The sequence below is a fragment of the Herpailurus yagouaroundi genome, unplaced genomic scaffold (assembly GCF_014898765.1).
Source record: "Herpailurus yagouaroundi ecotype Mexico unplaced genomic scaffold, PumYag 141, whole genome shotgun sequence".
In the NCBI taxonomy this organism is placed as follows: domain Eukaryota; kingdom Metazoa; phylum Chordata; class Mammalia; order Carnivora; family Felidae; genus Herpailurus; species Herpailurus yagouaroundi.
The window spans coordinates 28,483,843-28,555,931 of NW_024412396.1; the positions used below are offsets into that span (position 1 = coordinate 28,483,843).

Consider the following 72,089-nt stretch of genomic DNA (forward strand, 5'->3'; position numbering starts at 1 on the left):
CCATGTGGCCATTCGGAAGCCTACAGTCCAAAACAAAAGCTTTCTGCTGAGGGGTAAACTCATGAATTTTGCAGCGTATCTGGTAAATTGTGAGTAAATTGGAGCCAAGGAAAAGAACATTTCTGGTCACCTGCTCTGTATCTGCCATTACACACGTCAAGTCTAACCTTCACAGCCCTTCAAGTAGTCAACTCATGTTACAGCTGAGGAAATGGTTAAACTTCCCCAAGATCCTACAGTTTGTAAACAGCAGAGTTTTAAGCCCAAATCCATGTCCAAAAGCTTTGCTTTTTCTACTACACATACCACGTTATCCATTACACTCAGAGAAAGCTCAGAATCTGATAGGGAAGACAGACTTACAATTTGGATAATGTGATAAATGACATTTATTTGCACACTGTTTTTAAAATTGTTTTTAATGCTTCATTTATTTTTGAGAGAGTACAAGCAGGGGAGGGCAGAGAGAGAGAGAGAGAGACACGGAATCCGAAGCAGGCTCCAGCCTCTGAGCTGTCCACGCAGAGCCCGACGTGGTGCTTGAACTCATGAACCACAAGACCTGAGCTGAAGTCCGATGCTTCACCGACTAAGCCACCCAGGCGTCCCTGCACACTTCTAAAAAGAAAAAAAAATTATTTTGAGACAGTGCATGAGCAGGGGAGAGGCAGAGAGAGAGAGAAAGAATTCCAAGCAGGCCCCATGCAGTCAGCCCAGAGCTCTGATGTGAGGCTTCAACTCAACCATCCACCAGAGCCGAGGTCAGATGCGTAACCGACTGACCACCCAAGCACCCCTGCCCACCTTTTTAAAGCACCCCTATGCCAGACCTATAGAAGCATTATTTGGGTAGTACTCTGGTACAGAAGCAGTGGAGACCTGGGGGGTGGTAATAGGGAGTGGGAGGTGGGAAGAACATAGAAGAGCCTTGAAGGGGGCCTTCTGGTAGATGGGGGTGAGGTACAAACTGTCCACGCAAAGGTTAGAAGCCATGGATGACAGTGCTCATTCAGGGGCCTTTAGGCTTGAATAATGACTCTCTCCAGACTAGTCGTGAAAGGCTCTGGGTGCCCAGAGGAGGACACTGAGTTGTTTGTTTTGTTTTGTTTTGTTTTGTTTTCTGGACAGGGAGCCATTGAAGGGGGTTATAAACGGAAAGAGACATGTTTGAGAGACATTATGTGAGAGAAATAATGGGATCAGTGCCAGTAGAAGATAGGGACAGGGGAGCAGGACTGGAGAGATGACGATCTGAACAAGGATGTGGCAGCAGGGAGAAGAAAGATTCGAAACTTATGTAGCTATGCCTCCCTCACACCTCTCTCTCTCTCTCTCTCTCTCTCCCCCCCCCCCCCCCCATCTCACGTCTCCCTCTCACCCACACACACACATTACGTTCTAAGCTAAATACTGGAGAAATAGGCAAGTTTCCATACTTGGCAACGTCCCTGGGAAGACCAGAAAGCTCACTACTGCTTTATAGAATGAATTACAATCTACTCTGCACGGATGCTTCCAATGTTAAAAATTGGCACAATGGCCACAACTACTCTAGTCTATAGGTTTTCAAGCTGGGCTGCACAGAAGACTGACCTGGAGAATTTAAAACAGCGATGCCTAGGGCCCAGACCAGAGCTTGTCATTTGTTTGGTCTGGGTGGGCATACGGTACTAGGAAAAGTTCAGCAAGGGAGGCTAGCTAATGTGCACCCACTCGTCTACAGTGAGCCCGAGCAATACAGACCAAGCAGACTACTTGCTCTGAACTAGCATGATCCACACTTGAGGTGCATTGGGTCTCCAGAGTGTCCCAGCATATTGCATTTTGTGAGAATGATAATGTTTTTACTGATAAAGAGGTCAGAGAGTGGACCAACGTTCAGGCAAGGCACTGAACTCATCATCCCAGGAAGTCTGAATACACCCACATTCTAGAGAGCTGGGCGTTACTTACACATAACTATTTTGCTAAGTATGAGAGTGGAGGTTATGTGAGTACAGTAAAATACTTCCAAATCTCCTCCCTGCCACTTTCATTTGCCTTGTCATTCCTCTGATGCTTTGTATGAGTTGATCGCTACTGAGAATAATGGAAAGAAGTAAGCTAAATTCCACCTAGCTCTTTGATTCTTAACACATTCATTTTGAATTAATGGAGGAGCCTGACCTCTGGAAAGTCCTCCTCAAATGCTATGAGACATTGTGGGTGATGGAGTTATGTACACTCAAGAGATTAATCGAAGGTCTATAAACAGGGCACAGCTATAATTAACCAACTCATTACTTACGATGGGTGTTTACCCATCTGGTGTGAACCCTAGTCTGTGAAGGTCTCCTCACTTTATTACTGTTATTATGGCGAGAGATGGATTTTATAAAAACAGATAGTTCCCAACTTAGAAAGGAATTATGTTCCAAGTTTGCTTCTAAATTGGTTGTTTGGTATTTAGAACACAACGTCGCCAAGTTCCCTAACTAGCCCACAAATGCCTGTTTATCCCAGAGATATTATTAGAGATGATTTTTTCCTGTGCATTAGTAACCGCCAACAAAGAGGCCCAGAGTATAAATAAGATAGATGGAGTGACCCGACAACCAGATACAGAAGATAGCACTCCCAGTAGACCAATAATTCAATCTTCAGGTTTTACGTCTCAGGGTACATCCATGCCCAACTGTAGCTAAAAGTAGAAAAAGGCTTCAGGTAAGCTATGCCAAAACGAAGCAGCTCTAAGCCAGTTTCTGCCTTGCGGTTCCACGAGGGATGTTTCTAGGGTTTTCCCATCCCCAGCCCAGGCCCCGGTCCAGAGCTGCTCAATCCTGCTCTGCCATCATGAGAGTCAGCTGGAACGAAGCCAACCCCTAAGATCAAGTCACAGACCTTCTTCTGATCTACAGGTGGGAAGAAGCAGAAGCCCCAGGGTCTTATTGAAACTCTGTCCCTGCATTGCTACAGGGTATAAATAAGATGCTAAGAGAGAAGCAAAGGAGACTCTATCGGGGCCTTTAAAGGCAACAGCAACGTGAGTGTGGAAGACCACGAAAGCTACCTGGGAAATTTAAAAGAGGCCTAGGGGCGCCTGGGTGGCGCAGTCGGTTAAGCGTCTGACTTCAGCCAGGTCACGATCTCGCGGTCCGGGAGTTCGAGCCCCGCGTCGGGCTCTGGGCGGATGGCTCGGAGCCTGGAGCCTGTTTCCGATTCTGTGTCTCCCTCTCTCTCTGCCCCTCCCCCGTTCATGCTCTGTCTCTCTCTGTCCCAAAAATAAATAAATAAATGTTGAAAAGAAATTTATAAAAAAAAAATAAATAAATAAAAGAGGCCTAAATTAATACCCCATGTTCCTAAAAGGAAAGACTCAATTATATCATTTTTTCCCATCAATTTCAATCAAAATCCCAACGATGAAACATCGTAACCATGATGGAGTAATAGGAGCAGTGCTACCCTCTCACCTTAAACAACTTTAAAAAGAGAAAAAATATGTATGAAAAAATGTTTAAACCTTCTACCATAGCGCGGTAGAGGAAGCCCCAGAAGGACAAACAAAAAGTTATCGCTGCTGCAGCTCACGGCCTAGAGAGGGTTTCCAGGCCTCAGTTAAGGAGGAGGAACCAAGCAGACCCCAGTGGTCTCCCAGAATTGAGACAACAGGGTGGGAATTTGAGGAGGCCAAGGTAGCTAGAGTTCACAGGGCTGAGTCCCAGAAAAGAGCTGCACAGAGCGGGAAGAAGCAGGAGAGGGAGAGCAAATGGAGACAGCAAGCACTGGTTTCTCTCCCTCCTCAGCGGCACTCGGCTAGCACTTTGCTGACCTATCATCTAGGCCCACTTTCAGGCTACAAGGGCAGAGAGAAGTAGCTATCAGCAGAGCCATAGAGCCTGCAAAGCCTCAATATTACTGTTTGGCCTTTGTAGAAAACATTTGCCAATTCGTCATCACTACCATTAATAACAGGAATTCTGTGGTGTTTTCTGCATCTGGAAAAGTGAACGTGTTCTCATTGGGTCTGTATTTCAAAAAAAAATTCTAGGCTATTCCTTGTAAATGTCTCTGGTCAATTTTGCACTTAATTGATTATTGATATGATTGGGTTTAAATGTTCCAATGTTCTCTTTGCTTTCACTTGTCCTATTCTTCCTTCTTTTTTTTTTCCCCTTTGCCTTCTTTGGGCTTCGTGATTTTTATTTCATTTTCTCTCCTATGCCTCTTTGTTTATTTTTAATAGTCTCTTTAAAGTTTATGGTATACACCATTAAGCTATCATAATCCACCTTCAAATGATATTACACTATGTCAGGGGTGCCTGGGTGGCTGAGTTAATTAAGCGTCGACTTCAGCTCTGGTCATGATCTCATGGTTCATGGGTTCGAGCCTCACATCGGGATCTGTGCTCATGGCTCGGACCGTTGGAGCCTGCTTTGGATTCTGTATCTCCCTCTCTCTCTCTCTCTCTGCCCCTTCCCCACTCATGCTCTCTCTCTCTCTCAAAAATAAACTTAAAAAAATAATATTACACCACTTCAAATATAGTATAAGAAATTTATACGGGTCTTTTTGTTATTGCAGTACATTTGACTTTTTACGTATGTTATAAACTTCATAATACATTGTTCTTATTTTTGCTTAAAATGGTCAGTTATTTTTTAAAGAGATTTAAAATACGAAAAAAATTGTGTTTTATCTTTACCCACATATATACCATTTCTAGGACTCTTCATTCTTTGTGCAGATAAAGTGTTTCATCTGGTATTTTCTTTTTGCCTGAAAGATTTCCATTTTTTATTTTTTTATTTCGTTTTTGTTTTTGAAAGAGATTTTTGCTGGGTATAGTACTGAACCGCCCTTTTCTTTCAATATTTAAAGGCTTGCTGTTTAAGCTCTGTTGGATAGGACCAGAGAACCTTCAGTATTAGAAGAGAGAGTGAATGTGTAGACAAGTGGTATCTTCTCATCTTTCATAACAAGAAGTTGACAGAGAACATTCCAAATTGAAAAAGCAGTGTACAAATATTTGTGAGAATGTTACTTTCAAATATGGAGGTAAATACTTTACTTCTAGAACCACCTTAAGAACTGAAAGTGTTAGCATCTGGGGAGGGAAGAGGAAACTGTTATTTTTTGTTAGAGGCATGATAGCACTTTCAAATAATGTAGACTTATTAACTTAAAATTTTTTAAAATTCTTTTTAAGAATTTAAAAAGTTATTTCAGTCACTAGCACAGAACCCTGGGTTCCCAGAGACCCTAAAGAGAAAAGAATCAGCAAATGGAAGCAAGTGTGGTGGCCGTCAGTCTTCATTTTGAGGAACGGGCTGTTAAGTTTATCTCCAATGAACACGGTATGGATGTGAGCCCAGGAGGTAGAATGGAAGAGGGAGTCTTTTCCTTTGGGTATGGGCTCTTCCTGATAACGCCTTGCAGGCTATTCTGGGAGGTGTTGGCCTATTAATGCAAAAGGCTTTGGGCAGCCACATGGGAGCTGTTTGTAGTGAAAGCGCCAGAAGGTGGGACGAATCTCCCTTCCTCCCTGCACACTGGGACATGTGGGGTTGATGCCCAGTGAAAGTGATCTGGCTGCCGTTTCCTTGGTGAGAACAGCCAGCAGATGGGTGTCTGGTAACTCAAAGCCTTTACTGAAACGGACCAAGGCAATTCCTCCACCTGGCATGGGCTTGGGGCTGACTCAGGTTTCAGCCTCCAGTCTCAGGGGGCTAAGACAAAAAGTGGGGCAGAAGATGGAACCAGAGGTCTTGTATTCGGAGGGAGTGGGTGGAGACACGGAGCCTGTCTGGATGGGAGACAATGATAAGCAGGAGATTGTTGATCAGTCTATCCCCTAGTTCAAGTGTTTACAAACCTGAATGATTTTCAGAAGCTCCAAAGACTTTTTTTTTTTTTTAAGATAGATTTATTTCCAGGCCTCGCAGCACACCAGCTGATCAGAACCTGCAGGCGTTTTAAGGCCCAGGATTCTGTTTCTCCCACTCATTCCTCCACCACGGCCACCCCCACAAGCCCCGCTGTGCCAGTTCCAGACCAAGCCTGGCCTGCCTGTGGCCTCGGGGCAGTCCTCTCCCTACTTCAGCTTTCTCTTCTTCCTTATTAGCAATTCAGAAGCAGCAGGAACTTTCTGAAACCCAGAGGTAAAAATCTGTTTTTTGCCAGGGGGTTGGCAGCACCTGTCAGTTACCAATTCATGCTGTAGGAGAAGTCAGGGCTTCCTGGGAAGGGTGGGAACAAAGCTCTGCTATTGATTGTTGCTACTTTTATCCCAACACTTATCTTCAGTCAGAAACTCAAAAAGGCAACTGAGGGATTCAAAGGCAAAGAGTTCTTTCCCCTCTGAGGTCTGAGAAGTCTGGGCAGGCGTGGCCATTGTACTTTTGCTCAGCTCCAATAGATGGCTCCCAAAATGACAATGCCTGAATGGGCTGAATTCAGTTATAGAAGATATGAGCTCTACTTTGGGAACCCATTTCTTCTTCTCACCCAGAACTGGTGAGATGGGATGGTATGAAGGGAATGCTAGAGAGCAAAGAAAAGCTTTCTTCCCCCCCAAAATGGGCGGGTTGTGATCCGTGGCTTTTCTTTCTTTAATATGAGTCACCGGACATTGTATTCAGTTTCTTGGAGACCTCCAACAGATGGTTTTCCCATCGGGTTTTGGTATTTGTAGTCACAAAGGCCTCCCCAGAAGGGCCACACTGTCCCAAACTAAAATAGATTTTCTATGATGAAGAAGATAAGTGGTAAATGTAGAAACTGAACATCAGCAGAACCTTATCTTTAAAAATTACACCAGGTGGGGCACCTGAGTGGCTCAGTTAGTTGAGTATCTGATCTTGCAGTTCATGAGTTTGAGCCCCACATTGGGGTCTCTGCTGTTAACCCAAAGCCTGCTTCAGATCCTCTGTCCCCCTCTCTCTCTGCCCCTCTCTCTCTGCCCCGCCCCCGCTCACATAATCTCTCTCAAAAAAAAAAAATTAAAAAAATTACACCAGGTTAGGGGCGCCTGGGTAGCATAGTCAATCAAGCATTCAACTCTTGATTTCGGCTCAGGTCATAATCTCACAGTTTGAGATCGAGCCCACGCTCTGCGTTGAGCATGGAGCCTGCTTGGAATTCTCTCTCTCTCCCTCTCGCTCTGCCCCTCCCCTGCTCTCTCAAGCTCTTTCTCAAAATAAATAAACAAATAAATAAAAATTGCACCAACTTATCAGCGTTAGGAGGGCAGAAACCACGGCATTCTTGCTCACAGCTGCATCCTGATGAACTAGCATCATGTGACTCAAAACATGTGGTCAAAACATGTTAAGCAATGAGTTGAAATTCTGCCACCATGGGCCAAGCTGCCGGGTGAGCTTAGCTGGAACCGCAAGAAAGTACTCTCTACCTGGAATATTCTACCTCAAGTCCTTCTCATTTCAACCTCAATTCCTTGACCCCTCCGCAGAAAGTTCCCTGAACACCCAGCTGAAATGGGTCGCTCCATGGCATTTCTGCCACATAATACTATTTATTTCTTTAATGGCACCGGTCACAACCTCCAACTCTGATTCACTAATTCATTTATTATTCTTTCATTTTCAGCCGTGTGAGGGCAACCACACTATGTATCTGGCTTAACTCTCCCACAGCGCTTGGAGCAACTTCTTGGCACAGAAGGTACTCTGTGAATCTGAGTTGAATGAATACAGTAACATCAGATGATGAGAAGAAGAGAGAAACTTCTCTCAATTCTAAAACATATATATATATTTTTTTATGATTTCTGGAACTGGGCTGCATCTTACCATGGATGAGCATATTTGATGCTGTATTTCATCCCCCACTCCGCCCTGCAAAGCAGTTAGGACATCAGGGTGCTCCAGGAGCAAATTGTATCTTAGCACCAGGTGAGGACAACACACAGTTTCCTGAGCAGAGAGCTTGGCTGCCTCTAATCCAGGATGCTTTTGCTGAGCAATGAGGAGGAGGGAGGCACATCAAAGGGGATGAAACAAGGAAACCGGTGCCCGGAAATTAGAAGGAACACAGACCATGAAGGACATCAGGAGAGGGCAAGAGCCAGCGGCAGTGGTGGTCTTCATCTGGCACCAGGGAGTAAGAATTTTCCTTCATCCTCACCCTCCTTCATCCCACCTTGGGTGGTGTGTGTGTGTGTGTGTGTGTGTGTGCTTAATGTTTATTTATTTATTTTTAAGAGAGAGCGCGCAGGCAGAGGAAGGGGGGGTGGGGGGAGACACAGAATCCCAAACAGGCTTCAGGCTCCCAGCTGTCAGGACAGAGCCCCACGCAGGGCTCAAACTCACCAACCGCGAGATCATGACCCTGGCCAAAGTCAGACGCCCAACAGGCTGAGCCACCCAGGCGCCCCTCACCTTGGGTGTTTATTCAAGTGGCCAGAGACCACACATCTGATGCCTCATCCCACCTGCCTACTTAAGTCCAGGGCAAGGCACAGAGCCAAATCCCTCCACTTAGGGATTGCCCTCGTTTGAATAATCGCTTAAAGCAGCGTCTTGTCAAAGTGTGGCCCTGCACCACCCGCGTCAGAACTACTCAAAAGAGTTTGCGTAAAACGCAGATTCTGGGGCCCAAACCCTCCTACCGAGTCTGCCTCCACAAGCAGGACCCAGAATAAGCGCCGCCTCCGCCCCCCTCCCCCGCCCCACGTGATCCTTAGGTGAGTGGTTCTCAAACTTAAATGGAGATGAGGGCACGATTCCCTCGCGGACCTAACTCAACCCCAGGCAGCCTCTGTGACAAACGGGAAAGGAATCCCACAGGCCAGGGCTGGGCGCGCTGGGCCCAGTGTGGGTGAGCTCTCCGGGACGCGGGCGGGGCCTGGGGGACAGCGGGGGGCGGAGCTCAGCCCGGGGGTGTCCCGGCCGCAGCCTGACCCCTGGTGGCCAGAGCGAGTGGTTTGCTGGGCAGGACCCAGTGCTTTGGGGCTGTAGAGAGTCCCGGGAAAAGTTAAATTCCACCTCCGCCGGCGGAGCCTCTGTTGCCAAGACTGGAACGTTGTGAGGAGGGGGTGATCTGTAGTTTGTGGATTTTCCAACTTCTTTGGTTTGCCTCCATTGCTTACGCGTTTTGTCGGAGCCCCTCTCGCCTGAACGCCTGCAGGCGGCATTTTAGCTGCATTTCTATGTATCTCATCCGAGGGAGGAGCCGGGGGGGGGGGGGGGAAGAGAGAGAGATGGACAGGAAGTTGGGTGTTTTTAAAAGACATTATTTTTTTTGAAGGTTGGGGTGGGGACGAAGGTTGAAAACAAGTAACTCGACACAGGTGTGCATGGGTGCGGCTATATTCGGGCCGCGGCCTTTCTCTCCTTGGCCTAGACCGCACTCGGCCATCACCTGTCTGCGCACCTGAACCCACTGAGGATGCAACCCAGCGAGCTGGGTCTACTCAACCCTCGGACATTGAACCTGTTGAACTTTCTGAAGTTAAAGCCCTCCCAGGATGCAAGTGATCCTAAAAACAGGTAATTCAAGGGGCGCCTGGGTGGCTCAGTCAGTGAAACGTGGGACTCTTGATTTCGGCTCACATCATGACCTCACGAGTTTGTGAGTTGGAGTGCCCCCCCTCCCCCCCACCCCATGCTCCGCACAGCGCAGAGCCTGCTTGGGTTTTCTCTCTCTTCCTCTCTCTTCGCTCCTCCCCTGCTCATACTCTCTTTCTCTCAAAATAAATAAACTTAAAACAAAAAAAACGGGAATTTTCAAAGAAGCCTGTCCAACAATCTGTCTTTCCTTTTTCGTTTTTCATACTAGGTAATTTGTAACCAACACAAATGGTCACTTGACTTTAATCGTGTATAATAATAGAGTTTTGCATTTTCAGAACTGATCTAGAGCCCAGTTCAAGGACTCATTATTCGTCTGGTGATCACAGAGAGAGATTAGTGTGTTGGGGGTAGCAACCACAGAAGTGAGAGCCCCACCAGGAGGGGTGGTGTGGTGGAAGGAGAACGCAGCCTGAGAGTCAGGAGTCTGAGCTGTTGCCCGGATGACTGCCACCCATTTATTCCATCACCTAAAGCATTTTACTGAGAGCCCTCTAGGAGGAATGAATTGAACTGGATACTTAGGAAACAAAGAAAAGGAAGACATATGCTGCCTACCCTCAAGTTATTTTTAGTTTGTGAGAAGCAGTAGAAAGGCAGAGAAACCCCGAATTATCAAACTGTTTGGACCATGAACTTCTCTGGCGTATTTAGTTCTTTGATTTGCTGCGTGACCATCATCATTGCCACTCTACACTGGTAGGGTGCAGAGAACCCTACTCAGTTCTCTCAGTAGTCCTATAAGAGAGGGCCTGTTACTGCCCCGTTTTATGAATGAGGACACCAAGTACTTGGGGACATCGGGTAGTGTGCCCGAGGTCACATAGCTGGTGAGAGCTGGGGGAGCTGGTATTGGAGTCCAGATCAGCGCAACTCCAGAGCCTACGCTGCTACCCACCAGGTGACAATGTTCTCCAGGGCCTTCCACCTGTAATCTTGTCTCATCTGCCGTGTTGCTTAGAGTCAACTCTTCACCCTCTCACTTACAGCTTATCTCTACCCACTTAGCCATCCTGACATTCTTTCCTGTGGTGTCAGAAGTAAGGCTCACATCCTGCTGTCCAAGCTCATCCCGCCCCGCCTCTTCCTTCTTCTCCGAACTACATCCGCTCATCTCCTTTGTCCTGGACCTCCGATCCATTATCGCTGCTCATTGCTTCCCCTCCACCCACAGACGTGCCGAAGGCTCACCTTTGCTAAAAAACCTTCAAACAAACAAAACACAACACAGACAAAAGCTTCCTATATCCTACACCTATTAGAAATGCTAACACGAGGGGCGCCTGGGTGGCTCAATCGCTTAAGCGGCCCACTTCGGCTCAGGTCATGATCTCGCGGTCAGTGAGTTCAAGCCCCGCATCGGGCTCTGTGCTGACAGCTCAGAGCCTGGAGCCTGTTTCAGATTCTGTGTCTCCCTCTCTCTGACCCTCCCCTGTTCATGCTCTGTCTCTCTCTGTTTCAAAAATAAATGAACGTTAAAAAAAATTAAAAAAAGAAATGCTAACACGAAAAATACTGACAATACCAAGTGCTGGTGAGAATATGGAAAAATTGGATCACTCATAAATTGCTATTGAAAGCGCAAAATGGTATAGTCTTTTGGAAGATAGTTTGATGTTTCTTATAAAACTACACATACACTTAACATACGATACAAATATGGCAAATATTTCAGAGAAATGTAAGCTAGTATCACAAAAATGTCTCCTGTACTTCTATACAATGTTCACAGCAGCTTTTATCCTTAATAACCCCAAACCGAAAACACCCCAAATGCCTTTCAAAGAAGTAAATGGCTGAACTAAGGGTGATATTCCCGTATGACACATGCTACCCCGTAATAAAAAGAAACAAACTCTTGATAACTGCAACAACATTGATGGTCTCAAGGACATTAGACTGAGTGACAGAAGACAGTCTCTAAGTGTTAATACTATGTAATGGCATTCCTTTAATATTTTCAAAATGACAATTACAGTGATTCATGGTCACCAGAGGTTAGATAATTTGAGGGAGTCCTTTGTGGTGCTGGAACAGTTCTGTATTTGATTGCGGTGGTGGTGGCACAAATCTATACTGATGGTAAAGTTGCACAGAACTGTTCATGCACACATAAGTGCATGTAAAAACTGTTGAAGGTCTATAGGTTTTAGCAATGTCAATTTCCTGGTTTTGATAATATATATGACAGCAAAGTAAGCTGTTACTATTGGGTGAAGCTGGGTGATGGACACGTAGAATCTCTCTGTACTGTTTTTGCAACTTCCTGTGAATCTATAATGATTTCAAAAGACAAGGTAAAAAATAAATGCCTGTACTTTAAAATCAAGCAAGTAACAGAAGCTTCATTGCCTTATATTCAGTTCAGCCCTGCTAGGCCCCCACCCCAGGGCCACCACCCCATCGCCCACCTCTCTCCTCCCCTTCTCAGCCAGTGCGCCCAGAAGGGAATCTGCCCTCGCCGTCTCCGCTTTCTCAAGCTCCCTTGGCTCTCCAGTCTGCTGCCACCAGCCTTCTGCAGCCTCCCCGTCTCCAGGCAGTGTGGAGAGTCCACACTCCTCACCTTGCTGGGCCTCTCCGCTGCACTGAATGCACTGACTCCTTCCTTCTAATCATTTGGAGTCTATGGCAAAGCACTTTCCTGCTCCCACTTACACCTCCCGGCCATTTCTTCTCTGTCTCCCTTTGGATTTCTCTTTCCAGTAGCTTCTCTTTTGCTACTTATCCCCTCAATGTCAATGGTAAAGGAATCAGCACTGACCCACTCCTTGACCCTCTGCTTTTCTTCCTCTTCACTCCATGCCAGAACAAGGTCATCCACTGTCCTGGTTTTAACCACACTCATCTGTTGCTGTCTCCCAAATAAATATTGCTGGCCCAGGCCCTTGATCGGGTTTCGGCTGCACCTGCCTGCTGGTCATCTCCAGCTGGATGTCCTCTGAGCACTTCAGATTCAACATGCACACGTCCTATTTTATCACCTTCCTTCCAAATCAGCTCTCCCTCTTGATCCCACATCTCCTTACTCTTGTAAGCTGGACACTTAGGGGTCTGCCCTGGTCCCTCACGTTCAGTTGGTTGACGGGGTCCTCTTATACGGACCTTCTCAATGCTCCTCTCTGCCTTCACCACTGTCCTAGTTCAGGTCACATCATCTCCTGCTTGAATTACTGCAATAGCATCCCGACTGGTTTCCCAGGACACAGGAATATCTTTCCTAAATCTGTCCTTCATCTTAGGGGAAGAGCAGCTTATTTGAAATATAAACTGTTGTGGGGTGCCTGGGTGGCTCAGTCGCTTAAGCATTTGACTCTTGATTTCGGCTCAAATCATGATCTCATCGTTCGTGAGATCGAGCCCCACATCGGGGGCACATCCTGCTTGGGATTCTCTCTCTCTCCCTCTCTCTCTGCCTCTTCCCTGCGCTCTCTCTCTCTTTCTTTTTCTCTCAAAATAAATAAACACGAAAAAATTTTAATTAAAAAATAGAATATAAACTGTCCTTATCAAACTCTTCGGTGGTTCAGTTCACCACTTAGAGCCAGAGGCCTAGCCTTTCCCTCTGGCACAAGAGGCCCTCTATCTAGCAAGTGCCTATCGCAGGGGCTGCTTCCTCAGTGACTGTCTGCATTTCACTCTCTAGCACAACAATACTGCCTGTGCCTGTTGCTTGCATTTGCCATTCCTTACCTCCAGCCTGCATGCCGTTGTGTCCAAGGAGAACATGTTTCCTCATTCCAGCCCCTCTCCTCAGCCTAGGGACTAGGTAATTCCCACTCACTCGGCTTTGGCGATCATCTCTAACCTGCCCTCCTCACTCCCTCAGGTTTATGTTGCAATTATTTGTCTGTATGTCCGTACCACGTTCCCTCAAGATGTGATAGGAAAGATGATGACACCAGATTTAAGTGCAGGGCTTTGAATTACTTTAGGCAATGGCAATGTTCTCTTCTTTGCAAGTGAGATTTATGAGCTCCTGGGGGAGGTATTACAAATGCTTTGGGTTCCATAATACGCCTTTTGCCAGCTGGTGGAGTCTGAGGGAGGAGGAAGGACAAGGAAGGAAGATGGTGACCCTCTCAGCAGGGGGCTGCAGGGAGCTGTGGCTGGTAGGAGGGGCAGGACCACTGCTGCCCGGGCCTGGGTGTATTCAGGTGAAATACAGGATAAAATAGACTCGTGTATCCCTGTACTGGCGTAACAACAACAAGTTCTACCTGGAGTGGCTGCTCAGCAGCAGAGAACATGCGGGAAAATGTAAAAACCATGTCCTTGCCATTATGGGAAAAGAGGTAAGGAACACATATCTTTATGGGAGTAGAAGAGGAATTCAGGAACCTTGACGTCTCGTCAAGGCTCAAGTAGACCCTCAGTCAGGGACAGGGAACCCTATAACCCATATTGGAGTTAGGAGCTCTGGCCAGCATATGAGCAGGGAGGGAGGCAACAAGACCAGGTGCAAACACCAACAAGACACACCCTCTCTTCTGCCAACCCTTCTGGGTCCCCCCCCCCAACGCAGCCTCCCTTCTCCCGTCGTCTCTCAGGCCTTAGCATGATCTCCTTCCATGCTCTTTGGTTTGTCCTGGCCATATTTGAAAGCGAAGGGGGCAACTCTTTAAAATAAATGCATTTTCACCCAATTTGAAATATGCCTGGTTTCAGACTTCCTTCCACGGCTTCGCTAGCTTTTCTCATCTGAAAGGAGAGAGTTGTGTGCCATCTAGTGGTTGAGAGCTGCCACAGCAGCAATTATGCACCTGAAGAACATCCTTTGCAGTCCAGCACCAGGGCTACCTGGTGTAAAGCTCTTGAAAGGGTTGTGGCTCAGAGGGGCGGTAGCAGTCAGAGAATGCTTCAGTAGAGAGACACTGGGAACTGAGCTGGTAATTAATGGCATTGGACGAGGGGCCAAAGGGATTTTTTTCCTGCAACTAATATGATTTTATCTCTAGGTGCCCTTTTCCCTAATTAATAAATGAATTCCGATTCATGGTGGTGTAAAAAAATGACCTTGCACAGTAACAAGCCAGACTGAGAGCTAAGACTCCTGATATCTGATTACCCCTCTGCTACAGAGTAGCAAAGGAAACTAGCAGCAGAGGATAGTGGAAGGAGTATTGAACTGGGGCCAGGAGATTGCTACTCAAGATCTACCACTGTCTAGTCTGTTAAACTTTTACTGAGCACCTCCCCTGTGCCAGGTGCTGTCCAAGGTATTTTTCATGTTTCTTCCTCATAGCCAGCCACACAGGTAATGGGTCTAGAAGTGAGGAAACTGAGACTCAGCAAGAGTGAGTGAGCTGTCCAAATCACAGACTCAGTGAGTGACGAGTCAGGATCTGATCTGAAGTCTGACTCCAAAGCATATGATCTTTGTTATTTATTTATTTGTTTGCCTGTTTATTTATTTATTTAATTGTTATACTTTTTTGTCATGTGAATGTGGGAGAGTTGGAGGGGGGGTGGCTCACACCTAGGCCAGATGGTTTGAATTTCTTGTGCGCATTGATGATCGGGCAAGTGTGATTTCCACTTGAGTGCTACACATGCTATGCTGTTGCTTTTTAATCTCCTGTGTGTTCTCATTTCTCCTCGTCGGACTTGGTTTATAAAGGCATTTTAAGAGATTGAACTACCTCTGCTTCAAAAATCATGTCCTTTGATTTCTGAAGATAAAAGATACAGCCTGGAGAGAGAACACTGTCTGAGGGATTAATTGTAAAATCAGGTTCTTTACAGGGAGGACAAGATGCTGTACCCGACATCGATGTAGTACTTTTCCAAGCAAGGGCTGTCATTACAGGTTCTCACCTCTGTGACATGCTTGTTATTACTGCCTTCCTTTGACGCCAAAGGGAATTCAGGTACACTTGTTCAAGAAACTCGTTCGAGATCACGTAACTATGACTCGAACATAGGCCTTTTCATTTTTTTATTTTTATTTTATTTATTCAAAAATTTTTTAATATTTATTCATTTTTGAGAGAGAATGAGAGAGAGAGGGAGCAGGGGAGGGGCAGAGAGAGAGGGAAACACAGAATCTGAAGCAGGCTCCAGGCTCCGAGCTGTCAGCACAGAGCCCAATGTGGGGCTCAAACTTACAAACTGCGAGACGATGACCTGAGCCCAAGTGTCACGCTTAACCAACTGAGCCACCCAGATGCCCCAACATAGGCCTTTTTAAACATAACTTTATTGAAGTGTAACTGAACTACAGCAAACTGCACATATTTAAAGTAAAATGTGGTAAGTTTTGATATGTATAAAATGGTGAAACCATCACAATAATCAGGATAATGACCATATCAGCCCCATAAATTCCCTCAGCCATTTTAGACGTCCTTCCCCTGCCCCACCCCACCTTCCTGTCCACCCCTATGCTACCATCTCCAGGCAAACTTTGATCTGCCTTCCGTTACTATGGTTTTCATTTTATACCATTTTATATAAATAGAAACATACAGTGTGCACATTTTTTTTTGTCTGGCTTCATCTCACTTATCCTGAGATTCATTAATGTTGTGTGCATCCGTGGTTCATTTTTTATAGTTGACATATATCCCTTTGGATGGATATACCACAATTTATCCATTCTTTGATGGAAATTTGGATTATTTCTGTTTCGGGTTTATTATGAATAAAGCTGTTATAAACATTAATGTACAAGTCCTTGCCGTGGACATAGGCTTTCATTTCTTTTAGGTTAATAGCTAGAAATGGAATATCTGGGTTATATGATAGGTACATCATATAACTTTAAGAAATAAAGTTTAACTTTATTTAACTTTAAAAAAAAACTTTAACTTTTAAGAAACAGCTAAACTGTTTTCCAAAGTGGTTATATGTTTTACATACCAGTAGTGTATGAGAGTTCATTTATCCACATCTTTGCCAACACTTGCTATGGTCAGTCTTTTCCATTTTATATATTCTCACATGTAGTGAGATCTCGTTGCGGTCTTAATTTGCATTTCCTCCATGACTAATGACTGTAAGTATCTTTTCATGTGCTTATTAGCCATTCATACATCTTCTTTAGTGAAGTGTCTATTCTAATCTTTTGCCCATTTTAAAACTTAGGTTATTTGCTAATTATTGAGGTTTGAGAGTTCTTTAAATATTTTGGGTATCAGATGTGATTTTTCAGATAGTTTTCTCACTCTGTAGATTGTCTTTTCGTTCTCTTCTTCGTGTCTCTTGAAGAGTGGACCTTTTAAATTTTGATGAGGTCAAATTTATAAAATTTGTCTTTTATGGATCATATTTAAGAAGCCTGCCTAACCCCAGATCACAAAGATTCTTTTTTTTTTCCTATGTGTTCTAGAAGTTCTATGATTTGAGCCTCTGATCCATTTTGGTTAATTTTTACATGATGTGAGAGTGTGCTGAATTTCTTATTTGTTTGTTTTTTTGCAAATGCATAGCCAATTTTTTCAGCATCATTTATAGAAAAGACTGTCCTTTCTCTGTTGAGTTTTCTTTGCACCTTTTTTGATTGTCAATTGCATGTCAGATATATGTAACCCCGTTTCTCCAATCTCCATTCCATCCCACTGACCTATTTGTTTATCTTTAGGCCAATACCATACTGTCTGATTACTACAGCTTTATGATTAGTCTTGAAATCAGGTAGTATAAGTCCTCCAAATTTGCTCTTCTTTTTCAAAGTTATTTTGACTATTCTTGTTGTTTTGCATTTCCATACATATTTCAGAATCAGCTTTTTGATTTCTACAAGAAAAACATCTGAGATTTTATGTAGGATAGCACTGACTTTACACAGATTGTAAGACTCACTTCACTTTTTATCACGTCTCAAGAGTAACAATCCTTTGTTCCCCAGTGTTCAAATTTTTGAAGATCATTGTTTCTTTTTTTGGAGTTTTGTTTTATTTTGTTTTGCTTTTTGGTTGTTTCAGGCAGGAATTGTAAATCTAGTCCCTGTTGACTAGCAAACCAAGGCCTTTGAACCCAAATCCTGTGCTCTTTCCTTAAGAAGCCTGATGGAAGAGAAGTGGGTATAGTCCCACCTTAAAACAAGCAAACAAGGGGCGCCTGGGTGGCTTAGTCGGTTAAGCATCCAACTTCAGCTCAGGTCATGATCTTGCGGTTTGTGGGTTCGAGTCCCATGTCAGGCTCTGTGCTGACAGCTCGGAGCCTGGAGCCTGCTTCAGATTCTGTGTCTCCCTCTCTCTCTGTTCCTCCCTGTCTCGTGTTCTGTCTGTCTCTCTCTCTCAAAAAAACAAACATTAAAAAAATTAAAAGAAAACAAGCAAACAAAATGATTTTATAAAAAGTTAAATTTTACTCCTGTTACTGCCTTGAGTAAATGCTTAAAACCCTGTCCCTGGCTCCCTGGTAAGACTGGGTTGTGACACATCAATTTTTACATTCCCAAATTTTGATTCTCATACATTAAATCTATTATTTTCATTCAATTCTTTTTACGAAAAGTCACAAAAAACACCTGATATTTGGGCAATTTACTTATTTGGAGGAGATGCTGTTTCCTCTGCAATTCTGATCATTAAAATGATTTCCTAGTATAGAGCATTTAGTATAAAAAGAGGGACTAGTTTTTCTAATAAATCTCATCTTGTTCCAAAACACAAAGCAGAATCAAGAACTATGGAATATTGGCGGTTCTTTTTATTTATTTATTTTTTTACATTTGTTTATTGTTGAGAGACACAGAGAGCACGAGCAGAGAGAGGGAGACACAGAATCTGACACAGGCTCCAGGCTCTGAACTGTCAACACAGAGCTTGACACGGGGCTCAAACCCATGAACCGCAAGATCATGACCTGAGCTGAAGTTGGACGCTTAACCGACTGAGCCACCCAGGCACCCCAAATATTGGTTGTTCTAAGCAGAAAACCTAATGATCTACTATATATACTTAGCTTTTGACTTTATTAACTTTTTGGAAATGAAACTGTTGGGAAAGCTAATCTAATGCCATCCGTTAAATAAGAAAAGTAGATCATTAAATGAATGTGGCTGGTGCCAAGGTGAACATAACAAAAAATATTTTATTACCGTCCATTATTTCAAAGTAGTCCTTTAATTAAGATTTCTTCCACCAGCAAAACTAATTTCATAAGTTTATACAGCTAGCAAATTTCAATTTGCACCTCCAGAAAGTAACCCTTTTGCATTGTAAGGAATTTATGTTTATTATCCAGGAAGGAAATGAGGCCACGAGGCAAAGAGAGACAGCTCAGCGTGGTGGAGTGATGATTGTCCTGTCAGCCTACAGTGAACAGCCACATTTCCAATGCCTCAGACTAAATTTAGTCTTATCTACTTTTCACATCAACAGCTAGTCTAAGAAATATTGTTGGACATAGCAGGCTGGCTCTGGATTTTATCCCTCCTTGAATTTGTTGATAGAAGTAGAAGCCGGAATAGCAGTCTCATCCCACTTGCTGGTTTCCATGAAGATGGGGCAGCAGAAATTCAATAACTGTTTAGAATATTAATTTAAGCTTGAGCCTGACAGCCAATGATCACTGGAACGTATAGTACTGACCCAGCTGCTCAGCTCTTTTAGAAATGACTTAATTACACAGTTGGAACAGCTGTTAGAGCCAGCCAAAGACACACAAGGAAAAAAAAAAAAAAACAGTTAAAAGGAGAAACAAGCCGGGATTAATGTCTTGTCTAACTCATTAAGACCTCCTGCTGTCATCCTTTGCCAAGCCACTGGGCCTTCACATTTTAGAAAATGGTCACATACCTCCAACTACCCTTATTAGTTCCCTTGATTTTGCAGAAATCATAACAACACCCAGGAGTCATGAAAAGCACCTGGAGCACGTAATCTGTTCCAAATGGGAAAAGCCTGCCCAAGAAGACCAGGGATGGTCCGCAGAGCCTCAGCCCTCCCCTCCGGTGGTGTAAAATCTCCCCCTAGACTGGGCTACACAAGCCTGGGGTGCATCTCACTTGCCTTCCGTTCTCCCCCTCCCCCTGCCCCTTCTTTCTCTCATCTCCTCTCTTCTTCCCTCTTTACCATCTTTCTTTCTCCCTTTCCTGGTTACCCTCTGGCTGCTGGATTGAGGCTGAAGATGGGGTGTCAGGAACATACATGTAGAGCTGCTGTTGATGCACTTGCCGGGCAATCTATAGTCACCATTCATTTATCCTTACCAAAACCTGGAAGGGAGGCATTTCCTCCCGTTACACAGGTAGAGGAATTGAGGCTAAGAGAGCTTCTCTAAGTCCTGAAGGCCATTATCCCGGTTACTAGGTGATCTCTTTCTGTTTCAAAACCAATCTTCTCCGAGGTGCTGAGTCTGGGACTCTGCACACCGCATTTCTGCTTCGTCATAGGTGCTCTGTTGGCATGCTGCCAGGAGACTGTAAGGCTGGGCAAGGGAGTAGGGACTGCTTCTTCCTGTTTGCTTCCTGGTATGGTCAGCCTCACCCCAGCTGTGGTTTTGACCTCAGCAGCAGTAACTTTCCACATTCCCAGACCAGCACCTCACAAATACCAGCAGTAGTCAATGGGCACCCCTTTCCCAGAGGTCTGGGTCCCAATTATAAAGGGCCCTGCTCTGAGCTTCGAGGTTCTGATACCCTCATCTTCTTCTCTTGGTCCCCTAGCCCTAGGGAAGATGCTGCTTCCTAAAGTTATTATCCCTCTGGTGCCTCAGTGTCCTCTTTTTTTTTTTTTTTCCTTCTTTACCTTTTTGCATCTCCGATACCCATTTAACCAATTCTCTCTGTTAAATTCTTTTCTGTTAAAGGTACTTGTTTGGTTTCTGTTTTCCTAATACATAGAACACTGGGACTCAAAATCAAGTATGTCTGACTCCAAATCCAGGCCCTTGATCCCTACTCTGTGCTATTCCCACCCACCCCCTTTCGCTACTTGTGGCAAAAATACATTACTTTGATCAAACTTTACTCAGTCTCTTTCTCTGGTGCACCACCTTATAAAACCTAGTTTTAGCAAGAACCGTGCTAAGTCAGTTTAACCAGAACCCTCCACCGCTCATAACTGATCAGGTTCCTCATGCTCCACTATCCCCCCCAGCGGATGTCTGATCACCCTGGCCTGTCTTCAGCAAGAACCCGGTTAGGTCATTTTAGCTGGACCCTCCCACCCTTACCCTGGATGTTTCGTCTCAGTAATTTTTCATCCACTGATCCCCACTGTGCTCCTTGGCTATAAATTCCCACTTGCCCATCCTGTGTTCAGAGTTGAGCCCAATCTCTCTCCTTGTGAAATTCCATCGCAGTGGTCTCCATATATTCATGATGTTCCTAAATAAAGTCTCTCATCATCTTCAACAAATATCATTAATTTTTTTTCATCAGCAGTGGCATTCAAAAAACACTCTGACTCAAGTATAATCAGAGATTCAAGTTATAGTCTTTGGGTGCATCCCTTGGAGTGGGTCCTAAACATTGTCATATTGATGATTGAAGTTCCATCCACTGTTAAATGGTTTGGAAAGTACCTGGCATAACATAAGTGAATATAATAGCCTCAGCTAAATAAGATGGAGCTCTGATTAATATGTTCCTAAAAAGATCACAGAATTGACACATTTGCAAGTCATAGCAGTAGTGGGAACTTACCAGCCACTGAGTTTCAACTGGAAATCTCATTTCTCTAAAAGCAGAACATACAGTATATTTTTGACCTTGTCTTGCTGATAATTTCATTTTGCAGAGGAAGAGAAAGAAACACAAGGAACTTCTCTCCTAGATTTAATTCTGACCTCTGAGAAAGAGCTGGTAATTGAAGCAGAAGTGTAGGAAGCTGGGGGCTGGAATCTTTCACATGGGGGGGGGGAGGTTAAAATGCCTGGAAAAAACCATTCGGGGGACTGTGACATGAATCCTAAAGTCAGCACACAGCTTTCAGAAATTCAGAGGAAAGTACAATCTGATCCTATAAGCAGACAATCTGAAAGAGAAAACAGTATAAGAGGGATGACAGGATCTCAAAACTGAGAATCTGAGAACAGAAGAGGATGGCTCTTGATAAGGAGTGAAAGGGATCAGCCTCCAAAAACGGCAGTGTGCCTGTACAGAGAGCTGTTTAATGCACTTAATTTATCAAAGGGCTCGGCCAAAGATGAGAGAAGTGTACAGCAGATGGTGATGTATAGATGCCTCTTTGTTTCAGGTACTATCTAGAAGTGAGCCATCCAAGTTGTTGCCTTCAAGATACTTGCACTCCCGGGGAGGAGAAAAAATAAGCCAATAAATAAATAGTAAAACCATAAAAACATAAAGGATGACAGGTAAGCACAATAACATGTATGTGTGTGTTAGACCAATTGAAATTGACAATATTCTACCATTTTGACCTACAAGGATAGCCATTTTCTGTGGTATGACCATCTGTATTGTTGGGGTGGGGAGAGTGGAGATTCTGCATAAGGTCATGAGAAAAGACTTCTCAGAGAAGGTGGCATATGAGCAGAGACCTGTATGCAAGGAGGGAGGGAGCCATGTAAAAATGGTGGGAAGAGTGTTCCAGACTTAGGGGAAAGCAAAGTTCAGGATTTTGAGGTGGGAATTCTGGGTGCGTGTGTGAAGAAGGTCTGGATGTCCAGTGTGGATACAATAGAGGAACAGGGGCAAAAACAGTATGAGATAAGATGAACGTGGCAGCCAGATATAGATGACATAGGGCCTCATGTGACCCACAGGACATGACAAAGACTTTGAGTTTTATTCTGGGAGTCAAATGAGAAGCACTTAGAGGTTTGAGAACAGAGGTGATGTGATGAAAGATCAGCCTTAGGAACACTAGGGAGGTGAGACTGTAGAGGGGCCAGCTTGGAAGTGGGTGGAGGGCCAGTTGGGTGACCACGGCAGGATCCAGGAAGGAGGTGATGGTGACAGGCAAGGTTGTTAGCACTGAAGGAGGTGAGAATGGGTAGACTTTATGACGCAAAAGCGGCAGGATTTTACGGATTGAATTCGATGTAACAGTTGAGAATGAAAAGTTAAAGATGACAAGATTTTTGGCCTGAGCTACCGGTAAGTGCTGGAGCCATTTACTGAACTAGGAAAGACAGAAGAAGGTGAAAATTAACGTGGGTGGCAAAAGTAAAGAGTTTGATTTTAGATATATTCAATTTAACATTCTTCTTATATATCCATTTTGAGATAACTGTATAGAAGTTGAATAAACAAATCTAGAGTTTTAAGAATAGGACAAAATGGGATATATACACTTGGAAGTTATTAGCATAAAGATTTATTTAATGCATGGGACTGGTAGATATCACCTAGGGAAAGTGAATAGGGCGGAGAAGAGATCTAAGAACAGTGGTCCAGCGGTGCCTGGGTGGCTCAGTGAGTTAAGCAGCCGACGTCTGCTCAGGTCATGATCTCTCGGTCCGTGAGTTTGAGCCCCACATCGGGCTCTGTGCTGACAGCTCAGAGCCTGGAGCCTGTTTCAGATTCTGTGTCTCCCTCTCTCTCCCGTTCATGCTCTGTCTCTCTCTGTCTCAAAAATAAATAAACGTTAAAAAAAAATTTTAAAAAAAGAAAAGAACAGTGGTCAGGGCACCTTACCTCTTAGAGACTGTGAGGAATGGGATCTAGCACAGAAAACTCAGGAGTGGCTGTCAGTGAGGACAGCATTGAAACATACACATGATCACTGTTAAGTCCCAGTCCTTGCCACAGTCCTGTTTGGAGGACAGATCTTTGAGAAGATACAGGAGAAGCTAGAGAAGGATGCACAGGAGAATCCTCAGGCACCATATGAGGGTGAAACTCCAGAAGCTCCCTCTCTCCCATGAGAACGAACCTCTGTGTCACCTCCATCTCTTCCATGACCTCTTCCTAACCCTAAGTGACAAAAGTCACTTCTACAGACCACGTATTTCAGGTATAAAAGCCCCTCTTGCCTTTCTGATGGTCACAACAATTATACCTCACAAATCCCAGTCAAAACATAATCATTTTCTACAAGCCCTTCAGAGAGCAACTTCCTGCTGAGGGTGTGAAAAATCCGGGTAGAAGGAAACCCGGAGGAATTCTCAGACATGTACTGGCAAAAATACCGAAAGGCTAAAGATGAAATTAATGGGAAGTCTAGACAAGGGAAAAAAGAGGAGAATCCAATGAGATTATCAAAGATGAAGGAAATTGCAAATGGAGTCATTCTGGGCAGTGCTGTTGGGAGACCACTTCTAGAATACACTTACGAGCCTACAGAAAAGGCTTCTAGAAGGGGCCAGGTCTCCATCACCTAGGACAGTGGGTAACCAGGACTTGCTGAGCAATGCCCCTCTGGCTACAGAGCTAGGGAGAGATACCTGCCACCTCCACTTCCCTCATCTCTCTCTCTCTCTCTCTCTCTCTGTCAAAAATAAATAAACATTACAAACATTTAAAAAAAATACAAATGCTCATCTTGAGGTCACATGATTTCTACACAAGGTTTTCAGAGGTATGGCTTTAAAATGTAGTGTTCACCTCGTGAACTGCTGTGGGGGAATGTAAAATGATGCGGCCACTGTGGAAAACTCACGGCAGTTCCCCATAAAAAGAAAGCATAGAATTACCACGTGATCGATTATTCCACCTCTGGGATTCCTTTACTTCTTTCAAAGACGTGAAGGCAGAGAATCCGACAAATATTGCACATTCATGTTCACGGTGACATTATTTACAATAGCCGGAAGGCAGAGCAATCTCAAGGTCTAGCAACGGCCATTCGGCGGAATATCATTCAGCGTAAAAAAAGAGGGAAATGTTGGCGCAAGCTACAACATGGACAAAATGTGAAGGCATTATGCTAATTGAATTAAGCCAGTCACAAAAAGACAAACGTATGATTCTACTTACTCGAGGTACCTAGAGTAGTCGAATTCATAGAGACAGGAAGTAGGAAGCTGGCTGCCAGGTGCTGGGGGAAGGAGGTAATGGGGAGTTCTTTGATGGGAACAGAGGTTCAGTTTGCTAAGGTGAAAAAGGTCTGGAGATGCATGATGTGAATATACTTAATGTCATTGACTTGAACACTTAAAAACAGGTAAGATGGTAAAAAGAAAATTAGTGTTCAAAGAGTATAAGGTTAAAAGGTGATTATTCATTAGGTAAATGTGTCTCAAAAGAATTATCAAAATTGCTTAGTTGGAACAAAAATTTTATTGTTACTATTAGAGAACCGATCTTTTAAAAATATGTAGGAGCATGTGTGTGCAAAACTTGGCATATATATGTCAGCATATAATAATTTTGTATGACTCGCCCTCCAGATTCTATTTCTTCTCTTCGTGTATGTGAGCGCTATAAATTCATCATTGAAAAATTACAGATCTCGGTGTAATTCTGATAGCTGGGGGTTAGTGTATTTTCAGGTGTGCTGGAGGAAAAAAAAACTGGACTTCAAATGATTAAGCCAAAGTGATTGCATTAATTAACTTATATACTTAATCACTAATTTCATTTTTTTTTATATTTCCCCTGACTTTGGGGCAGGAATAGTCTTTGTCTCAAAACCAGACTTTAGTGACCTAACAGTTTGAAAAGCAACCAGAGATAAGGAGGCAAAGATATTTAAATGGAAATTTACCAGCGATCCTTAGTTAACTGAAAGTTTTTATGATTTTGTCCTGAGGTCAGTGCTTTCCCTGCTAAGCTATAGTGTGGGCAGGGAAGAGTGACAACTTTGTTTCTCTTTTTTTGTTGTTGTTTTATGAAACTACTGATGAGTAATTAAATTAGAAATTAAAAGATGGTAAAAAACAAATACTCTAACAATTTAAAAAATCTCGTATATTTCAGTTCAGGGACTTGCTTTAAAAGATTTTTTTAATTGAGATATAATTGACATATAATATTGTATTGGTTTAAGGTGTATCAATTGGTCAACATAGTGACCAATATACGTAGATATAGTGAGGTGATCACCACGATAAGTTTAATTAACATCCATCACCACACAGTTACAGATATTTTTTTTTCTTTTGATTACAGCTTTTGAGACCTACTCCCTTTACAACTCTGAATACATAATACAGTACTGTCAGCTATAGTCACCAGGCTGTACATCACATCATCAGAACTTACTTCTTTTATAATTGGAAGTTTGTAACTTTTGACCTCCTCACCGGTGTTTTCCCTCACCCTCTGCCTCTAGCAACCACCAGCCTGTTCTCTGTATCTATTGAGTTTGGCTTTTCTTTTTAGCTCCCGTGTTAGTAGTGAGATCATACAGTATTTGTCTTTCTGTCTTATTTCACTTATGTTCATCTGTGTTGTTGCAAATGACAGGATTTCCTCCTTTTTCATGACTATTATATTGTGTATCTATACACCACATCTTCTTTATCCATTCATCCATTGGTGGACACTTAGGTTGTTTCCATGTATTGGCTATTGTTGATAATGCTGCAGTGAATGTGAGGGGGAAGATACCTCTTTAAGATACTGATTTCATTTCCTTTGGATATATGCCCAAAAGTGGAATTTCTGAATCATATGGTAACTTCTATTTTTTACTTTTCTGAGGAACCTCTATGCTGTTTTCCACAGTGGCTGCACCAGTTTGCATTCCCACCAACTGTGCAGAAGGGTTCCCTTTTCTCTGCATTCTCACCAACACTTGTTACTTTTTGTCTTGTTTTATAATAGTTATTCTAGGGGCGCCTGGGTGGCTCAGTCGGTTAAGTGTCCGACTTGGGCTCAGGTCATGATTTCACAGTCCGTGAGTTTGAGCCCCGTGTCGGTCTCTGTGCTGACAGCTTAGAGCCTGGAGCCTGTTTCAGATTCTGTGTCTCCCTCTCTCTGACCTTCCCTTGTTCATGCTCTGTCTCTCTCTGTCTCAAAAATAAGTAAACGTTAAAAAAAATAAATAATAGTTATTCTAACAGGTGTGAGGTGGTATCTAATTGTGGTTTGTATTTCCCTGATGATAAGTGATGGTAAGCACTTTTCCATGTATCTGTTGGCCATCTGGATGTCTTCTTTGGAAAAATGTTTATTCAGGTCCTTTGCCTATTTTCTAATTAAATTGTCCGTTTTCTGTTGAGTCATATGAGTTCTTTATATATTTTGGATGTTAACCCCTTATCAGATATATAGTTTGCCAATATGTTCTCCCTTCTATAGGTTGCCCTTTCATTTTGTTGATGGTTTTCATTGCTCTAAAGAAGATGTTTAGTTTGATGTAATCCCACTTGTTTGTTTTAGTTTTCACATCCAAAAAATTGTGCAAATACTGAGATCAAGGAGTTTATCCCCTATGTTTTCTTTATGGAGTTTTATGGTTTCAGGTCTTAAGTTCAAGTCTTTAATCCATTTTGAGTTGAATTTTGTGTATGATGTAAGACAGTGGTCCAGTTTCTCTGTGTTGCATGTAGGTATCCAGTTTTCCCAGCACTATTTATTGAAGAGACCATCCTTTCTCATCCTTTGTCATAAATTAATTGACCATTTATTCGTGATTTTTATTTATGGGTCGCTATGAGGGACTTTTTAAAGATTTTTTTAATGTTTATTTATTTTTGAGAGAGAGAGTGTGAGTGGGGGAAGGGGCAGAGAGAGAAGGAAACACAGAATCCAAAGCAGACTCTCTGAGCTGTCAGCGCAGAGCCTGATGTGGGGCTTGAACTCATGAACCATGAGATCATGACCTGAAGTGAAGTCAGGTGCTTAACCAACTGAGCCACCCAGGAGCACCTCTATGAGGGATTTTTAAAGATAAGTCCAGGGACGCCTGATTGGCTCAGTCAGTTAAGCATCCAACTCTTGATCTTGGCTCAGGCATGATCTCATGGTTTGTGAGATTGAGCCCCGTGTTGGGCTCTGCACTGACAGCATGGAGCCTGCTGGGAATTCTCTCTCTCACCCTCTCTCACCCTCCTTCACTCACACACACACTCTGTCTCTCAAAATAAAATAAATTTTTTTAAAAAACTTTTTAAAAAGATAAGTCCATGTGAAATTGGGAATACATTTCTACTGGCAAAGTTTATTGATGATAACTGTATAATGTACAATTCCCACAGAATGTAAAATTGGGGGGATTCCAGGCAAAGTGTATTATCATGATGCAGAAAACGATTACTTATATCAAAACAATATAGTCGGGGCGCCTGGGTGGCGCAGTCGGTTAAGCGTCCGACTTCAGCCAGGTCACGATCTCGCGGTCCGTGAGTTCGAGCCCCGCGTCGGGCTCTGGGCTGATGGCTCGGAGCCTGGAGCCTGTTTCCAATTCTGTGTCTCCCTCTCTCTCTGCCCCTCCCCCGTTCATGCTCTGTCTCTCTCTGTCCCCAAAATAAATAAACGTTGAAAAAAAAAATTAAAAAAAAAACAACAACAATATAGTCGTTCTCTGTTGAACCTTATACAAAATATCAGAGACTAAAAAAATATGGCTCAAAATGATGTGCCAAATATTGGCAAAATTGAACTAATATGATATGAAGGTGGAATTTTAACTGAAATGTGCTTTAATTTATCTCCACGTGTATTTTTTTTGTAACCAATTATTATGAACTCAGATTACCTTGTGAAAGCTTAAGTAGAAATCATTCTATGCAAGCTTTCTAAGAAAGTAATCTTGTATTCTGTAATCTTTTATGCATTTCACCAAAAAAAATCTTGATATGCATTTTAATCACATTTTATTAATCAAACTAAAGATGTATCAGAAAGCCCTCAATACTACAGATTTCTTTGGCGCTGGTTTGGCCTAAAGTTGAAACACCTTCCAGAAACCCAACCTCGTGAGTGGGACTTCTCTTGTCTACTAGGCTCTACTTCTACATCTCCAGTTTCTGAACAAATGAAGTCCTTTATATCGTTAGTATGCTAACAACTGATCAGTAAAATACATTAAAATGCTCCTAAGGAAAAAGGAGCAAAGAGTGAATTAGCACAGGCTTAAAAATGAAATGAAAGAACACTACCTTAAAAATTCAAATGTTATAATGACCACCCCCAGGGTGAGGGGAGGGAGAAGGTCTTTACACAGCAAGGGGAATAAAATAGAAGGGGGAGGAGAATACCATAAGATTTAAAAAAAATTTTTTTAACGTTTATTTACTTTTGAGACAGAGAGAGACAGAGCATGAACAGGGGAGGAGCAGAGAGAGAGGGAGACACAGAATCTGAAACAGGCTCCAGGCTCCGAGCGGTCAGCACAGAGCCCGACCCGGGGCTCGAACTCACGGACCGTGAGATCATGACCTGAGCCGAAGTCGGATGCTTAACCGACCAAGCCACCCAGGCGCCCCCCCATAAGATTTTTTAAATAAAGCATAGGGAATTAACATCTCACGAAAGCTGGTATCCAAATGACCGACCAACGTATGAAAAGGTGTTCGGTTGCATTCATCATATGGAAAATGCAAATTGAAACCAATTGCAGTACCACTGCACACATGCCAGTGTGGCTGGAAAGAAAAGAGATGGAAAATATCAAGTGTTGGTAACATTGTAGAACCAATGGAACCCTTTTACACTAATGACAGGTGTATAAATTGGCACAACCACTTTGGAGACCTGTTTGGCATCATATACTGAAGTTAAACATGTGCGTATTTATGACCCCAAAATTCCACTCTTAGGAACCAACAGCAATGCTTACGTGTGTGACATATGTTCACCAGAAGACATTTACAAGAATGTTTATAACGGCACTATTTCAAATAGCCCCCAAATGAAAACTCAATGCACAAATGTTCAACAGTAAGGCGGAGAAAGTGTGGTATGTTCGCACACCATTCACATGCCGAATCGCAGTAACAATGAGGGTTCTACTAACTAACACACAACAGTGTGCATGGATCTCACGAATACACTGTTGGGTGAAAGAAACCAGATACAAATGAATACATACTGTGTGCTTTCACTTATTTATATTATCAAAACTGGTAAAACTAGCCTATGCTGTTAGAAGTTACAAAGGTGACTTGGTTGGGAGGTGGGGTAGTAATTGAAAGGGAATGCAAGGGGATTTCTGGTTGCTAGTCTTGGTTAGCATCTCAATTTAGGTGCTAGTTATACAGGTGTGATCAGGTTTTTAGAATCCATCAAGTAGCACGCTTAAGATGTGTGCACTTTCCGGTATGTATGTTGTATTTCAAAAAAGTTTTTTTAAAATAAGGAAGGAATGAGGGACACCTGGCTAGCTTAGTTGGGAGAGCATGTGAGTTTTTTTTTTTTTTAACGTTTATTTATTTTTGGGACAGAGAGAGACAGAGCATGAACGGGGGAGGGGCAGAAAGAGAGGGAGACACAGAATCAGAAACAGGCTCCAGGCTCTGAGCCATCAGCCCAGAGCCCAATGCGGGGCTCGAACTCACAGACGGTGAGATCGTGACCTGGCTGAAGTCGGACGCTTAACCAACTGCGCCACCCAGGCGCCCCTATTTATTTTTTAAAGAGAGAGCATGCCTAAGAGTGGGGGAGGGACAGAGAGAGAGGGAGACAGAGGATTCTAAGCAGGCTCCTCACTGACATGCTCAAGCTCACTAACCATGAAACCATGACCTGGGCCAAAGTTGAAGTCGGATGCTAAAGGGACTGAGCCCCCCAGGAGCCCTTGAGCATGAGATTCTTGATCTCCAGGTTGTAAGTTTGAGCCCCACACTGGGTGTAGAGATTATTTAAAATATAAAAATCTTAAAAAAATAAAATAGAGGAAATTGGGACACCTGGGTTGGCTCAGTCAGTTGAGTGTCTTGACTTCAGCTCAGGTCCATGATCTCACAGTTGGTGCGTTCAAGCCCCATGTCAGGCTGTGTACTGACAGCTCAAAGACTGGAGCCTTCTTCAGATTCTGTGTCTCCCTCTCTCTCTGCCCCTCCCCTGCTCATGCTCTCTCTCTACCTCTCAGAAATAAATAAAAAAATTTTTTAAATTAAAAATAAACATTAAAAAAGGAAATAAGTAAGTACATAAGTAAAATAAGGAGGGAATGAAAATGACACTATTAACAGGGAAGTATAAAAATGGGTTCCACGACAGGGCCTCTACTTGTCATGCTAGGAGTGTCATGCCCTTAAGATTCCCTTGAGGAATGGTCCTCTTGAGAGAGGTTGGGTTTTACTTTTCTTTTCTTTTTTTTTTTTATTTTTTAAATGTTTATTTTTTTAAAATTTTTTTAACGTTTATTTATTTTTGAGACAGAGAGAGACAGAGCATGAACGGGGGAGGGGCAGAGAGAGAGGGAGACACAGAATCGGAAGCAGGTTCCAGGCTCTGAGCCATCAGCCCAGAGCCTGATGCGGGGCTGGAACTCACGGACCGCGAGATCATAACCTGAGCTGAAGTCGGACACTTAACCGACTGAGCCACCCAGGTGCCCCTGATGTTTATTTATTTTTGAGAGAGAGACAGAGCACAAGCAGGGAAGGGACAGAGAGAGGGAAACACGGAATCTGAAGCAGGCTCCAGGCTCTGAGCTGTCAGCACAGAGCCCAACTCGAGGCTTGAACCCACGAACCACAAGATCATGACCTAAGCCAAAGTCGGACACTTAACCAACTGAGCCACCCAGGCGCCCCTTGACTTTCTTTTCTGACAGCTGGTGCTACTCTCTGATAGTATCAACCAGCACATCACAGACTTTGCATTATTTGGAATCAGCTCACAGATTTTTAACTAAGGGTTGAGAAGGAAGGGAGAAAGAAGAAGAAGAAAAACAAATCATGGCCATGACGCTTTCCCACGACGTTTCCACGTGTGTATTCTGTTTGTAAATCACATTAATCACCCTAAAACCTAAAATATAGCCGCTAGAGCACCATAAATGCTCTTACATGGGGAGTGGGGATATGCGCTGTTCTTTGCAGCACTGTAATGCAAATACAGGATTGGGGGGTGATAATAAAGAACACAAAATATCAAATTTGATAGGGATACACACACACACACACACACACACACACACATATATATATATATAATGTGTATATATCATGTGTGTATATATCATGTATGTATATATCATGTGTATATATATGCATGAGTATGCACAAAATGGTAGGAAACTTACCGATATTTATAATAAGATATTTCAAAAACAAAGGGCAGGAACTTGAGCAGGTAAACTGAAAGCATCAACATGAGCTAATGCTTTACCGAAAGGTTTCTCAACCTCAACACTATTGACACTTGGCATCAAATAATTCTTTGGTGGTGGTGGCTGTCCTGCGTGTTATAGGAAATTTAGCAGCATCCCTGGCTATCTAGTGTGTAGACACTGGATGCCAGTACCAAGTCTCCTCTCCCCAGTCATGACAAGTAAAAATGGCCCCGAACTTTGCCAAATGCCTTGTGGGGGACACATTTTCCCAGGTTGAGACCCATGCTTTTTGGTATATTGTATCTTTGGTTCTGCCATTCCTACTTCCAAAAGTCACAGTAATGTCTGGAGTGCAACATAGACTCCATGTTCTGACCCATCTCACTATTTTCGTATTTATTTTTTTTTAATTTTTTTTTCAACGTTTATTTATTTTTGGGATAGAGAGAGACAGAGCACGAACGGGGGAGGGGCAGAGAGAGAGGGAGACACAGAATCGGAAACAGGCTCCAGGCTCCGAGCCATCCGCCCAGAGCCCGACGCGGGGCTCGAACTCACAGACCGCGAGATCGCAACCTGGCTGAAGTCGGACGCTCAACCGACTGCGCCACCCAGGCGCCCCCATCTCACTATTTTCCATGAAAAGGAGCCGGAGTTCCTTGGTGGATATTGGACCCAGTCTTAGAGAAAAAGCAAGACAGGCTGAAAACATTCTGATACTGTCAGAAAGTAAGAACACTTTCAGAAAGTTCTTCTAGATTAGTGTTAAAAGAGGATTCCCACTGTTAAGGTAGAGAAAAACTAAACAAATTTATAAAGATAATTAATAGTAATAATAGAGTCCATTGGGATAAGTTATGTCTATCAGAAGCGTTATGATATAAAAATAGGTCATAAAATGAATATATAAGGAAGTTTGTAGCAAACACAACAGTTTACAGTATTGTTACAAACCTTTCTGCCTCCTCCCCAAAGCTGTTTATTAATCTATTTAAAGTAATACAATTTCCGTTCTAATTTGAGATAACACCTAATATACTAATCACAACTGATAAATAGAAATAGGAAGGAAACCATTTTTAGGATTGCTTATACAAATCTTACAATTTCAGAGTTGCTTGTAAGTCTTAAGTAGGTCGTTACTAGGACATATATTGATCATTTAGAATAGAAGCCGTTTTGGGGCACCTGGGTGGCTCATTCGGTTAAGCACCTGACTCTTGATTTTGGCTCAGGTCATGATCTCATGCTTCCTGAGACTGAGCCCTGCAGAGGGTTCTGCACTGATGATGTGGAGCCTGCTTGAGATTTTCTCTCTCCTTCTCTCTCAACCCCTCCCCTGAGCTCTCTCTGTCTCTCTCTCAAAACAAACATTAGAATAGAAGCTGGTTTGCTTTGGTCGGTTATAGTTCTGTCCAGCATCAGTGTTGGAGTAGGAGACCCCTGGATTTCCTAATGGATGACCATAAGGATGAACCCGTCCTAACAAAAGGTGACCAGGAGATTGTCTGGAGGGGCTAAATGGGAGCATAAGGCTAACCCTTACTGTCACAGAGTTGTTCTACTAACCCTGCCACACCAGGGGATATTGTCAATGGTGAAGCTATTCAAGATCATGTGTATGAAGGCCAGCTGTTAATGAGGCTAATTTAACTTCAACTTCAGAAAGAGGTGAATGCCTATTAATTGAGAAATAAATGGGCTTCAGCTAACTCATTTCCAAGTGGGGGGTGGGAAGGAGGCCTGAACACAAGAGTGAGGACACACTCCACAAACCAACCGTCCCTCACTTCCACGATTCCCCCAGCTTCTGCCCCTGGGCATCCCCTCCATTTCCCTGTTTCTAAGACAAGGAGGAAGGAGACAACAACAACAACAACAAAACATTGCAAGGACCTTTTTGGGTTTAGGCCAGACTTCCTGGGACAATCTGTCATGACCAGAGGGCTATAACATGCTTTCTGAAATGGGCTTTTGATAGAGTGTGCTGTTACATAGTAAATGATATTAAGGGTTAGCCATGACTACCCTGTGAACATTCATTCGATTTTCCTTTGGGAAATAAATTCACATCTATAATCACATATTTTGGTAAAATGACCTAGTCTTCAGTGCCAGGGGATACCTTCCATTTCCTGTGGCCATAGTGATTAGTTCAAGGATGTGTGTGATCCAATTCAGATCAGTGAGACAGAGAAAGTGCCAGGATTTGTAGAGAAAAGGACCAGAAAATGGTGGCACAGTGTGAGGGGGCGAGGTTCTCAGGCCAGAAACAGCCATGAAGCCATTTTGCTGCCATTAAGGGAACGGACCTGACGATAAAGGAACAGCCAAAAGGTGTAAAAACCCGAGACTCGGAGTTTGAGTCTCGGGCTCTTAGTGTACCCAGAGCCAGGGCTAAATCCAACTATTCAGTTCTGGAAATGAATTCTCTCCATGTTCTTTTAAAAATGGAAGCCAGTATGTGAAGAGTTTTCAATGACTTGCAACATAAAGTATCTTAACAAATATGGTATGTTCCCCAAATCTTTAGAAAACACACAAAACATGAAAACCAACCCTGCAGTCACCTCTGTAGAGGGACCCTAGGAGTCTAGGTTAGGAGAAGGCTTCCTTTCCATTGTGTATGCAAATGAACTGCTTTTATTTTCTCTTTGCTTTTAACTCTGTGTGTCTTCTTCAGTGAAAAAAAAAAGTAGCTGAAGTTTTTAATAAACATGTCTTAAATCTGTGGTTGTCAAATGTAGGGCCAGTTGCATCCAAATCACTCCAAGAGCTAGTTCAGACCACAGGTTTTCCCTTGGAGCGTCTGATTCAGTGGGTCTGGGACAAGACCCAAGAACCTGTATGTTTTCCAGTTTTCCCACTGATTCCGATGGCCAGTCAAGTAAGGACATTATTCAAATTTGTGGTTCTCAGCCCTGGCTGCACATTGGGATAGCCTGGGAGAATTTCCAGAAGTACCCATGTGCGAGTGCTGCCCCAGAACCAGAAGAATTAGGGAGGATTCTCTGGGGATGGTATCATATAAAGCTCCCTAGGCTAAACCTTTAAAAATCGAGTAACATTAGCTGTTGGAGAAGAGCTAGAGCAATTGTGATTCTCATCCATTGCTGGTAGGAATATGAATTAATATAACCATCTTGGAAAATGCTTGACATAATGTCTTCCTTACAACCAAGCAATTCCACTCCTAGGTATATGTCCAAGAGAATTGGGTGTCTGCAGCACCAAAAGACATGTACAAGGTTATTCACAGAAACTTTATTTGTAATCACCCAAAACTGGGAACAATCCAAATAGCCATCAACAGTAGAATGAATTTCTAGAGTTGAGACACAAGAAGGACTTAATCTTAAAGAAAATGTTTATTACTTAAAGTTATGTATTATCTATAGCAGATACACTGGACAGAATAAAAAGCTACAGAGAGTTGTATGTGGAAAGTAAGTTTCCGCCTCATCCCTGTCCTATAATCACCCGGTTTCCCTTCCCAGAGCAATTGTTAACAGTGTCTTCCAGAGATATTTCATGCACAGAAATACCCATCTGTTTCACCCGGAAAAAACAAACAAACAGTAGAATAAATAAACTGTGATATATTCATATGTTGGAATACTACATAGCATATAATGTATATATTGCATATAATATAAAAGAGCAAACTGTACATGCAACAATATAGATGGATCACATAGACATTATATTCAGTTAAAAAACCAGAATGCGGGGGTGCCTGGGTGGCTCAGTCGGTTGAGCATCCAACTTTGGCTCAGGTCATGGTGTCACAGCTCGTGAGTTTGAGCCCCGGATCTGGCTCTGTGCTGACAGCTCACAGCCTGGAGCCAGCTTCAGATTGTGTCTCCCTTTCTCCCTCTCTCTCTCCCTCCCTCTCTCTCTCTCAAAAATAAATAAATATTAAAAACACTTTAGGGTGCCTGGGTGGCTCAGTCGGTTAAGTGTCCAACTTCAGCCCAGGTCATGGTCTCGCAGTCCATGAGTTCGAGCCACGCATCAGGTTCTGTGCTGACAGCTCAGAGCCTGGAGCCTGCTTCGGATTCTGTGTGTCTCCCTCTCTCCCTCTCTCTGCTCCTCCCCTGCTAATACTCTGTCTCTCTCTCTCTCTCTCTCTCTCTCTCTCTCTCAAATAAACATTAACCAAAAAATTTTTGTTTAATTAAAAAAAAACAACAGAATGCGTATTGTATGATCTTATTTAAATGAAATTGAAGAGCAGACAAAATTTGTCCAGGGTGATAGGAATCAAGAGAGTGGTTACCTCTGGGGAGGCTTCTGGGGTCCTAGAAATGTTCTATATTTTGATCTGATGGTGTACCCAGGTAGTTGGCCTTGTGAAAATTCACAAAGCTGCACACTTAAGATTAGTGTACTTCCCTGAACATGTGTCATGTTTTAATACAAAGTAAAAATAAAAACAAGCAGGAAAAAAACATAATGACTCTAATGGGCAGCCAGGATTGAAAGCCACTGTTTTGTAGCCTGCAGCCTCAAAACGGTATTTAACAAATAGGTCACGCTCTGCTTTGTTAATGAGATTTACCTTGTACCTCTTATTTCTCTGAACCCCTTCTTTCAGTGGACCCACCCTGAAACTTGCCTTCTCATCGCCAATCCCCACTGGCCTGGGGGTTAGTGGGAAAGAGTGGAACGAAATGCTATAAATGTGGAACTATTTCTCTAAACCTCTATTTTGAATTATAAGAATGTCTTACGCAATAATAGCACTGGGAAGGATAACTGACATCCAAAATTTATCTGGATCTTTTTCTCTCCTGTGATATTTTCTGAACCATGATATGGATTATGACTTGCTTTGTAAACACTGTACAACGAAGAGGTTTCTTAGCACCCCAGTCTGAAAATGCACTTGATCTGAAAATATCTAGCCCTGCCTTCAAATTCTGCTCACAGGTACCTGACTAGGAAGCCAAATGCATTAACGGCATTACAGCCTCAGCTCTAGCACATTCTTAATCAAGTGCCCTACCTTGGGAGGAAACCAGGGCTGGCTGAGGCTTCTCGATTCTGCCCAATGCCGGCATCTGAAATGAAAGCAAGCGGTCACATTTTTTGCTTTCAGGTTAAAGGTGTCTGTTCAGTTTCTGGAATGAATAGAAATCCTGTTCAAGATTAGTATTATACAATTCTTAGGACCTCCCCTGTTTAAGGTTGGAATCTTCTTTTCCAAGTAGTTGGTCTTATCACTGACCCTAGAAAATACTCTTTTCCTTATTTCAACAATGATTATGAAACGCTACTCTGTAAAGGAATGTGGTCAGAATGCCAAGCAAATAAGGCCGAGCCTTAACCCTTATGGGGTTTTTCAGAGGCATATCATATGTGCAGAAGTGAACATACTATGTTGCAGACTAAGCAAGAGTTTAAAAATGTAGTTCAAGCAAAGCGGCCCCAGGGTTCAGATGTGGCTGGGATCACTTCAGATTAGGAGGAAATAGCCAGGAGTCCCTCTTGACCGTCTCTACCCCATTTCAGCTTTATATAAAGAGCTGGAAGAGGGCAAGAATAATTGAAAAGCGATTCAAACCCTACCAGAACCTCCTGAAGAGCATCAAAGGGAACACAAGAGATCAATTAGAACAAGTCCCACACCCCCCTTCATTTCTCTTTGCCCACACACTGCGGTTCCAAGAGCCAAGTGAGCAAAAGGATGGAGCGTGGGAGACTGACAACCCCGTGCTTATCACTCCTGTCCTGTAACAGATGGCTTCTGTCATCGTCTACCATGAGCCTTTGATGTCGCTCCTCCTTCCTCTGTGCCCATAAAACAGTAAGAATACTAATATCTCACACTCGAATGACACTGGTGGTGTGGTTAGCCTGAGTACTTTTCCGTTTACTTTTCGCAACCACCCTGTGAGGTAGATGTCACTCGTGTCCGTTTTACAGATGAAGAAACCAAGGCACAGAGGCGTTCAGTAGCTGGCCAGGTTCACACAGCTGGTACATGGTAGAGCCAGAACCTGAATCTGGATGCTGAGCCCATGCTTCTAGATTATATTCAAATTCGAGGGCACTGCTCCTTGGGCAAGGCATTCCATGACAATGGGAGCTGATGCTTACAACCCACGCTCTCATTTAGCCTCAAAGTATTTCTGAATATGTTGCCTTCAGCAAAGGCAATCTGGAGCAAGAAGAACAAAGCTGGAGACATCATACTTCCTGGTTTCAAAGTATACAACAGAGCTATAGTGATCAAAACAGTATGGTACTGATGGAAAAACAGACATTTAGACCAATGGAACAGAATAGAGGGCACAGAAATAAATACATGCACGTATAGTCAACTGATCTTTGACAGGGTGCCACAAACAAACATTTGGGAAAGGATGACCTTTTTAACAAATGATATTGGGAAAACTGTATATCCACATGCAGAAGAAATGAAATGGAACCATTATCTCATGCTATATACAAAAATCAACTCAAAATGGATTAAAAACTTAAACACAAGACCTAAAGTTATAAAAGTACCAGGAGAAAACATAAAGGTAAACTTGTTGACATTGGTCTGGGCAGTGATTTTTTTGGATGTGACCCCAAAAGCAATAGGCAATGAAAACAGAAATGGACAGCTGAGGCTGCATCAAAGTAAAAAAGCTTCTGCATAGCAAAGGAAACAATCCACAGAGTGAAGGCAACCTACAGAATGGGAGAAAATATTTGCAAACCATGTATCTCATAAGGAGTTAATATCCAAAATATTACAAGGAACTCAAACAACTCAAAGCAAGCAAACAGCCTGAATTTTAGAAATGGTTAAAGGATCTGAATAGACATTTCCCAAAGGAAGACATAGAAATGGGCAACAAGTATAGGAAAGGTGCTCAATGTGACTCATCACCAGGGAAATACAAGTGAAACTACATACCTCATATTTGTTGGTCTGTTGCTATCAGAGAAACAAAACGTAAGTATTGAGAATGTGGAGAAGAGGGAACCTTTGTGCACTTTTGGTAGTCACTATGGAAAGCAGTATGGAGGTTCCTCAGAATGTAAAAATAGAGCTGTAAGTCTAACAATTCCACCATTGGGTAGATGTCCAAAAGAAAATTAAATCACAATGCTGAAGAGATATCTGTACTCACCTGTTTATTGCAGCATTGTTCACAATAGCCAAGATACTGGAGCACCATAAGTGTCCATTGATGGATGAACGAATAAAGAAAATGTAATACACACGCAGACACACACACACACACACACACACACACACACACGTTGGAATATTAGCTTTTAAAAAGAAGGAATTCTCATCATTTCCAATAATGTGGATGAAACTGGAGGACATTATGCTAAGTTAATTAAATAAGCTAGACACAGGGGCGCCTGGGTGGCTCAGTTGGTTAAGCGTCCAACTTCAGCTCAGGTCACAATCTCACGGTTCGTGAGTTCGAGCCCCGCGTCAGGCTCTGGGCTGATGGCTCAGAGCCTGGAGCCTGCTTCCGATTCTGTGTCTCGCTCTCTCTCTGCCCCTCTCCTGTTCATGCTCTGTCTCTCTCTGTCCCAAAAATAAATAAACGTTAAAAAAAAATTTAAATAAGCTAGACACAGAAAGACAGGTACTGAATGATGTCACTTCTGTGTAGAATTTACAGGAGTCAAACTCTTAGAAGCAGAGAGCAGAGTGGTGGTTGCCAGGGGCTGAGTAGTGAGGGAAATGAGCAAATGTTCATTGAAGGGCATAGAGTTTCAGATATGCCAGAGGAGTAAATTCTGAATAGCTCAGATACAGCATGGTGATGGTAGTTAACCATACTGTATGGTATACCTGAAATTTGCTAAGAGAACAGATTTTTTTTCTTTTCTTTTTTTTTTAAATTTTTTTTAACGTTTATTTATTTTTGAGACAGAGAGAGACAGAGCATGAATGGGGGAGGGGCAGAGAGAGGGAGACACAGAATCGGAAACAGGCTCCAGGCTCTGAGCCATTAGCCCAGAGCCCGACGCGGGGCTTGAACTCCCGGACCGCGAGATCGTGACCTGAGCTGAAGTCGGACGCTTAACCGACTGAGCCACCCAGGCGCCCCATAAGAGAACAGATTTTAATTGTTCTTACACAAAGTAGTAATAGTGAGATGATGGGTATGTTAATCAGCTTGATTAAACAATTCAAAGTGTACACATAAATCAAATCACATTGTGCACTTGAAGTATATACGATTTTTATTTGGCAATTATATCTTAGTAAAGCTGGGAAAAAATGTTACCCATTCATGTCTGTTGGTGCCATGTCCACATTTAGAGTATTAAAGACAGTCTGTGACTCCCAGGAGCCATTAGAAAACCCATATTATTGGGGCGCCTGGGTGGCTCAGTTGGTTACGTGTCCAAATCTTGGCTTCAGCTCAGGTCATGATCTCGTGGTTTCGTGAGTTTGAGCTCCACGTTGGGTTCTGTGTGAACAGCACGAAGCCTGCTTGGGATTCTCTCTCTCCCTCTCTCTCTGCCCCTCCCCCACTTGTGCTGTCTCTCTCTCTCTCTCTCTCTCTCTCTCTCTCTCTCAATAAATAAATAAATAAATAAACTTAAAAAGAAATTCCCTATTATCTGCCTTGACCAGAATATGGGCTCAATAAACATCTGATTCTTTTTTCCTGTATCCCATCCCCTTGCCAGTGCCTACCACAATGCCCTGCCCATACTTGGTAATCCAAAAATACTACTTGAATTGAAGACAATAAAGACACTAAATAAATTTACTCCAGAATTTTAGGCACAAGCTCTATATACCACTTTCATTTCTCAGACTACACTTTGCATATTTTGTGCTGTAAAACAAATAATAAATAATGTCAGGAAAGCTTATCACAGACCTTTCAGATGAATTATGGCAAACTAATAGCCATCTTGCCCCAAAATAACATCTGAACTAATGCATTAGTATGATTACTCTCAGCCTCTGGGTGAATTTAAATCATTTTTCTTCTTCCTCTCTCTCTTAGGAAAAGCAATGATTAACCTGTTTGTGATAGATTGGAACTGGAAAAATAAGACTCATGACCACAGAGCATGACTAATGGTCAGAGAAAGGGACCAGCAATACCCACAGAGCTCTGTCCTTGGCTCCCCATTTATTCTTGTGCCTCTGCCCCGGTCCTCATGCCACATGGTCTGTGTGCTTTGGGCTCTGCGTTCTGTCATGTGTGGCGAGAGCCGCTGGATTCCCTGCCCAGACTCTGCTGCTGTAAATCATGGCTGCTCGGGGCTGAGTGTGCTGTGTGCCGACATTGGAACTGCCAATATTTAGAATACCGCAGACAAGCTTCTGCTGCAGGCTTCTCCTTTGGATCTAAAAAGTACCCTTAAAAAAAAGGCATTGAAATACCGGGGGCGGGGGGGGGGGCGTCTAAGTCTTAATAGGATGAATTCTAAAGCACTATTCAATCAGGAAAACTAAACTTCAGATGATTTTGAGGTTACCTTTTAGGGCATAGGATGTGGATTTCCAACTTTATAGAAATAGGGGTTCTATCTTAGGGGGAGCACTTTTAGAAACTGAGAAAGAAGCCTATATACCTTCTCCTAAAATATTCCTCCTGTAGTTGGGGTGCCTGGGTGGCTCAGTCAGCTATGCGTCTGACTCTTGATTTTGACTCAGGTTATGATCTCATGGTTAGTGAGTTCGAGCCCCACATCAGGCTCTGCACTGACAGCATGGAGCCTGCTTGAGATTCTTTCTCTCTCTCTCTCTCTCTCTCTCTCTCTGCCTGCCCCCTGCCCCTCTCAAAATAAACAAACAAAAAATATATTCGTCGTATGATCAATTAAGTCAAGGCATTTTGGTGCAAGGATGACTCCTTAGGGATTATATATACCCCTTTCTCTAATATGCTCTGGCCTGGAGCCTAAACCCCAGGCCTAGTCTGACTCGTTTGTGTTCTGTATCAACCAAGACCAACAACAGATCACATTTATGAAGCCTGTGCTAACGCCAGCCACTGTTCCAACACGTTGTTGTCACTCATTTCAGTTTCACAACAACCCAATGACATAGGATTTACATCCCCCTTCTGCCCCATTTATGGCTGAACAAAATGAGACACAGAGAGGTATGGTGACTCCTTGTAGGTTGTAGATTGGTGGCAGAGCTGGGATTCAAACATAGCTCACCCCTTAAAGGCTGTGGTGTGGCTATACTAAGAAGGAATGTTGGTCAATGATGGTGAGAATAAGGGAAGGATGAGGTAGAAGAAATGAGACGACACAGGAAATCAAAGATGGCTGCAGGTTCTTTGCCACTTCTCCCTTCAAGATATGGAGTCTATCTGGGCTGGCCCTGTGATTGTTTTGACTGGTAGAATGTGGCACAAGAGTCGTTGTATGAGACACAGGCCTAAGTTTTAAGAGGCCTAGTGGCTTCTGCCTTTCTCCTGTTGGAAGTCAGATGTAAGGAAGCCCAGAGTATCTTGCTGGAGAGAGAGAGGTCACGTGGAGAAGACTGGAGAATGAAACATCTCATGGAGGGGAGACCATGTGGAGGAGGAAGGAGGCACCCCAGCCGATAGTACCAAGCACCACCCCCAGTCCTGTGAGAGAGGGCTTCATGGACTTCGAGTGCAGCCCAGCTGCCAGCCAAATGGAATCATGTGAGTAACTCTAAGTGAGACCAACAGAGGAACCACCCAGTCGACCCATGATAGAGTAAGAAATAATAAATCTTGTTTTAAGGCACAGAGTTTTAGAATGGTTTGTCACACAGCAATAAGCAACTGATACAGATGGTTATTGAATTACTTGAACTTAAAGTTTCTTCTTGCGCTGAAAGTTTATGGCTCATGAAGTGAGATAAGCATATTTGGGTGGAGCAGAGTGCCAGATCGAGAAGTAAGTTGGGACCAGATGAGGAGGGCCTTCGGTGCCAAGCTGAGGAATTGAAACTGTAGCTGGTAGGTTCTGGAGATTTCTGTGGAGGGAAGTGATATGAGGAGATTGGTTTTGTTTTGTTTTTGTTTTTTTTTTTGGAAGATTAACATAGCAGCAGCATATGGAACAGACGTGAACATACAGAACACATATGAGAGAGAAGAAGGCAGAAAGACCTGATTGCTGAACCAAAAGCATGCAGTTAAAAATTACTGAGCAAGAAGCCACAAAAGGCAGAATCAAATATTCCATCTTTAAGGCACAGATGTTTTCTGCCTTAACTATAGACTCCATTAACTCTTTATCTTTTCCAACGATGAGTGTTCTTACTTTCAAACATTCATGGGAAGATACATGGCGTGTGACTAAGAGCCTGGGTTTTGAAATAAGAAAACTTTGGTTGTAAGTCTGTTCTCTGTCACCTTCTTGCTGTGTGACTGTGAGAAATTACTGCACCTTGAGATGTCTTACCTTCCTCCCTGTAAAGTGCAAATAATGGTATGCCTCATTGTGGGTGTTACAAAATAGGGACAGATGATGTCTGATGTGCGATGGTTGGTAAATAGTGCCTAAGTAATACAAATACTATGATGGTTGTTTCTCTCTCACAGAGCAGCTCATGTTAGGAGTTTCAGGTTGGTGGGTGGCTCTTCTTTTTTGTTTTTTCTTTTGTTTTGTTTTTCCCCTTCACCTATTTCACCTGCCTCCACCCCCCCCCCCCCACCCCCACCACATTCCCTCTGGTAACCATCTATATTGTTCTCTGGAGTTAAGGTTATTCTGGTCATGACCATTCCCAGCAGGAGGGAGGTGAAGGAGTATGGAGGAGCACATCTAAGAAGTTTTATGGGGCTGATCTAGAAGTGGCACACACTTTACTCATATTCCATTGGCAAGAACTTAGGCACATGGCCACAGAGGCTGCAAAGAGGGCTGGAAAATCCCAGCTACAGTTCCATTCAGCGAAGACAGAAGGGGAAAGAGGACTTGGGTACTAGTTAACATGATGGAACTACTAAACCAGCCTGTAAATATCTACCATCAAACTATACTCATCTCTTGGGTTGTAGACTAAGCATCAGGAGTTTAAAATTTTCCACGAGTGACTCTCATGTACAGCAAAGTTTGAAAGCCACTGGCTTAAGCCACCACTACCAGGGTTTGTTATTACTGGCAGCTCAGAGCATTTCTAACTCATAGGTTTTCTGAGGAAGGGCTTCTCAACCTTGTGTGAACATGGTGGGGTGGGGGTGGGGAGAGGGCTTTAAAATTTGTCAGTGCCCAGTGTGCATTCCAGACCAATCATATCTGAATTTCTGGGAGTGGACCTCAGCTATCAGTGGTGTTGAAAGCTCTCCAGGTGATTCCATTGCACAAGGAAGCTTGAGAACAACCACACTCAGAAGAGGAAAATTATTAGAGATTTGTCTCTTGGGCACTTCTCTGTCTCATGGGTTAAGCCCACAATTTTCAAACTTTCATGAGCATGGATATCACCTGGGATCCTTGTTAAAATGCAGATGCTGATTCAGTAGGTCTGGGGTAGGGCCTGAGATTCTGTACTTCTAACAAGTTCCCTGGTGAAGCTACTAGCTCATGGACCACTCCTCAAGCAGCCAAGGATTAAGCAGCCATTTCCAGTTCTGGAACTCTGTTATAATTCAGCAGTTACAGGAAAAAAGATTTTTGATAATTAGTAAAGACCAGTATATACGTTATTGTTCTTTCCTTCAACAGAACTATCATCCCATAAAAATACAATGAATACTTTCATATTTCAAAGTTGCTAGAGGGCTGTTTCAAAGTACTCCATGAGACATTCCAAAAAGGAACTATTTGATAGATATCTCCTCTTTGAGAAAAAGTGATTTGACCTTTTGTCCAAGGAAGTTAGAGAACTGTGGGAAAAGAGAATTTGTCATCATCTTTTATTTTAAAATAAAGTCTTCATTTTAACAAATTTATTGGTCTTTAATAAGAAGCATGGACAATAATTTTAGAGGAAAATGAAGGAATGCTCTTTTAAAGAGGACATTAAATACAGACCACAAAGGAAATTGGTAAGTTTACCCTGGAATTAAAACTTTTGTGCATCAGGGCGCCTGGATGGCTTAGTCAGTTAACTGTCCAGCTCTTGATTTGAACTCTCACAGTTGGTGAGTTCGAGAAATTGTGTTCACTTGATTACAGAATACCTATCTTTTGCTTATTTTATTTTATTTTAGATTATTTATTTTGAGAAAGAGAGCAGGGGAGGGACAGAGAGAGAGGGAGAAAGACAGAATTCCAGGTAGGCTCCACACTATTAGCGTGGAGCCCAATGCAGGGCTTGATGTGGGGCTCGAACTCATGGAACCATAAGATCATGACCTGAGCTGAAACAAGACTTGGATGCTAAACCTGCTGAGCCACCCAGTTGTCCCTTTTTAAATTAATGTTTTAAAATAAGTATTATGTGCACATACTTAACAATTATTTTGTACTTAAAGATTTGTAAGTAAAAAAACCAAAGCCCATCATCACACTCAGTCCTCTCTTGATTCCTGTTCCCCAGTGGCAACCACATTCACCTCTTTGGCCCTTTCTTCCAATATTTAAGTGAATAATTCTTAAATTGTAATTTTGATTTATCAGTTTTAACTCTTACCTATTGACTTCCCACCAGTTGACTTCCCACCATTGTATAGTAGATTAAAATTGGCTCATCCTCTCCTTCCTAGTCCCCACCCTTCCACACACACACACACACACACACACACACACACACACACACACACACATCTGCATACATCCATTTGCAAGTGTATCAAACAACTGTCAATTCTGTTTCCCCCCAGGGAAAGTACCTTTCTCCCAGAGATTTCTGGTCCCTCCCTGGGATGATTCCCAGGAATTCCCTCTGCCCTCCTATTTGCTAGGTTTCATGATGTCCTCTTAAGCGGTCAACTCCCTGGCAGATCATCCTCACACTCAGTTGACATGTTGGCCAGATGGAGAATTCCAGTTTGAAAATCATTCCCCTGGGATATTTTCAGGTACTGCTCCACTGTCTTTTAGTGCAGAACACTACTTAGTTCTTTTCCTGTTTCACAGCCCCTTCGTTCTTAGCTGGTTTTTGTTGGCACTGTCTTTTAGTGCAGAACACTACTTAGTTCTTTTCCTATTTCACAGCCCCTTCGTTCTCAGCTGGTTTTTGTTGGGTTGGTTGGTTTTGGTTTTCATCTTGTATTGTTTTCTTTTGTTGTTGTTCTTGTTGTTTGCCAGTTTCTCTTCTTGTTGATGATGTCTGTGTGTTGATATGCCTCACGGTTAAGTTCTCCAGATGTCTTTTCCTCTTCATCTGAATCCACTGCTTAGCTAATCTCAATCAGTCCCAACATGTTAAATTCCACCTCTTTGTTGATGGCTTGCAGATTTGTATCTCCGGCCTGGAGGTCTCCCCTGATGCCATGCTCAGATAAGCAACTGCCTCCTAACCATCCCAAATGCCTAATAGGCGTGTCAGACTTTACATCCCCAGAACTAATGTCTTCATTCCTCCCCCTCCACATGTACTCTTCTCACAGTCTTTTCATTTCAAGAAATGGTGACCCTGTCCTTTCAGCTGCTCAGGCCAAAAAACAGGCCAGGTCATCCCTGACTCCTCTTTTTCTCTCACATTCCACATACAATCTGTCTGCAAACCCGGATCTCTGTGAAATGTTTCCTAATCCTAATCACTTCTCACTACTTCCTCTGCTTACTGTCCATGTTCAAGTCACCATCGCCTCATTCCTGCACATTAGCAAGAGCCCCCTAACCAGTCTCTCTATTCTACCTTGGTCCCCCATAGTCGTTTCTGGACACAGCACCTAGAAAAGGAGTCTAACATAAGTCAGATCATGTCACTCCTCTGCTCAGATGCTCTAGTGCCTTCCCATCTGCAAAGTCTGGAACCATCTTCTGTCCCTTATCCTCAGCTCTCTGATTTAATCTCCTATTACTTTCTCTTTGCCTACTCCAGTCATTCACACTGCCGTCCTTGCTATGTAAACATGGGCCTTCCTAGGCACTTGCTATTATCTCCTTCTGGAGTGCCATTTTCCCAGATAGCCCTGTGGCTCACTCCCTTGCTCTCCCTTGAAATGTGACCTCCCTGACTGCCTGGATTAGTTTCCTGTGGCTCCTATAACAAATGACCACAACTGGATGGCTTAAATCAACATAAATGTATTCCCTCACAATCTGGAGGCCATAAATCTGAAACCAGGATCACTAGGCCAAAACCAAGATGTCAGCAGGGCTGTGCATCATCTAGAGGCTCATCATCTAGAGGAGAATTGGTTCCTTGCCCTAGACAGCTTCTGGTACTACCAGCAATCCTTGACTTGGAGCCACATGACTGCAATCCCTGCCTCTTCCTCTTCTGTATGTAATCATCTTCCCCTTCCTCTCATTATGGACACTTATAAGTGGATATAAGGCCCATCCTAGATAAACCAAGATAGTCTCCCTATGTTAAGGTCCTTAATCACACCTTCAAAGACCTTTTTCAAATAAGGTAAAATTAACCAGTTCCAGGAATTAGGATGTGAATCTTTGGTGGGGGGAAGTATTTTGTAGCCTACAACAGTTTGCCCTCTGGCCCCCAAAGATTGACGCGTCTCCCACATCTGTACCCAATTCATACATTTACAAGTCCCAACTCATTAAAGCATCCATTCAAGGCCAAAATCTCATCTAAATTTTTATCAGCTTCCAAGTCCCATATCTCATTATCTAAATTATCTAAACCAGGAATGGGGGACACTCTGTGTATGATCCATCCTGATGCAAAATTCCTCTCATGTGACCCATGAAACTAGAAAAGTTATCTGCTTCCAGAATACAATGATGGGACAGGAATAGGGTAATGGTTATGGACATTACTGTTACAAAAGGGAGAAAATGGAAGGCAGAAGGGAGCCACAGGTCCTAAGCAATATTAAAATCCAGTAAGGTTTCAAGGCCTGAAAATAATCTTCTGTGGCTCAAGGTAGACCTGTGGCTCTGCCCGCAGGGCCAAGGTCACCACACCACCCTGCCTAAAATTTGCACTCCCAGTTACTTTCTGTCTTACCATGCTTTTTTTTTTTTTTTCATAACATTTACAACTACCTGACACATATATCAGTATATGAGAATCCTGTGCTTTGTGTTTAATTTTTCTGTAAACCTAAAACTGCTCTTAAAAAAAAACCAAGGTATATTACACTTGAAAAAAGTACAATCCTGCTCTTTTCATTATACCGTTGTTTTGAGGAAACTAAGACAATTGTCTTACAGAGTATATCATATTCTGAACTTGTCTTACTATTTGCTCATGGTATTATTGACTTGTTTCTTTCTCTTTAATTCAAGTCTAGAGGCTTGATTGGATTCAGGTTAAATATTTTTTGGCAAGAATACTTCAGAGATGTTGTGAGCTTCATGTTGCAGCCTATCAGAAGGAACATGCTGTCAGATTGCCACACATTTAGTGATGTGAAGTTTGATCTTTTGTCTAAGGGAAAATCTGCCAAATCCCTTCCTTGTTAAAGGAACAACCTTCTCTTTGCAATAAATAAAAGGTCTGTACACTGACAGTGACCAGTCCCCCAGCAACCTTTCCTGATAGTTTTAGTATCTGTTGATCATTCTTGCCTTAATCAGTGATTACATTGGAGGTTGCAAAATGATTATTTTTGTAACTATCGTTATGTCAACTTTTCTAATCCAGCAAGTCTTCTCTCCTTTCGTTTCCCTTTCTCTTTTTTTTCTATCACTATTATTCCATGTGTTGCCATTAGTGATAGTCATTATTATTTCTGATGCTCTAATTGTTCTGACTTTGGCTAGTGAGAGCCCTTTGATCTGGTTCTGAAAACCTTTTGACACACTCCCATTAGCCTGTGAGCATGCATTTTCTTTCTTCTGAAACCATATGTCAAGACTCACCTTGTACTTTTCCTGCCTTAGACATAGACTCAGCCTTTTCCCCCAAAGTGCCTTTTACTGGAGAATCTTTTTGTGTTGTTGTTTTCTGATTATGAAAGCAATACAGGTCATCATAGAAGATCTGAAAAATAAAATATAAAGAAGAAAATGAAAAGCACTATTGCTCTAACCACTCTTAACATTTATCGTACTTATTTCCAGGTTTTTAAAATATATATATCTATATTAATATCGATTAAAATAGATTAAAATATATATTTTAAAATATATATATCTAAAAATATATATCTATAGGTGAATATTTTATTTTTATTTTTTTATTTTTTTTTTTCAACGTTTATTTATTTATTTGGGACAGAGAGAGACAGAGCATGAACGGGGGAGGGGCAGAGAGAGAGGGAGACACAGAATCGAAAGCAGGCTCCAGGCTCCGAGCCATCAGCCCAGAGCCCGACGCAGGGCTCGAACTCACGGACCGCGAGATCGTGACCTGGCTGAAGTCGGACGCTTAACCGACTGCGCCACCCAGGCGCCCCATATAGGTGAATATTTTAAATTTAAATTGCAGATGGATATTATGTATTTGGTATTGTACCATGCTTTTATTGACTATATATCATGAACTTATGTCCAGGCCATTAGATGTTCTTTAAAATCATTATTGTAATATTTTTTATTTATAGAATAAATTTAATGTTTATTTAATGTTTTTATTTACAGAAACCAAATGTTTTAATCTTTTCCAGAGCATCACAACTACCTTTTGTGATAAAACTAAAACCATTCCACAGCTATTAAGCTACATGCTAGAGCTCTGTGGAGGAATTAGGGCATTAGTTGAGTATCAAAAAAAAAAAAATAATGATGCAGGGGTGCCTGGGGGGCTCAGTCGGTTGAGTATCTGACTTCAGCTCAGGTCATGATCTCGCAGTTGACAAGTTCGAGACCCATGTCAGGCTCTGTGCTGACAGCTCAGAGCCTGGAACCTGCTTCCGATTCTGTGTCTCCCTCTCTCTCTGCCTCTCCCCAGCTCATGTCTCTCTCTGTCTCAAAAATAAAGATAAACATTTAAAAAATAAAAAAAAATAATGATGCCATGGAATGAACACATCCCTTGAAAACAGAAATGCCCAAAAGACAGTATATTCATGCAAGAGTTACTTCACTAGTTACTGTAGTGGATGTGTTTCCTTGAATCTAGGTTCTCTAGTGTCTTGAAGACAACCACCAGGTAGAAAAAAAGAAAAACAAAACAAAACACCAGGGGCTATTTTAAGTGCCCCCAAATAAAATTGATTTTTAAAAAATATGGTTGACCAGCAAGTAAAAAGAGATTTCTCTTCTGCTACTTCCTTGCTATATGACCGTGGGATGTTACTTAACTGCTCTGTGACTTGATTTTCTCATTGATAGACTAGCAGTAGTTCCTTCCACATTGCATTGTTGTGGCAGTTAAGTAATCATTAAAGTGTTTATCGCAGGGTCTGGCATACAGTCAGGTTCAATAAGTGCTAACTATTGGAATTGTCACTGCAGGCTGGAATGGTGAGTAGGTTTGAGCCAACATTAATGGCAGAGAATGTAGGCTGATGGTGGTGGCACTGAGGGGCCCTCTGGGAGAAAGGACACTCCAGCACAGAGTTCAAGATGCACAAGTTGTGTGAGTGAGCCTGTGGAGCAACGTGGGTATCTATGTTGTGAAGCTTAGAGAAGACTGCTCTTATGATAGCGCTGTAGCTCAGAGTAAGCATTTACCTTCTATCCGTCTTCCATGGCATTTTTCTTCATACACAGTCTACTGTTGCTGATGACTTGGATGAAAACAGTAGACATATTTTTTTATGGGGAAAAACTTGAAAATTTCTCATTGAGAAGTGGACAGAATATCAGCTAACCCATGCCAAGATGGGTTTTAGTAGAGTCCAAAGAGATCTTTATAGCTTTGAAATATTTTCAGTGTCTAGCTGATTCAAAATTCTCTCTATTCTTGCAGCCTCTTTCAGATCTGATCAATTTCTTAGAGGTACCCTGCTCCTCCTAATGGGATTGTAAAGTCAAGTGCATGCACAGACCACTTCTAGCCATGGGGCTATGGAAAAATTACTTAGTCCCCTTGGTCCTGACTTTCCTCATCTTTAGAACAAGAATTACAATGGTAGTAGCCACTATACAGGTATTGTAAAAATAAAATGCAATGTCATACATGTAGCACCGAATCTGATGCCAATAATTCATGTATATATACATATATATATGAATAAACAACAAATATTATATCTATTTACAATGATATAAGATGGAAAACCCTTATAGCTTCAGCATTTAGATCCTCCCTCCCATGACATTGTTTCTTTTTTTTTAATGATTATTTATTTTTGAGACAGCATGCCAGAGAGAGAGAGAGAGAAAGGGACAGAGGATCCAAAGTGAGCTCTGCACTGACAGCAGCAAGTCCAATGTGGGGCTTGAACTCATGAACCATGAGATCATGACCTAGGCTAAAGTCAGATGCTCAACCAACAGAGCCACCTAGGCACCCCCATTATTTCTTATCCACTTTGTCAACTAGACTGCCTGAGAGATATATTGCTTTGAATGTGAGGTACTTAGTAGGAAAGAATCTCCCATATCTATTTCCACTCTAGTTATCCATGAAATTTATTCATTAATTCTACAAATTGTATTGAGCACTATATTATACTTCATTATGCTGGATCATGGGCATTCACAGGAGGTACATATATATGAGAAAGTTGAAACCATTTAGTCCCCTATGATATTGTTCAGGGTTGAAAATGGGAGTACATGCCTGGTTTATAACCAGCCCTATTTAGCTGCTTATTTAGCAAGTCTAATATAGGTTCCTCTGCTTCTTGAAAGTTCAAGTTACTCCACTTTGCTTTTACTAAAGACCTAGATGGTACCTGTTTTCACTAACTGAAAGAAATCCAAAGAAGATTTCTCTTTTACAAAAACACAAAATGTAAAAAGTGATAACAGCGTTCAGTGTTTTGTTTTGCAGCAGCTGTTACAGAGGACCCACAGCAGGGAGAGTGTTCCCACCCAGCTCCTTCCTGGGGACTATACTCAGCATCTCAGTATCATGCTCCCTTAGCTTTGAACTGCGTCTCTGAGCATCTGGGCTTTATCTCCACTTATTTTATGAGTCAGTTAGCGAGATGTATCCGAAGGTATCAGAAAAGCATGAGAGGTTATTTTGGGGGGGTCTGGGAATGCTCAAATTTTTGTGTAAATTAGTGGGAATTGTTTCTTCACTTTATTCCATTTCTGCTTATGAAAGCTTTTTTTTGGTTAAAGTTTATTTATTTATTTTGAGAGAGAGACAGCACAAGCAGAGGAGGGGCAGAGAGAGAGAGAGAGAGAGAGAGAGAGAGAGAGAATCCCAAGCATGGGGCTCGAGCTCATGTAACTGCAAGATCATGACCTGAGCCTAAAGCAAGAGTTGGACGCTTAACCAACTGAGCCATCCAAGCATCCCACAAAAGCTTTCATAGGAATACTCTACTTTCAGATAGCAGGGGAAATCTGCATTCAAATAAATGTAGGATCTAAGCCCTTTAAGAAGACAGGACTTTCAAAGAGCCTCAAAGGGAAACTTAATAGGAACCCATGGGGGAGGGGAAGGAAAAAAAAAAGAGAGGTTAGAGTGGGAGAGAGCCAAAGCATAAGAGACTCTTAGAAAATGAAAACAAACTGAGGGCTGATGGGGGGTGGGACGGAGGGGAGGGTGGGTGATAGGTATTGAAGAGGGCATCTTTTGGGATGAGCACTGGGTGTTGTATGGAAACCAATTTGACAATAAATTTCATATATTTAAAAAAAAAAAGAGCCTCAAAGGTAAGGTGCACATTTGATAGCTTTGTCTGGAACATAGTCTCCAGATTATCTCACCATGAGTGGGTGAGGGACATGGCTATATCCCTGGAACGTTCCAAGTTCATTATCGAAGGATCTGTCATGGCAATGGTGACAGACTCATGCAGCCATCTTCTCAGAAAAGCATGACAGACTTGGGGACTGGAGTGTGTGTTTAAATTCTGGGTGCCTAAGCAATATTTTGGGAAAGGCCCTTTTCTAGCCCACAGCTTCTAAAAATGTTCTGGGCTTAAAGTTTTGGCCCAGGGGTTGAGGTGCTGTGCTATAGAATGCTTTGGGAATTGTTCAGTGACCTTAGACATGCTACTCCAAGTCTCCCTAAATCACCTGTGTGCATAGTTGAGCTATATTCAGCAATGAACGTCTAAACAAGGAAAAGAGGACAATTGATTGAGTGAATGCAGCGGCGGGGAGAGGAAGATAGAGAAATGGCTCCACTTGCCTATCTTCCCTAATTTATCCATTAAACACATTGTCTCAAGTGCCTTTTATGTGCCAGGCACCGTGCCAGCTGTCTGAACCTTGCAGGTTTCAAGGCATTCTCCTCCTTGGGTTGAAATGACTCAGAGACATAGTATTTATGTGTCCTTTTCATTAATTAGTACTAATTGCACCAACCACAGATCATACCCTGGGGTTCCCATCTTTATAGTCCCAGAAGGGAATGGAATGTTAGGGGTCAGGGAAATACCATCTACACCAGCCCCAGATCCCATGATGAAAGAATCACTGGTCTCTCTCCCTCAGGTCTTATCAGAAGTGAGAGTCTTATTTCTCAGTGGCTCATTTCCCCCCTAAAACCCCATCAGAAAGAAGATAACCTATTATTGGCTGGGCAAGTTTAATAAATCAAACCACTCTTCTGGCTGGGTCAGGCTGACCAGGGATAAAATTAATATTTGCTTCAGGACACATGTTGAGTTCAACCTTTGTCTGTATCCAAAGTTTCTACCTTCAGGAGGGCGGAAATTAATACTCTTCAGCGTTTGAAAATGCTAAATACACTGATGCGTGATGTACCTTTTCTTATGAAAAGCTGGAGTTAGAGCATCACAAATAAAACTTTATTTTTTTTTAATTTTTTTTTTCAACGTTTTTTTATTTTTGGGACAGAGAGAGACAGAGCATGATCGGGGGAGGGGCAGAGAGAGAGGGAGACACAGAATCGGAAACAGGCTCCAGGCTCCGAGCCATCAGCCCAGAGCCCGACGCGGGGCTCGAACTCACGGACCGCGAGATCGTGACCTGGCTGAAGTCGGACGCTTAACCGACTGCGCCACCCAGGCGCCCCACAAACAAAACTTTAATACCCTCACCCTCCTGAAACCGATACTACACTGTATTTTAACTTGAATTTACATAAATACATTTATTTTAAATATATAAATTTTAAAAATAATAATAAAATTAAAGCATACTTCAACTACAAAAATACCTCATTATCTGCAAAGGTGCTTTGTGGGGAAGCAACAACCCACCCCCCCTCCCCAACTCAAACTACATGAAAGAATACAGAAATTTACATTGTGGTGGTACAAGGAAGTGCAAGCTTCCAAGCCGGTTAACTCGGGGGGTCGGGGGGGCGGGGGGCAACAATGTCCACAAAGACCCAGGTTATCTTTGTGTCTTCACTCCGCCATCTTTTGTGTCGGCATCCTCCTCCGGGGAGCCTCACGGTGACTGCAATAGTTCAAGGTCTCAAACCTGGACACAGCACTATTCTCCAGAAGGAGAGAGAGACAGACTCTTCTTGCTGTTCTGTCATAGGAGCTCTCCTCAAGAGCCCCAGATTTCAGCACCCCCGTGCCTCACCAGTTCCTTTACACGGACAAGGACAAGGACAAGGGTAATGGGATTACACTTGCCCAGTCAGTGCCTCCCCTGGAACTAGAGCTGGAATCACCTAGCTGAGTAGGCAGGGAGGGATATCTGAACACAGTCGGTATTCTGCTAGTGAACAAGTAGGAGGATGGATGCTGGGTAGATAACATGTAGTTGCAGGAAACAAAACTCAATTTATGAGTAGATTAGGCTAAAAAGTATTTTTCCCTCATAAACTAAATTATTGTGTTAGCTGGCTGCTGGCATTGATTCAGCAGCTTGATGATGTCATGGTTAGACACTTGGTGATGCTCTTGACCTTTCCCTTGTGTTTTTCACCTCTTGGTCCCAAGATCACCCTTTCAGATCCGTACGTCATGTCCAGATTCAAAGCAGAAAGAAAGGGGGAAGGGGCACGGGCTGTATAAAGTATTGAGTGCTGGAGTCTGTGGGGCATATGAAAAACTAGACTTAATCTCCCAATTTTACAAGGGTCTACAATTCATATGGGGAAACCAAACATACCCTAGAAACCACAAAACAATGTCAGGACCGTGAGAAGCATGCCAACGCCTAGGTGGCTTGCATACCTGAAGGGAGCAGATCTGTGTCTACTTGTCCTTTGAATTGCTTTTCTGTTGAGACAGATAAATGTCTCAGAGGCTCTTGGATGACAGTATTGCCCTGGCAGGGGTTCAAGGTGGCTGGAAATAGAGAACATTTAATGAGTGTAGCAGCAGAGCCATTGAGGTGCAACTGAATGTAACAAAGAGGACAAAAACCTCTGGCAATGACATCTGAGTTTGGTTGGGCTCTCAGCTCAGGTTTCAGAAGGCCAGGCAGGTCCTGCTGAGAGCCATCTAACTGCCATATTTCATTCTGTGACCATGAGTCAAGTTTGGAAGAAGTTTAAGAAAAGTAGTTATTCTTTAGCTCGTCATTTGGGTGTTTCCTGTCTCCCATAACAAATTTGGTAAGGGCAGGGATATATGTCTTACTTACCTTTATACCATGACCCTAATGTCTGGCACATGTGAGTTTCCTGGACCTTCACAGTGCCTTAACAGCTGTTACCCCCCACTCCCCAACTCCCATCTTTTCCCCCACCTTTCCAGCTTCTCTTTCTACCTTGCTTTCCCTCATACGTGGATTGGACACAAGGTCTGGCTCCTGATGTGGCACTTCAGCTCTTATTTTCTGGCATTCTCTGTAGCACTCAGCACCTTTAACCACAGCTCTCTCCCGCTTGGCTCCTGGACCTTTCTCTCTCTTGGCTTTTGTTTGAGTTCTTCTCGGGTGCCTCTTTAAATGTGTGTTTTCCTCTGAGCCTGTCCCAGGTCCTTGGCTCCATTTCTCACTCTCTACATCCTCCCTGGGTCCTTCAGCCAAATTCACAACTAAGATCTCTGCTTCTGTCTCTCAACTCTACCTGTTATGAGATATCTCCATTAGTATAGCCCACAGGTACACTGAACTCGATATGACTGAGACCGGGGACAACATATTGTCCACAAACAGGATTCCTATCTTTTTTTTTTTAAGTTTATTTATTGATTTATTTTCGAAAGAGAGAGAGAGATAGAGAGAGAAAGAGAATCCCAAGCAGGCTCTGTGCTGCCAGCACAGAGCTCAACATAGGGCTCAATCTGATGAACCATGAGATCAGGACCTAAGTCCAAGTCAAGAGTCTGACACTTAACCGACTGAGCCACCCAGGTGCCCCTGGATTCCTTTCTTTTTAGAGGACACCAGCACCTTTAAGCCAGAAGCTTGAAAGTTATCCTACAATTCTCTTTTGTAAGCATTTCATGTGACAGTCACCTTATTAAGATATTGTCATCTGAATATGTGACCTACTTAACCTCCTCTTTGAACCTTCCTTCCATCATGGCATGTCATTATTTGGTGGCTCTCCTGTGAAATACTCCCCTGCTGTCTCTTCTCCTCCAAGCCAGTCTGAATCAGTTGCCCTACTTCTGGGATCCAATAGCACCAATAGTGGCCAGTCCCTTCTTCTATGATAGAACTTATGACTAGGTCTTTAATCATGTGTTTCTTCTTCTTTCTATACTGTGATTTTCTTCAAGGCAAAAACTCTATCATAACATTTTCAGAATCTCCAGCGACTGGCATACATAGGGCCTGGCATACAGTAGCTATGAAATCAGTGTTTGTTATATAAATTGTTTGACAAATGGCTGACATTTTTGTACCATAAAAATTCATCAATACATTTTGATCTAAATGGAAAAGAGGGAAAAACCACTTATTGTCTCACCACCCAAACTGAACTACAGTCATATTTGGGTATTTTTTAAATCTTCATGTCTATGGATAAAATTCATTTTTATTTAAGCATAATCATACTGTACTTGTAATTTTGCATTCTGCTTTTCCAGTAAGAATATATTTTTTTTTCGTATCGTGAAGTATGTTTTTCCAGCTCTGTTGAGATATAATTGACATATAACATTGTGTAAGTTTAGGATGTACAATGTGATGACTGGATATACATATAGATTGCAAAATGGTTACTACAATAAGGTTAGTTAACACCTCCATCACCTCACACAATTACATTGCGTGAATGTGGTGAGAATATTTAAGATCTACTTTCTCAGCAACTTCCACATACGCAATATTGTTAACAATAGTCACCATGTTGTACATTAGATCCCTAGAACTTATTTATCTTCCAACTAGAAGTTTGTATCCTCTGACCAACATTTTTCCCATTTCCCCCACCCCCAGCCCCTGGCAACCATGTTTCCATGAACTTGACTTTTTTAGTTTCCCTCTATAAATGACATCAAATAGAATTTGTATTTCTCGTTTTGATTTACTTCACTTAGCATAATGCCCTTGAAGTAAGTCCATCCCTATTGTTGTAGGTGGCAGTATTTCCTTCTTTTTTTGTGGCTGAACAATATTCCATTATGTGTGCGTGCACGTGCATATGCGCGTGCATGTGGGTTTGTTGGCATACTGTTTTCCATAGTGGCTGTGCTAATTTACATTCCCACCAACATTGCACAAAGGTTCCCTTTCCTCTACATCCTTAGCAACACTTGCTATCTCTTGTCTTTTAGATAACAGTCATTCTGACAGGTGTGAGGTGATATCTCCTTGTGGTTTTGACTTGCATTTCTCTGATGAGTGATGTCGAGCATCTTTTCATGCACCTGTTGTCCATTTGTGTGTCTTCTTTGGGAAAATGTCTATTCAGGTCTTCTGCCCATTTTAAAAGCATATTGTGTTTGTTAAATTATATGAATTCCTTATATATTTTAGATACTATCTCCTTATCACATATATGGTTTGCAGGTATTTTCTGTTATTCCATAGGTTGCCTTTTCATTTTGTTGATTGTTTCTTTTACTGTGTAGAAACTTAAAAAAAAAAGTTTATTTATTTTGAGATTAATATAATACAATATTTTGTATTGTTATTCATGGAATCATGAAAAAAAAATTTGTTTCTTACTATAAACGGATGCCTACCGATGGTAGATCATTTTATAAGTACAGAAAGTATAAAGGATAAATAACAAGCAACCATAATCCCACTACTCAAAGGTGTAGTTAATATTGTACATGTTTTATTATACTTACTAAAAACGAATTTTCCATGGCGGAACAACATTTTCTACTGTTGCAAATTCCTTTAGCTGTTATGAAACCAGAAATATTTTCTTGTGTCATTTGAAATATTTTCCAAATATTTTTTAATGACAGCATAATAGTCTATCCTATGGTTGCTCCCTAATTTCCTTAACTACTCCGCTAATGTTGGACCTAAAGGCTACTTGTGATTTGTTAGAAATTATTATAAATAATATAATATTCTTACACATACATTTGTGTGTCATTCATAATGTAAATTCCTAGCAGCAGGCAAATTGATCTATCAAAACATATGGATATTTTCAAGGCATTTGATATATCTTGTCAAAAACTTTCAGAAAGTTTTGACCAGTTCATTCTCTCAACAAACAAGAGAAGGCATTTCTCGCTGCCTCTCCCTCAACCCTAGGTAGTTATTGTCTACCAGGTTGACAAATCTTTAAAAAAAAATTCAGATCTTACTATTGCCTTCATTTTTATTACTTCCATTGCTAATGAGGGTGAAATGTCAACATTTTAAAATAGCCATTTATAGGAGGAGGCTATGAATATTGGGGGGCAGTGCATATAGGGGAACTCTGTACCTTCTTCTTAATTTTGCTTTGAACCTAAATCTACTCTAAAAAATCTTTAAATATGAAAAAAGACAAAAATAAAGTAAAATGGCCATTTACAAATTGGCTTCTTTTAAACATTGTTTATTCATATTTTGGGGATATTAGTTTTTTTTTTTAATGATTTTTTTAACGTTTATTTATTTTTGAGACAGAGAGAGACAGAGCATGAACGGGGGAGGGGCAGAGAGAGGGAGACACAGAATCCGAAACAGGCTCCGGGCTCCGAGCTGTCAGCACAGAGCCCAACGCGGGGCTCGAACTCACAGACCGCGAGATCATGACCTGAGCCGAAGTCGGCCACTTAACCGACTGAGCCACCCAGGCACCCCAAGGATTAGTTTTTTATAGAAATATTACAGTTTTCCTGTTTAAGTTTTCTATGTAAAACTATTAGTTTTTCTTGATATTTTCACAACTATATTTTAGCTTATTGTTTACTCATTAATTTTATTAATAATTTTACATACATGTAGATTTTGCTGTTTGTGTAGTCAATTCACTATTTTATTTTCTGATTTCTTCAGCTGATTTTAACCTTTTCTAGCACAGACATTTCTATTCATAAATCATATAAATCTTTAGCTATCATTCCTTCTAGTATATTTATGTTTTGATGGACTCATATTTAATAGTTTTATCCAGTTGAATTTATTTTGGCATGTCATGAGAAATAAAGGTCTGGCTTGATTTTTTTCTCCCAAGAGTTAAGCATTTGGGTAAGCATCATTTATAATAATATAACATTATAATATTCTGCATTGTATTGCATTTCAAGACAGGATTGTTAAAAGGAAGTCAGGGTAATGTTTCTGATGAAATAAAACCTTATAATGTAATTTGGAACATGAGTGAAGGGTATGGCATTCTAGGAGGCAGGGGCAGGCTGAGGCCAAGTATGAGACAGATCTTGGAAGCAGGAAGAATCTCATTTCTGGAAGTATCTTCCAGGCAGGTTCCGGTGCGAACAGAAAAAGCAGGAATGTATTTCTAGAACCCCTCAACCCTACGAGTATTCACACATAAAAGGATTATTTGAGAGATGCCTAGGTATGTTGTGGCCACTTCCATTCCTATGGTGGTCTATAAATACAATGAGATGGGGGAAAAAAAGCAGATGGGAAAGATATAATTTTAATTTGCATTACTTCATACCCAAACCTCAATCCTAATCTTATGTTAAACAATGACTCCTTTCTCCATAACTTGCTAAATATAGAAAAGTCTATAGGAGTGCTGCATAAACTGAATGGAGATTTGTCTGCAAAAATCTGGGCTGCCATCATTAACGTGTGCAATTCCATATTTATTCAAAAGTTGAGGTTACTTAACAGCAGGGAAGGAATCACTAATGAGGCCATTCCCTTCACCACAGAAGAGGACCAAGAGTTTCAGTACATATGATGGTGGTCTGCCTTCACTTAACAGATCTGGATTTTGTTGGGAAACTTGAGTACAACAGTTAACATCACTAAACAAAGACCTCTGTGGTTTGGTAGGCCAAGATAAGCTAACATACCCATGCACAGTACTAGGAAATTTGCCTGTAAGCCCATAATAATAATATCAGCATTGTCATTTTGCAGAGCTGAGTGCATCAGCAAAAGAGAGAGAGGGAGGGAGGGAACAAGAGAGAGAGAGAGAGAGAGAGAGAGAGAGAAGAGAAGAGAAGAGAGAAATTTTTGCAGCTGCATGCATAAGAATGCATACGTACACGTTTGGCTCAGCCTTACTGATGAGATCTTGACTTGGAAATGAAACAATTTTGTAATCCATACAATTTAAAAAACAGACCAAAAAACATCACTAAATAAGTAGTTGTCACAGAAACATAACAAATCCTTAAGTTACCCAGACACAGCCTATATGCAAGCTATCCAGATTTTTCTCTAAAAAAGAGAATGTTCAAGCAGGATGGAATTCAAAACATATTGTAGTGCAACTCCCTTGTCTTACATTTTGAGATTTTCAGCTTGACTTTACAGTGTTTTTTATTATTTACTAATTGTCTACCGTTTCTTAGCTTTCTTTCCCAGACAGGTTACAAATTCACTGAATGGAGAGGCTGCATCATCTTCGTTGTGTGGCCCATCACCCTAAGTGCCTAATGAGTGAAAGACCCTTGGTAAATATTGAAGACAGTCCTGGTGCTTCACCCACACCTTTCAGTACAGTCCCAGATAAGAAAATATTGCAAGCACATTTATTCCATGCTGTTTAACAGCCTTTAAGGATGAAAATGACAAGCTTTAACCATAGTTAATATATAATCGTGGGAAAAGTAGCTGGCATCTGTCAAAAAAAAAGAAAAAATGAGTTGACTACCTTATTATTCAGGACTCATGATCCAATTTGTGGGTTATCCAGACGCCTGGCTTTCCTCTCCTTTGTAAAGGGGCAGTGAGAGCAGAGGAACGCAGACTTTTCAGTATGAGTGGTCTGGTCAGAAGCAGGGTTAACCATCTTCATGAACTACTGGAAGCTCCCAGAAGCCTCTTCTCCTGTGTGTAGTAAATGACTGATCCTGGGGTTGTGGGGAGGGGTAGTTATTTTATAGACCATATTTAAAAGTCTTTACTCATGTTTTATTTCTAGCAATTAGAAATGGATATTTGGGGGGTGCCTGGGTAGCTCAGTCAGTTAAGTGTCCTACTCTTGATTTCAGCTAGATCATGATCTCATGGTTCATGGGTTTGAGCGCTGCGCTGACAACGTGGAAACTGCTTGGGATTCTCTCTCTCCCTCTCCCTCTGCCCGTCCCCTGCCTGCACTTGATCTTTCTCTCTGTCTCTCCCAAAATAAGTAAATAAACTTAAAAAAATGGAAATTCGATTTAATGGTAATTTAAAGAACTATGAGTTGGTCACTTTTTAAGAATATAGCTTTATTGGGGTGCCTGAGTGGCTCAATCAGTTAAGTGTCCGACTCTTGGTTTCAGCTCAGGTCATGATCTCATAGTTGGTGAGTTCAAGTCCCGCACTGGGCTCTGTGCTGACAGCACAGAGCCTGGTTGGGATTCTGTCTCCCTCTTTCTCTGCCCCTCCCTGCTCGCTCTCTAGCTCTCTCTCTCAAAAATAAATAAACATTTTAAAAAATAAAATAAAATATAGCTTTATCAATATAAAATTGTAAAAATCTCGTTTTAGAGCATTACTATGACCTCAGAAACTTTCTTCATGCCCACTTACAGTTACTCACAGCTCTTATCCCCCAACCCTAGGCAACCACTGATCTGTTTTTGTTTCTATAAATTCGCCTTTTGTAAACACTTCATGTAAATGGGATCAGACATACAGTATTCATTCTTCTGCATCTGGCCTCCATCACTTAGAATAATGTTTTCAAGTTTCATCCTTGTGGTAACATAAATCAGTAGTTCTTTCATTTTAATTGTTGAATATTATTCCATTGTATGGATTTATTGTAAAAGTTCTTTATATATTCTGGATACAAGTCTTTTATAGGTACATGAGTTGTAAATATTTTCTTGCAGTCTAGTGGTTTATATTTTCACTTTCTAAATGGTGTCTTTTGAAGCACAGAAGTTTTTTATTTGGTAAGGTCCAATTTAACAGTTTTTTCTTTTAAATATCATGCTTTTGATGTCCACTGTTTTTATATTGTGTCAAAATAAGGAATTTTACATAAATACAACATTTAATATCATATGTATAATATGTAATTTTATGTGAATGTAATGTTTGATGTTATATTAAATATATGTTATGAGGAAAATTAGTACCAAAGCTTTCTCTGCTATCCCTCCTAACTTACTTTGCATTTTGAATGGAAACAGTAGTACTCTGCTATAAATTAGTGTTAAGGTTTTTCACAGCCATGATGAAAGAAATCCACTATGTATCACCTAGTACTGAAGACCCAGTCTGACACCTGGACCACCGTACGAATACAAGCACACTTCCTGAGCCAGGGTTGATTTAATTGTATTAGCTGAGCAAACAAAACTACACAGACACTCTTTTGTCTGCCTTGTTGATTTCCTTCCTGTACTGTGCTTCCTGTGTGTGTTTTTGTCATTTTCTTTCATTTTTTTCCCCCTGCCTCTTCTGGAGTTGTCACTGTGTGAATAGGAGACCCTCAAATCCCCAGACAACTGGATTCCCACAGGGTTGCTGGATTTGTTGTTTCTTCATTGTGCTGACAGGAGCTACATGCTCACCTTTTGTTGAGCAGTAAATACATGTTGGAAGCAAAATACAATTAATACAATGCTTTATGCTTCTGAGGCAGCTTTCTCATTAGTCCCTAGCATATTGAACAAAGAAGTTATGTTCTAGAAATAAGAGAAGCGTGGTGTTGACAATACGAGCAGAGTCACGTGGCAAGGGGGAAAGTAAAAAAGAAGAAAACGTTAAAACCAAGAATTCTGAATACCAAATTCAAAAGCCTGTAAAGGAGGCATCTGGAAGGATTTACTCCTACTTTTGAATCAATCATCAGTAGGCAGCAAGGGCTGACAAACGGTAGCTGGGGTGTATATGAAAGAGCAATAAGGAAAGGAAGCAGAGTCAGAGTCGAGAAAGACTAAGAACTGAAGCAGAGGGTCCAGAGCCAACAGAGAGGGGAAGGCGAAGGTATATGGAAAGAGCATATAATTAATCATGCTATGTGCTGACGAGGTGAGGTGATTTGTGCGGCACGGTGGAAGTGTTAACCGTGAAATGGAGTAGGGGTGCATCCTCTGAGATGAAGCAATAACAAAATGAAAGGGTGTGGCTATAGATAAATTTGATCTTTGGATAGAGTATAAAATTGAAAGAGATCATGCTGGATGGAATGAATTTTACTTGATGAAGTCGAAGGTCACCTGAAGAGTTCACATAGGGATATTAGAATGGTTAAGTTTTGAAATTATTATTAATTATTAATAATGATTATTTTAGTGAGGGAGATGAAGACGAGAGAGAATCAAGAATAAGTTAAAAGCTAATGAGGGAGCACAACTAGGGTAAGCTACAGAATGAGAAAGCTATGTGGTTTTCTCCAGCCACACATGATGGCTAGCATTTAGGAACAAGGAGCAAATAGATTGACATAGGTTGGACACAAATTTCCCGAGAGGAGGAGGCCAATACAAGGCTACAGGGGAATGTCCAGGTGGGAGGTATAGTTTGCATGATTAACCACATCTACCAGGAAGGATATGAGAGGAAGGGAAGATAGAAGGTCTTGGTACCAACTGCTTCCAAACTTATCTGTTCACAGCATCACCTCAGTTAGGATCTCTTAAAAACTTCAAAGCCCAAGCTACATTTCTGGTAAATTAAATCACAGTCTGAGGGCCTGGAACGCAGACACAAACCTCCATTACTTTTTGAAGCTCCCCAGGTAATTCTAATATGAAGGTAATTTGGGAATCATTGGGCACATCCATTAGCAGAGCATTCTCAAAATGTGGCCCCCAAACCAGCACATCAGCATCACCTGGGAACATGTTAGAAATGCAAGTTTGCATTGATCCCCTCCCCCCAGACCTACTGAGTCAGAAATTCTGGGATTGGGGTCCAGCAGTCTGTCTTAACAAGTCCTTCAGGTGATTCTCATGTTTGTTAAAGTTTGACAACCACTGAATAAGGAAGAAAAGGAATGTTGTCCTGGTAATCCCTCAAAGAGCAAGTGTAGTGAGAGAGCTAGAAGGACTGGTATCCTTTACTGTCAAGCATTTCCAGTCTGTAACTAACTCAGCTTTGAGGCTCAAAAAGGTGAAGAAACTAAACACTAGTGTGTTGGATAATCATCCACATATATGTTTAAATATCCCAGAATTACGTCAGGATCTGGGAATGATGAAAAAACTCATATCTAGATTTTCGGTGTTTATGGGAAATAGAAAATGGTAGCATCAAGAGGCATAAACTTTGGCAGAATTTGCACATCGTGTAGCACCAGGAAGCTGGATGAATCCTGACTCCAAGCCCTGCTTCCAGACATGCAGGAAAAACAGGAGCCTCCACTAGAGATGGAAGCAAAAGACCATGCACCTTTGGGAGAAGGTAGGCTTCAATTTGTGGTGGTGGAGTAATATTGTAAAGAAAAAATGTGGAAGCATTTTTTATGGAATAGTGGCTGCAGAGGGCATAGTGGGAAGGGTTAAAAGTTTGGAGACAGGGGTTGAGAGTGGGAGGGGCAGGCTATGGAAGCATGAGCTACAGAATACAAAAGAACAATGCTGGATAGATGTTTGGGTATAGAAGGATGGGGGAAGAGGGCAGGTTTCATCTGCCTTTGGGGCAGTGGCCATGGATTATCAGTATGACAGGCCTTGCTAAAAATGACTAGCTTCCTCAACATGAGTTATTTGGTGCCTTTGTGGCTGATGGTCCCAAACAGTCCTGTCGCCAACCCCCAGGGAGCTGAGTCAGCATGTGGCAAAAGCCACAGTCTTGGGACAGGACACTTCATGACTGGTGGAGCACTGCAGACATGGGGAAGACACCTTAAGATGGATAGGTAGTGGACGGACTGGGTCTTCAATTAGCTCTTTCACCTGGTGACTTTCCTGCTTGCCAGAGCTCTGGGCCTTCTACCATCAAGGATGTGCCTGCCTGAAAATGGTCCCAGGGCCCCATTGTTATCATAAAGGAAAACAGAATCAGAAGACCTTGAACACTTTTAGATATTGCTTCTCCTGGCTCTGATAAGGGAGACAGGAGGAGAAAGGGAGGAAGGAATAAATCAAGGAGATGGTAACAAAAGCAGAAGAAAACAGATCCTTTTTGCTGGGCTCAGTAGTTTGTCTTATGATTTCTCTCTGACTCATGGGCACACTGAGAATTCTGGAATGAATTAAGTGTTCTTATGGCCACAAGATGTAGCTTAGTGTACAGACCAGTAACAATTGCTTAGGCTGGTCCAAGGCTAAGTTGTGAAGCTGGTTTCTGATTGTACTCCATTTGGGAGTCTTTTTCCCTTCTCTGGAAATCCTTTTCCTTGGTTTTCCTCACCCTATAGTCCTGTGCTCACCCTTCAGGAACATCCCTGTGGCTCAGGGTTAGGCACAGCACAGAGGGTTATCCTCTCCCTTCCACCTAATGTTTTGACATACAGTCATTACAGACACTCCCTGAAGGCTCTTAGCCACTGTCACACTCCCCAAATGCTCCTATTACAATTCTTGGGAAAGTCGAGGTCCACAATGGTGGTCAATTGCTTGGACTTGGGAATAACATCCACAATATTTAACAACTGATAGGGCAAAGACATCTGTCAGCTAGAACAGACCCCACCTCAGCAGAGCAGCCAGGTACATCCTGCCCACCCAGGCTCTCAGTCCTCCAGGGGTCTCATGCTTGCCCCCTCCCACCTCAGCTGTCCACTCCCGTGGGTATATCCTGGACTTGTCATTGCTGTCAACAATGAACCCTTCTCCATCTCACTCACCATCTCCTGGCCTTTCAGCTTATCTCCCTTACTCTAAACTTCTTTAATTCGAACAGCTCTTTGACATACCTACGAGCTCTTGATCCTACCACCTTTTCTCTCTCTCTCCATCCCCCATTACCCCTTTATCCAGTTTAGATCCCATAGCTCATCATCATTATCATTTGAGCTCGTCTCACTCACCTATCCAGTGTACTCATGTGGCAGCTTTCCTCCTAGTTAAATCCAGTTCATCAGACACAACAGACTCAGGTTTGCATAGCCATTTCCTACCACCTTAAAAACAAAAACTGTATCTTGATCCCACATCACCCTCTGGCCACTGACCCATTCTTCCACCCCATTTTATAGTAAACCCCTGGAAAGAGTTGTCAGTCTTCATCGTCTCCAATCTCCTTCCTCTTATCCTCTGTCGAACTCACTCCTACCAGGATTTTGCCTCCACCATTCCCACAACGCTGTTCTCCTCAGGACTCCACTGAGGTTTCCACTGCAAAATGCAGTGGACGATTCTCAGTGTTCAAGTGTTCATCTTATTTGATGGATAGGTAGCATTTCATAGCTGATCATTCCCTTCTTGAAGCACTTTTTTTTTTAATACCAGGATTCCACACTTGCCTGGTTTTTCCCTCCTCTATCATTAGCCATTCTTTCTCAGAGTCCTTTAATGGTTTGCTCCCATTGTAGTGATTTGTAAACAGTGAGGCCCTTCAGCTGCTCAGTCTTTGGACCTCCTCTCTTCTCTATCTACATCACTCCCTTACTGAGCTCCTGTCTTCTCATGGCTTCAATTGCCATCGTTGCCTTGATTTTCCAATTTTGTATTTCCAGCAAAGACCTCTCACCTGAACTCCACGCTCACATGCCAGCTGCCTATTGGACATCTATACTTGATGGACAGCTGGCATCTCATGTTTGACAGGTTCAAAATGGAACTCCTCCTTACCTTTAAATGGCTCCTCCTACAGTTCTCCCAGCTCAGTAAATAGCAGGTCTACTCTTCCAGTTACTCAAGCCAAAAATCATGGAGTCATCCATATGTCTTCTTTTTACTCTCAGATCCTACATCTAATCCAACATCAAAGTTTAATATATATCCAGAAGCTAACCACTTTTTATCACTCCAGTTACTACTACTATGGTCCAAGCTGCCGATGCTTCTTACCTGAATTATAACAGTAGCTTTTTTTTAATGTTCGTTTATTTATTTTGAGAAAGAGAGTTCACTGGGGAGGGGCAGAGAGAGAGAGGAAGTTGGAGAATCTGAAGCTGACAGAGCAGAGCCTGATGTGAAACTTGATCCCATGAACTATGAGATCATGACCTGAGCCAAAGTCGAGCTGGACACTTAACTGACTGAGCCATCCATGCACCCCTGCAGTAGCTTCTTAATTGGTCTTCCTGTGTTCATGATTGCTCCTCCTCTAGTCAATAAATACAGCAGCCAAAGTGATTTTTTCAAACATGAGATGTAAAACTCCTCTAAAAACCTTTTCCAAAGTACCCATTTCACTGAAGGCAAAAGCTAAATCCTTAAAATGGCTGACAAGGCCCTACAACACTGTTTCTCTCCCCCTATTCTTCTCTGACCTGTGTCCTACTACTTTCTCCTTATTCATACCACACAGTGGCCTCCTCGTGAGTCCTCAGATGTACCAAGCATGTTCTGGCCTCTAGGCCAGAAACACTTGCTCTTCCTTTGGCCTGGAATGCTCATCCTCCAGACATCTTCTACTTTGCTAATTCCCCAAATCCAAAAATTATTTAGCACCAATAGATTTAATGTCATATTCCCAGGGATCGCTTTACTTAATATTTCTTTTTAAATTTTTTTTTTCAACGTTTATTTATTTTTGGGACAGAGAGAGACAGAGCATGAACGGGGGAGGGGCAGAGAGAGAGGGAGACACAGAATCGGAAACAGGCTCCAGGCTCTGAGCCATCAGCCCAGAGCCTGACGCGGGGCTCGAACTCACGGACCGTAAGATCATGACCTGGCTGAAGTCGGACGCTTAACCGACTGCGCCACCCAGGCGCCCCTTACTTAATATTTCAACTTACCCCCTCACCCTCACTTCTGGCACTTCTTTCCCCTCTTTTTATTTCAAATTTTTTAAATGTTTATTTTTGAGAGAGAGAGAGAGAGAGAGAGACAAAGTGCGAGTAGGGGAGGTGCAGAGACAGGGAGACACAGAGTCCAAAGCAGGCTCCAGGCTCTGAGCTGTCAGCACAGAGCCTGACACGGGGCTTGAATTCATGGACCGGGAGATCCAGGCACCCCTCCCTCTTTGTTTAAAAAAATTTTTTCCCTTGGGGCGCCTGGGTGGCTCAGTTGGTTAAGCGTCTGACTTCGGCTCAGGTCATGATCTCACGGTCCGTGAGTTCGAGCCCTGCGTCGGGCTCTGTGCTGACAGCTCAGAGCCTGGAGCCTGTTTCAGATCCTGTGTCTCCCTCTCTCTCTGCCCCTCCCCTGTTCATGCTCTGTCTCTCTCTGTCTCAAAAATAAATAAACGTTAAAAAAAAAATTAAAAAAAATTTTTTTTCCCCAACACATGTATTTATTCATGTAATTTTTCATTGTGGTTTTGATTTGCATTTCCTTCATGATTAGTGATGTTGAGCACTTTTTCATGTACCTGTTGGTATTTGAATATCTTCCTTGGAAAATTCTATTTGGGTTTCTTTGTCTGTTTTTTAACTGGCTTATTTTGTTTTGTTTGCTATTGAGTTGTATGAGTTCTTTATAGATCTTGGACATTAGCCCCTTATCAGATATATGATTTGAAAATGTCTTCTCCCTTTTTATAAGTTGTTTTTTCACTTTGTTGACGGTTTCTTTTGCTGTGCAGAAGGCTTTTAGTTTGATGTAGTCCCATTTGTTTAATTTTATTTTGTTGCTTGTGCTTTAGGTCTCATATCCAAAAAAAAAAAATCATTGCCAAGATCCATGTCAAGGAGCTTACCTGTTTTCTTCTAGTTTTCTTCTGGTTTCTTATAGTTTCAGATCTTAAATTTAAATCTTCAATATATTTTGAATTAATTTTTATGAGTGATATAAGATAGGGGTCTAGTTTCATTCTTTTACATGTAAATATCTCATTTTCCCAGTACCATTTATTGAAGAGACTGTCTTTTCTCCACTGAGTATACTTGGCTTTCTTGTCAAATATTAGTTGACTGTGTAGCATGGGCTTATTTCTGGGCTCATCATTCTGTTCCATTGGTCTATGTATCTGTTTTCATTCCAGTACCATACTGTTTTGATTAGCATGGCTTTGTAATATAGCTTGAAATCAGGAAGTATGATGCCTCCAATTTTGTTCTTCTTTCTCAGGAATGTGTTGGCTATTTGAAGTCTTTTGTGGTTCCATAAGAATTTTAGGATTGTTTTTACAAAAAATTATTTATATCTTTACTGAAGTCTCATGAGGAGATACTAAAGTGGAATGTATTACACAACATGTGGCATAATTCCTAAAAGTCTCTTCACTGTTAAAAGCATTATTTTCCAAATTAAAAACACAAATTCTTATACACATTGCATGTATGTCAGAGTTTTATTTTACCTCGTTAAAATGATAAAGCAGTTCAAGGATGATAAGAGAATATAATGTAAATGTAGTTAGTGGAAACAAAAATGAATGAATGCAGGAGTAAGATTGTTAGATACAAAACTGATTTATTTCTTATGGGGCAAAAACCATTATCTTTGGAGTTCTCTTTTCTACTTTCAGAAGTAATTTATATCTCTACAGGGCAAAAATTATTTTCTTTTCTTTCTTTTTTAAAATGTTTATTTTTGAGAGAGAGACAGAGAGACAAAGAGAGACAGAGAGCGAGCAGGGGAAGGCAGAGAGAGAAAGGGAGACACAGAATCCAAAGCAGGCTCCAGGCTCTAAGCTGTCAACACAGAGCCCGACACGGGGTCTCGAACCCACAAACCGTGAGATGATGACTTGAGCCGAAGTCAGACACTTAACTGAGCCACCCAGGCGCCCCCCCCAAATTATTTTCTATAGGTGCCTTAGTCAATTCAGGCTGTCATAACAAAACATCATATAGAATGAGTGACCTAAACAACAGAAATGTATTCTCTCACAGTTCTAGAAGCTGAGAAGTCCAAGATCAGGGTGCCAGCATGGTCACTTTCTTGTGAGATCTCTCTTTCTGGCTTGAAGATGGCCCTTTTCTCCCTGTATCCTCAGATGGCAGAGAGAAAGAGAAGGCAAACTGTCTGGGACCTCTTCTTTTTTGTTGTTTGTTTTGTTTTGTTTTGTTTTGTTTTATTTTGGGTTTTGTCCCCCAGTATCTCTTCTTATAAGGGCACTAACTGTATGATGAGGCACATCCTCATGACTTATCTAACTATAATAACCCCCCAAATGTTTCATCTCCAAATATCATCATACTGGGGCTTAAGGATTCAACATACAAATTGAGGGAGGGCAGGGGAAGGCACAGTTCAATCCATAGCGAAAGGCGAGAAACATTTGCATTAGCAGTCTTCTGCAAAGTTTAAAGACGGTCCTTACAAAAGTGTAAAATGGTCTAATGAATAATTGGCAATTAGTCAGACAACTTTATATCCTTCTGAATTCAGATGGCCCTTATGGAGGGCTTATTAGCCAAGGCCTTAGCACAAAAAGGAAGTCATTTTGCCTTGCAGAGTTTTGAAAATTGTTCTTAACATCATTTATTTCTTTCTCTATAAACCCACTCATGACTCAGAATTATGAGGTCTGAAGCTTGTACAGTTGGGGGAACGGGTACTTTGTTTGAAAAAGAATATAACATGAGCACATAAATACAGTCCTTGGGTTCTAGAACTGAAAGGGAGTCTGTGCTAGAGAGAACTTCCTGGAAAACCCATCTCCAACCCTCTTTGTAGCAATTTCCACACCTCCCCCTAAATCTTCTCTTCTAAACATTCCATGAAAATCTCCATCTTTCACTGATTCTCCTTCCCCATTCAAAACTCATGTGTGCGTGTGTCTATTTTTTACTGTGGTAAATATATGTAACATAAAATTCACCATTCTAACCATGTTTAAGTGCACGATTCTTTGGCATTAAGTACATTCACAGTGCCCTACAAGTATCACCACTATCCATTTCCAGAACTTTTCATCATCACAAAGGGAAATCCTACAACCATGACAATAATCCCCACCCACCCCTGCCCTTGGTTCCTGATATGTACTTTTCTACTTTCTGCCTCTCTGAATGTGCCTCATCTAGATACCTCATGTAAGTAGAATCATACAGTATTTGTATGTATTTGTCTGGCTTATTTTATTTAGCCTAATATTGCCTTCCCATTCAAAACTCTTCTCCAGCTCTTCTTGGTCCATGAGCTTCTTCTCATGTCTCCTAAAATAAATCCTTGTAACATCTGCAAGCAACTTCTAGTTCTTGCTACCCATTATCTCTATAGCAAGAGGCAAAAAGCGCCCTTCTTCGAACAAGAGAGGAATACGATAAGATTGTGAATATGAAGCTAGTAATATGTGCCCCCTCCATACTTACTCTTTGGGAAAAAATCCAATACTTCTTTAAAAAAAATTGTTTTAATGTTTACTTTTGAGAGACAGAGAGACAGAGCACGAGCAGGGAGAGGCAGAGAGAGAGGGAGACACAGAATCCGAAGCAGGCTCCAGACTCCCAGCTGTCAGCACAGAGCCCAACGCAGGGCTCAAACTCACGAACTGTGAGATCATGACCTGAGATGAAGTCGCACGCTTAGCCGACTGAGCCACCCAGGTGCCCCAAAAATCCAATACTTCTTAACACTAAGGTGGAAATGGGTAATCAAAGCCTAATGTGTAGGCTTCTTCAGAAATGTTTTAAATAATCAGGAAGCCTCAAATCAAAGGAATGAAAACCACTCTTTGTGGAATTTCAGGGAAAGTGTGTGTGATATTTGAGGGTTATAAAGAATGGCAATGTTGGTTTTTAGAAAAGCCACCGGGAACACACATTCTACAGAATGTCACTCAACTGTCCCCATAACTGGCTCATCGCAGCATCATTCCTGTGTGCCCCCGGCCGGGATGATGAATGAAATTACCATCTCATCAGAACTGCCACCACTTCTTGCCTTTTTTCCCCTCTTTTGACAATAATACAGGTGGCTGTACGGATGGTGCGGGACACACTGTGCTTTCATAGCTTACCATAGCCGGCTTGAGATTCCCTCGACATAAACATCAGAATGCCCTTAAGCCACTCTCATTGTGCAATACAGCTGAGTTAGAAACATGGTCCTGCTCTCTGAACAAT

General features: G+C 42.1%; 1 long non-coding RNA gene across 1 annotated transcript; it reads left to right on the forward strand.

Moving 5' to 3' along the window:
• The first annotated feature begins 8,702 nt into the window (after window positions 1-8,702).
• Window positions 8,703-21,830, forward strand: LOC121031760 (uncharacterized). Its single transcript, XR_005790877.1, has 3 exons — window positions 8,703-8,820; window positions 9,346-9,491; window positions 21,719-21,830. It is a non-coding gene; the product is annotated as an uncharacterized LOC121031760 (long non-coding RNA).
• Window positions 21,831-72,089: the final 50,259 nt, after the last annotated feature.